General features: G+C 27.4%; 3 protein-coding genes and 1 pseudogene across 5 annotated transcripts in view; 1 reads left to right on the top strand and 3 right to left on the bottom strand.

The window, feature by feature from the left end:
• Nucleotides 1-3,886, top strand: part of LOC109809611 (dual specificity protein phosphatase 1) — a 4,128-nt gene extending 242 nt beyond the window's left edge. The window contains exons 1-5 of one of the 2 annotated variants that reach the window (XM_020372963.3): nucleotides 1-89; nucleotides 165-300; nucleotides 970-1,090; nucleotides 2,353-2,498; nucleotides 3,629-3,886. The exon at nucleotides 1-89 is cut by the window's left edge and continues 242 nt beyond it. In XM_020372963.3, the coding sequence (XP_020228552.1) occupies nucleotides 1-89; nucleotides 165-300; nucleotides 970-1,090; nucleotides 2,353-2,498; nucleotides 3,629-3,663 (527 nt within the window). In that variant the 3' untranslated portion in view covers nucleotides 3,664-3,886. Of the gene's footprint in view, nucleotides 90-164; nucleotides 301-969; nucleotides 1,091-2,352; nucleotides 2,499-3,599 lie in introns of both variants that reach the window. The other variant, XM_020372962.3, reaches the window with a different exon arrangement.
• An 18,079-nt stretch (nucleotides 3,887-21,965) lies between these two features.
• Nucleotides 21,966-24,126, bottom strand: LOC109808060 (heavy metal-associated isoprenylated plant protein 32). 2 transcript variants are annotated; one of them, XM_083075890.1, is made up of 3 exons: nucleotides 23,698-24,126; nucleotides 23,456-23,531; nucleotides 21,966-23,254 (listed from the first exon to the last, which is right to left on the bottom strand). In XM_083075890.1, the coding sequence occupies exons 1-3, from the start codon at nucleotides 23,725-23,727 to the stop codon at nucleotides 22,206-22,208; spliced, it is 1,155 nt and encodes a 384-aa protein (XP_082932016.1). In that variant the 5' UTR covers nucleotides 23,728-24,126; the 3' UTR covers nucleotides 21,966-22,205. The 2 variants fall into 2 exon arrangements, with proteins under 2 accessions (XP_082932016.1, XP_082932015.1); XM_083075889.1 differs by having other exon boundaries at nucleotides 21,966-23,299; nucleotides 23,698-24,115.
• Nucleotides 24,127-29,396: 5,270 nt separating this feature from the next.
• LOC109809691 (heavy metal-associated isoprenylated plant protein 32) lies at nucleotides 29,397-32,274 on the bottom strand. The gene is made up of 3 exons (XM_020373066.3): nucleotides 32,183-32,274; nucleotides 31,895-31,970; nucleotides 29,397-30,849 (listed from the first exon to the last, which is right to left on the bottom strand). The coding sequence occupies exons 1-3, from the start codon at nucleotides 32,210-32,212 to the stop codon at nucleotides 29,591-29,593; spliced, it is 1,365 nt and encodes a 454-aa protein (XP_020228655.1). The 5' UTR covers nucleotides 32,213-32,274; the 3' UTR covers nucleotides 29,397-29,590.
• Nucleotides 32,275-44,386: 12,112 nt separating this feature from the next.
• LOC109807408 (putative E3 ubiquitin-protein ligase LUL4) lies at nucleotides 44,387-46,156 on the bottom strand (annotated as a pseudogene).
• Nucleotides 46,157-54,603: the final 8,447 nt, after the last annotated feature.

Genomic DNA, 54,603 nt, shown 5'->3' with positions numbered 1-54,603 from the left:
GCATGAAGAAACAAGTACAAGTAACGGAACAGCTTTTACGTGTACTTAAATCCTACAAAGAGGACAATATTCCTCACAAAATCGACGAGGTAGAATTCCACGCTGCGACTCGCCTGTGATTCACTATATTCTGTTTCTGTTATAGCTCTTATTCCGTTATGCAGGGTCTCTATTTGGGTTCGATTGCCTCTGCATTTAACAAGCTTCATTTGAAAAACCATAATATTACTCACATTTTGACTGTCGCTTCTAGAATAAAACCTCCACATCCTGCGGATTTTGTCTATAAACTTATCAACGGTATGGTAATTTTCATCAAATCAAACTCTGCTTTGCCTTTCTTGTCCATTTTTGCTTTCATCCAATGTCATCGATGATAAATGAATGGTTGTTGACATCGATGTAGGGTTATTCTCATTGGGTTTTGGGGAGCTTTTGATTTTATAGTCATCAAAATGATAAATTATTAGGTAGTTCAGTATCACTACCAAGTGATCTAAGATCACCTAATAATTTCTCCATCAAAAGGGGCTTCATGACTTGTAATTGAATTCCCTGTAAACACGCCGTAGGATAACAATTGTATTTGCAATTCTGAAAGTACATGCTTTGGTCTTAACAGTTGTGGTAAAAATATTTATTGTCGCGGACTTCAGCGTACAACAATTTGTTCCTTGTATCTTAGAAGTTGTGTTTTATGGAGCCAGACAGCTTTATGATAGATTTTGTCATCTCAGCATGTCAATTGTCTTTTTTAACTGACTCATATAGTACTGTTTTCTGATAAAGGAGATTGCATGGCATTTGTTAACCATGTTGCTTGTAATCAAGCTTCATTAGTTTTTTATTTTTTGGAATATATTTTTCACTCAAACTACTGAACGAACTGACTGAATTATGCATGCTGTCCTCGAGCATCTAGTATTTTGCCCATACTAAAGATATGATTTTGTTGGAAAATTGAGGCAGTTGTTGACAAAAATCATGAAGACTTAAAACAACACTTCAATGAGTGTTTTGATTTTATCGATGAAGCCAAAAGACTTGGTGGAGGTGTTTTGGTTCACTGTTTTGCTGGAAAATCAAGGAGGTAACTTGTATTCCTTTCTCCCTTGTTACATGGGATCACCTATTGTTCTTGATAATTTTATTCATTTTTCAGTGTTCTGATTTAAAACATGTGGAATGTTGTTTCTAAAGGAAAAAAAAAAAAAAACTAGAAGCAACATGTAGTTCATTATCCAATTGGCTTTTGGATGCTGGCTCTTATAGCAGTAATAAAAGGCAGTCAATGCACAAGACTCCTACCAGGGGTGGCCTTTTGAGGGGTGGGGGAGAGGGTAGGTAGTACACAGCGTTACATCCCACACGTGGAGAAACTATTTCTAGGATTTGAGCCTGTGATCGCTAGGTCATAAGGCAGCAATCTTACTGTAAGGTTGTTTCCAAGTCTTACCATTTTCCAATAATGGTAATAACAGAGAAAATGGCATGCACATGACTACTTGAGTAAAACTAACAAGTTTTACTTGAAAATATCTGTGATGCTTACAGTTTTCTAACAAAGATTGTACTAGCCTACTAGGCATGCCACTGATTTATTTTGGTTTTAAAATATCTTTTCATGTCTAGTTATATGACAATATTTCTTGAAACATTGAAATGAAGTTCTAATAAGTATTGTTATCATATATATGTCTGATGCTATGTGCAACTCAAGTATATGACTGTTGCGCTAAATGCGAAGCTGTTTTCATATTGAAAACTGTAAATTTTGTTGTAGCCTTGAAAATTATAGCAAATCATTTAGATGTTTCCTCTGCTTCATTATTTTTCTTTTTTCTGGAATCTGATTTTGTGTGGATACTTCCGGTTTCATGTATTGAAAATTTGAAAGAATAACAAAAATGCATGCTTCAAGGTTATTGACTATCTTCCCTGTGAAATAGAAGTTAAAAAGTCCTTAAAGCATGAGTTGAATCAAATCCTTATTTTTCTGGCTTCCATATGTGAATGCTATCAAATTTTTAAGCTGTTAAGAAGCTAAGTTACACCTCAAGTTTGTTGAGATATGTAAAAGAGTGAATGAAGGACGTTTATTGAATTTGAAGAGTGATGAATTATCTCCCTTTCTCCTTTACTGTTTTCCGGCCGCAACTTCAATTCTGCATGAAACTCTGTAATATTACTACGTTTAAATTCATTTTATGTTAGCATTTTACTACGTTTTTAATACCATATCTGAACTTGTACAAAAATATTCTTGGTATTTTTATTGCTCTTTTGGTTATTTCCCTTTTCATATGATGATGAAACGGGCAAATTTGATCCCAATAATGTTACACCTTCCAGTGTGACTGTAGTTATAGCATATCTGATGAAGACTCGTGGAATGAGCTTTAATGAAGCTTGGCAACATGTAAGGACCATAAGACCAGCAGCATTACCCAATGCGGGTTTCATTCTTCAACTGATGGACTTTGAAATGTCTCTGCAAGGTGCTTCTAAATTACATTAGCATCATCTGCATAAAGTACATTTACGTCTTAAACATATTTTGATCTAATAAACCTCTAAATCTAATAGAGTAGCAACAAACTTGTGTTAAAAACCCATCAAGATATTTACAATTGTACAATAACACATGAAAGATCTTCTATGTAAGGAAGTTAAATGATACTATGTTAAACATTATTGTTACTAATTGTCGAACAATTTTCGCATGCAAGAACACAATCGTATATACTTTGATTAGCGAGTCGATGATACCTCATAATACATTTCTTATATCAAAGAAAGTGATGGCTGCGATGATTTGGACAATGCAACCTATTAAAAAGTAAACTTCATACATTTCTTTAGAAAGGGAAGTTTAACAATTTTAAGAATAAGAACTATTAAAAACTAGTTTTTTTTAATGAAAAATTCAATTGAAAAACTTTAAAATTTTGACTTTTATCTGTCTCCCTCTCCAAATGTGAAAATCTAATAACACATTAATCTAGAAATTTAATCTTAAAATAGTTTTTAGGTTAAAATAAAATGATAAAATAGTCTAAATTTTAAATTAGTATTTTTAACTTTATCTATAAAGTACATTTTAAGTTTTGAATTTTTTAAATTGAACACTACTTTAGCATGTCATATGTGCATATCTAAGGAGAATACTTGTATGGAGAATATTGTGAGTTACGTTTGACTTAAATTTTTTTAGTTTGAATGCTACTTCCAAATTAAAGCTTAATAAGTTTTAAAAATAACTAGGAGTAGTTTGATAAAAAAAAAAAATTATTGTAGCTTAAAAGAGATAACAATCATAACCTCATTGGGAGGACCGAGACAAAAGTAAGGGGAGGGGGTGCATTCATCACTTCGAGAAAATTATGGCATATATGTATATCTTTTGCATTATAATTCCTATTTTTATTTGTTTGAATCATTGCTCTCGATTTCTCACTTTATTGTCAAATTTTGTCTTTTTTTAAGCAGTTTCTTTTACATATTTTTGTTTTATTTTTAATTCTTTTTGTACTTCACATTTTATTTCATCTGATATAATGATATTTTTTTAAAAAATTAAATTGACCCTGCTTAACCAGGGTCCCCGTCACCGGATAACATGAGACAGAGCAGCAAGAGAGTGGAAGAGACAGACAAGAATGAAGAAGGACAGCAAGAGGGAGAACACCAGCAGTATATTATAGAAAACTCCTTTACCTAGCTTTTTATTTATTTATTATTATTTACTACACTGATTATATCATTTCATTAATTATAATAGGATAGATACAATCAAACACATAACTAAAAGTATATGAATTAAGCATGAAATCTAAACTTTCTTGATAGAGTATGAACAACTTGATTGACTTTTCTATGAATAAATCTTACCTAGGAGTTGGGAATCAAACTAAATTTTCTTTTCAAAGTCAAATAAGGCTAAACTAGTAAACTTGGTACTTATATAGGATTTGTAGTACACGCCATTAACTTATAAACCTATTTCTTTCAAAACTTATTTAAAATTAATTCCTTTTGAAACCTATTTCTTTCCCTTTTCTTTTTATAAAATTTAAGCTGTTTGAATCTTTAAGAGGTTTTCAGATAAAGTGTTTGACTTGGTTTCTCATTTTAAAGAGAAAAAAGTAAGGCTAAAACTATATTTATAAACGATGCACTAGCTGTTCACATACAAATATAATGTTTATTAGAAAAGTTAATTTAATCACTTGGTTTGGTTCCTATACTTCACACTCATTTATAAATTATTTCCTTAATGAAAAGAATTTACCTTTTGGCTCTTATATGAAATTAATATTACACTTTCATCCTTGTCGTTAAGATATACTATGAAAATGTTTTAAAAATTTAAAATTATTATTTTTAGCCATACTTTTAAAGTGGGTTTTAAGCTTTAAAAAAAATTAAACACTAATTTAGTATGTCATGTAGCAATGAAACGTAATACTTATTTGCAATATATATATATATATATATATAAAAGTTATTTATAACACTTTAATTTTGTCTTAAAAGTCTCTTTAAAATTAATATTTAGAACAAGAGCTCTAAGAGTAAAATATAAGTTTTTATTTCTTTTATCTCAATAGATATGATAATGTCAAAATAACACATTTCAATCTTACTCTCTTTAGAAAAGTGTTTTGAGTGAAGTGAGGAGTGAGGTCGAATTTTCAGGATCTAGTAAATTTTACTTCTTTTTATGAAATTAGAACTAACAATAAAGATAAAAAGGGGGGGTTTTGACTTTTGAGTACACATTGAATTTAAGCAAAACAGCAATTGAAACAATGAGATAACTAAAAAAATATTGTAATTCAATAATTAAAGATTTTAGCTCAAGGTGCAAGTAGTTCCTAGAATGGTTATTAGTTCAAGGATACAATTTTCATTTTGATAAATTAGTTCTAGTTATTAACAAGCTCTAATATTCAACCTCCCTTTACACAACTCTAATGGTTGTTTTATCTCTAACTATTAGATCCATTAAACAATTGTGTATCTATTAGGTTTTAAACAATCTTATTTATTGGACAAAGGACCGTTTTTGCACAACCAATAAAGCATTGTTTAATACTCAAATTGATAGAAATATAATAGTCAAATACATTTATACCTCACAATCCATAGAGAATCAAGTTTCGATTAACCTTGTACTACAAAGGAGGATTATAATTTTATCGGATTCACGAGAATACAGAGATAAAAGAGAAAACTTGAGAAAAGAAGAGAAAACATTAATCCTAGTTGTCACGTAAAAATGTCTCAAAGACTAATTTGCAAAAGAAATAATCGAATTTAACAAATATAATAATAGGCATGATAACTAAATTTGCATTTGTGAATATCCATTCGATTCTGACCCAAATTTGATAAGGAAAATCTGTTTTGATCGAATACGGATTCGGGTACGAGTTTTCTTTGCTTTGAAAAATTGGGTTCAAGTGTAAGTTTGGATATGCAACTCCTCGTCCTGACTTTGCTTCTTTACTCTCCTAGTTACAATTTCTTGCAACAAAGAAATATATATATATATATATATATATATTATAATATAATTTTATGTATTTAATTAATTTATTTAAACCAGATATTTGATAACTTTCTAGCTTGAAGTAGGTGAATAATTAGAATATTTAGGAAGTTATTTCACAAGGAAATGATAAGTACATCAATTAGTATATGATTGTTCTAATTTAATTAGTAATTTCGAATTCGAATTTTAGATATGCAGTTATAACTTGTATTAAATACTTAAATAGAGAGTTTTATTGTTCATAATTGTCCTATTTACATAAAACAAGATTGTTTCTCTAATAGAAAATAAACATGACCTATAAAAAAAAATATTTTTGATGAGGAGCTCAAAGATGTCTCAAGTTTCCTTAGATACTCTTTGCAACGCATACCTCTGACATTGAGTATTAAATATATTAAATGTAAAATTTATAAAATTAAACATTTACATATAATTAAATAATAATTTGATGGTAAGTGATTTAATAGGTCCAATAACAATTTTTAGAATAAACTATAGTATTATAAAATTTGACTTAACTAATTTTATAAAATCAATTTATAATATAAGAACTATTTTCACTTATATACAGTATTTTCAAGTGTCACTTGTGAGATCTCCCGAAACACTACTATTTCCATTACATCAGCACCATGTAATTGTGACATTCTAGTTGGAACATATTGGCCCAAACTTTGTCGTATACACCTAAAATCATTCCAAGAAGACGCGTCTCTTCATATTTCTATTTGGGTCAAATCAAAGCCCATATGAATGAAATGATTCAACCCATTGCTTCCTTTTTGGTTTTATTCCCTTTTGATTTATCATGAAATGAAATTTCACCTTTCTCAACATATCACGGGTGATAATTTAACGTATTTAATCTTCAGTTTTTAAACGCAAATTTTTTATGTTATTGTTTGATTACATGTTACCAAATTATTAAAGAAATTCGACTATTTACAATTATATGTTTGGATGGTGCGCCAATATTATTAAACATTATACAAAATTATATCATCAATACATCACAATTAAACTCACAATGTAAAGGAAAGTAACTTTTACATACTTTTCATTCCTTACCGATCCTTCTATGAAAAAAATAATGAAAAAAAAAACTTTCTTTGATTATTTAAAGTTAAATACATCAAAACGAAATCTTAAAACATTAGTGTAAAAATAATTTAAAAAAAGTTAAATACATCTTTATATTAGTCTTTCTAAAGTTTTCATCATCAAAAGATTTATTAAAAAATTTAAGTGTCACCATTTGTCCTTTAATTTTTTTTTTAAATTAAACTCTTAATATTAAGAAGTGAAATTAGACCTTCATTAATTTGAATCAAGACAATTAGATCTACTCCACACCTATATTTTTTTTATACACAGAACTTAATTATCATATTTTACTTTACTTAAATAAAAAATGTAGCCGTACACGAAATTCCTTTGACTTGGACATTTGAGCATCGGTAATTTTCCAAAAAAAAAAATGTCATAAAATTAACTTTACAAAAATTTTACATTTTACTAAATTAATTTTTGATAAAATAATTAATATTTAACCTCAAGTTTTGCAAACACAAATTAATTTGTCATTAATTATTAGCTTTAGAACATTACATTAATTATATCCATTGATAAAAAAATTTCTTGAAAGATTTTATTATCACTATTAAAGTTAATGACAAAAATTTGGAATATTAATGTAGTAATATTTAAAAAATTAAAGCTAATTTTCTGGTTAAAATTTTAAGAAGATTAATGCGATTACTTACGCGTGAAATTCTAGAAGACAATATTGGGGATTTTTTCAAGATTTATATATAGAATTAATCATCTATACATTATTAGTATAAAAAAAATTTTACATTGACAATTAATCATATCTTTTAATAGCATCATGTCAATTGTTTATTTAATAAAATAATAATAAAATAAGTAATTTTAAAAGATATGATTAATTGTCAGTGTAAAAAATTTTACAGTAACAATGTATAGATGATTAACCTTTATATATATATATATATATATATATATATATTAATTTGATAGGGAAAAAGTTAAAATAGGTTATGATATTTTTCTGTTTATGACTCTTTCTGTAAGAAAAAAGTGTAAAATATTAAAATGTCACTGCATTCATATTTGGTAGTGTATGAAGAACAAAAAGTGGAGCCGAAAGTCAAAACTATGTTCCCTTTTCCTCTTTAGCATGATGAGAGAAACTGTTGGGTAGCACTCTCACTCACATATCATATCATATCATATCCTTCACAAATTATTACATGCTATGGACCCATATGTCTTCAAAATTAATCCATCCATTCAGTCATACCCTTCCTCCCTATCCCCAATATCTCATTGGTCCGATCAAATCAAATACCTTAAAATTCAAGATCAAAAATTAATTTAACTCACAAAGTGTAATTTTTTAATCAAATATTATTTAATATAAACAAAAATTAATTATAATAATGTAAATTATACTTATTATTTATTCATAAATTGATATGTATAATAAATTTATTAGTTTCTTTTTAATCTTATAGTCAACTTAATAATAAAATTTGAATGTTGTTGCACATAAATTTTTAAAATGTTAATTTTTATAATATTTAACTTAAAGTCATGCTGATAATAATTTTGCTTAATTTATGATGTATTTTTTATTATAATTAATTAGTGAAATCAATGCAATTAATATTTCTATTTATTAACCGTAAAAAATAATAATATTGGAGACAACTATGTATTGACATTAGTAAGAGAAGATGAATGTCTTGTGGTGAGATGAAAAATAAAAGATATGAGAAAAAGAGAAGAAAAATGAAGACTAAAAATATTTGTAGGAGAAAATATCCTTATTATATATTGTTATAAATAATACATAGAAATTAAACTAAAAGAATAAAGAAATTATAACAATTTGGCATGCTATTACAATTGCTACAGTTCGGCTACTATGCATTGGAAGATTAAACAATATATCTGGGGTAATCATGTAACAATTATATAATTAATATGCAAGCTATATCTCTATAAGATAAAAGAATAAACTATTGAAAATAAAAATTCTCATGGACTATATACATACCTGGTACAAACATAAGCATAACTATATAAATACATTGTACACAAAATAGTCTCTATAATGCTAGTCAAGCACCTATACACAACTTGACTATATTAGAGTAGTCATCAACAAAATGAAACCACTACCAACTTAACTCACCACCAATCGCACAACTCATCCGGTTAATCCCGTTTTAATCCCATGAAGAATCATGATCATTACAGTTCTAACCACAAGGAAAAATACAAGGTAAGCTTGTGAAAGGAGTTCAACATAAAATTAGAGCATCAACTTCAACATGTAACTTTCAACTTAAAATCTACATTGTACTACATCTCAATCAACATTCATTTCAACAACCATCACATCATAACATGTTAATGAACAACTCACAACTTAAAACAACATATTATCATCACTTAAGCAACATTGATAATAACATCACATCCAACATGTCAACAATACTACTCATACCACTTGCAACACAAACAACCCAACATTTTCATCTCAACAACATAGTTATCAATACAATAATATACAACTTATGTGTCATCATGCATATCAACTTATGAAGATCTCCTACAATTGAGTTGAGCAGTTTCAGTGGCTAAACCCTAACGAATCACAACATTTAACCCATCTTAACCAGGTTAGCTATAAATAGCATTAGGCCTCATAAAGTCCCAAGTATAGACAACTTAATTTCATTTAGTAGGTTTTGTCACTTAAATTAAGAAGTCTAACACTACTATCAAGGTAGAACAACTAGGTATGAACCTACCACAATATTAGTCTACAACACTAAGTCACCTATGGGATTAGTTCACCGAATACCCTCCTAGTATTATGCTCCTCTAATACAAATTTAGAGATCAAGTCTCTGACCCGATATTTTACTTGATTGATTGTTTTATACACATGTGCATTGACCTTTCCCACACATAGATATCACATAAAACCTAAAGGGGGGATTGAAAACTTATCCATTTAGGGGCCAATTGACATACTAAAGGATTTCAATCAGACTCTCGAAGCATCGCAATGTATATCCACACAATGCAATATTCTAATTTTCAAAAACAACTTGGCTCCTCTCTAGTTTTTATGTATCTTAACTAATACATGTATCTAATCTACATGCCTATAGTTTAACAACTTTAATAACATGCAACTTATACAACATTCAACTTTCAACTTTACAACATATCAACTTGAACAACTGAAACATCGTTCATCTTTACAACATGGGCAACTTTCATCAATCAAAACCTATAAAACAACTAGAAACAAGTTTTCACATGCAACTCGTGTCCAACACCACTCATTAGACGCTTGGCGCCATCTAGGTAGGGGAGCTCCCTGTCTCACTCACATCCAATGTTAAACTACTCGCGCCTAGCGAGGTTGAGATAGAGAGTCTCCCACTCTCTTGCGCATGGAATGGTAATACTCACACCGACTCTAATCAGATAGAGGGATTCTACTTAACTCATGCCTGGTGCCACCTCTATTAGTGCTTGACGTGAACTCTTGGTCTCTCTTCACGCCTGACACCATTCTACCCACGCCTGGCATGATTACAACCCAAGCAATTCTCCCTCAACTTGCCTTGTGCCACTGATCTTGCATCTGATGTGAGTAAAACAAAGACCTCGCTTTGGAATTACACCCAACACCTTAAAGGTGGACCCAGCGTAATATCAACTTTTGCACTTATCTAGAAATTGAATTTGACCAAAACGCCTGAGATTTTCCACACATAACATGCAACCAACAACACAATATGTAAACATCACACATAGTTCAAAAATAGCTTAAAACACCACATGCAACTAGAATTAATCAAGAATCAACATCTTCACTCATGTACCCCTTCATAACTTCAAAACCTACCGAATTCATCAATGCCATCAATCAATTCCTCATAACAAAAACATCAATTAATTCAGACAACACATTATCAACATGCAATCCACGAAGTCAACATAAACTTCCCTTACCTCTTGAAGAATCCAATCTAGAATAGGAAGAGAAAACCCACTATGTACGATTGCAACTCCACAAGCTTTGATTCTATACTCCACTACAAGAAGAGAGAAATATCACTTAGAGAGGAAGGAAAAATTGGGACTCTTAGACAAACTCTCACTAGGATTCTTGAAAACTTAAGTTATGAGGCTCATTTTTAGAAAATTCTTGTATCTTCCTAACATGACTCCACATATTTCTGGTTTGGCTGTCCAAAGACCAATTTACTCTCAAAACTCCTTTGACCCAAAGTTCTCAAAGGTGACTAACATTAAAATAATATAAATTCACATAATTTTTATATAAAACAGTTATAAAGTCAACGGTGTCACATAAATAACTATTCATAATAACATTTCATTTAGTTGCAGAAAAAATAAAGGTAAAGAGAAAATAATTTATTTTGAATAGTAAAAAGGCATTTTTATTTTATTTTCAATTATTTTTTTACACTTTCTTTTCTTTTGAACAAATAGTCGGTTGAATGTTGAGCACAAAGCAATCACAGTTTTTTTTTTTTTCATTTTTTGTGTGTGTGATATTTTAGTTGCTGATGTGTTTTTTACTTTTTTTTAGTACTTCATTTCCCTCCATATGCTTTACACGTGACTTAGTATCATTGAATTGGGTTGGTGAGGCATGTGTTCATGTAAATGTAAAAGAACTTGGTCAATTAAAAAAAATAAAAATCCCAAAAAAAGAGCTGCAGAGATAAAGTGCAATTAAAGTTGAACTTCACCTTCGAATAAATTTACTGTAAAAAAAACGTTTGAATTAATTTCTTTTTACAACCACTTCTATAGAAAGTAAAATTGGCATTGCTTTTAATTGAAAATTAATTTTATGCGAAATTTGGATATACAAATGTAATTTGAAAAAATTAATATATATCACTAAATTGAGCTTTTTAGAACTAATATAAATTAAAAGATGCAAAACGGTGAACAAAATGTAGCCAAAGGCATAGAGCAACGTTGATTACCAAATCCTCTTCCAAAAATAAATTACAAGGCCGACAAATCATACGTATTCGGTAATTTGAGTCAATGATCATGTTCGAGTAATTCTTTTTATATATATATTGTAATTGATTAATTTATGTAGAATAATATAATTTCTCTCTTTTTTAATTATGTTATTTTATATATAAAACTTGAACTTTGGACTTTTTGTAATACGAGATTTAGATTCAATGTTGCTCATATCAAAGTCGTGTTGATTCTTCATAACTATTTATAACATAAAAAAAATAAGAAAATTGATATATATATATATATATGTATATATATATATATTTATATAATCAATAAATTAATTTATGTATAAACTTTATAAAAGTTCTCATATTTAATTTTTTTTAAAAGAATAACTTATATTTATTTTAATTTATGATAAAATTATTTCATTGATTCTTATCTTTGTTTATAAAAATAAAAAATCTAAATAATAAGATGATTATTAAAAAAAGTTTGTTTTCACTTATCATTATGAAAAGTTAGTTAAAATAAATATTCTCATTAAGAGTAGTCAATTAACTTTATTTTTTTTGTCTAAGATTAAACTTTTTATTAAAAAAATGAAGATTAATCACAAATAATGTTGATAATTATTTTATATTAATAATGTAGTTAAAAAAATCATTACAAAAGTTGCAACTTTATTTGAGACACACTTTACATTTTTTAAAATAGTTTATTTGTTAGAATTAAATTCAAGTTGAGTTTATGCACATTATATTTTAAATGAGATGACATGAAAACGATTTATTCCCATTCTATTTAACAAAAAAAAATATTAAACAAAAAAAAATTATAATTATATATTTTTAAACTTTATAAATTTTGCAGTAAAATGTGAGTTATGAATATAGATTTACCTCTTTAAAAATTAGGAGCTGCACTTTAGAAATAAAAATTGTGGGATAATTAGAAGTTACTAATTAAAAAACTATATATATTAAAAATAAAATTAAAAGTTAATTATAAGCTCAAATATTAATTTTGTAATTGATAATTACAATTATAATTTATGATTAAGATTACTAGTCTCACACTTTGTGTTTCATTTTTTGTCTTATCACTAAAATGTTGTCATGTGCTTAGACGTGATCGTTTTCACTCATAATTTGTGTCAAATTTTCCTTTGGTTTTTTTTTTTTTTTCAACTCTCCTCCTGAATTAGGAACCGTTTGTGATGTGGTGGATGCACCTGCTTAGAGTACAAAGGCAATGACAACAATGGGATTAGTGAATTGCGTGAAAATCATTTGTTGGTATGAGTATATTGATAAGGCATAATTAATACTACTAGGAGAGAAATGTAAAATTAGATGAATAAATAATTCGGCATTGCATTACTATGCCATTGTCATTGGAAATACGTGATGGGTCATTTTCTTGATAAATAAAAAATTATTTAATAGTTATTGGTTTAACAACAACTTCAAATAGATTACACCATCTAGTAACTAGTAAGGACAATGCGCACTAGTACCCCAATAGAGGAGATTTAAAGAGATAAAGAAAGAAAAAGAAGGTAAAAGAGGAATATAATATTGAAATTATAAATAAAAATAAACATGCATAAATAAGATTTATTTTTTTAATTGATGTGAGGATATTTTATTAATAGGACAAGAAGTGAGACAATAGTGTGAAAAGAGTAGTTTTAATCCTATAATTTATCCTGAAAAGTGCAGATAATGTCTTATCTCAACGTATAAGTATATATCTGTTTGTATTATTCTGAGTGGATTACTTACTTAGTGTAAGAATGTTTTTTATAAGTATTTTCTCTCGATATTGACTAGATAATTAAATTGAAAAGTGAAGAGTAATAATAATAACAACATTAAAAAGAGATAATAAAAAATATCCAAAAAGATTAAATAGTCATATTTTCAGATACTTAAAATTAAGTGCAATTCTACTATTGATGGAAAGGATAATTGTTATATTCAAAATCTCAATCGATATCACTTTACCTGCTACCTTATTATGGGACCCGTGAAAAATGGTTTAAGAAAGAATTGGGTTGTGAGTTGATTGTTTTGCGATTGAATTAAACCAAATACGGTTTACCTGATTAAGCACATGTGAACTGGTGTCCTTTTCATATCTATAATTAGTAGGATTAGATTAAGACCATTGATTGCGTGCAATGTGCATGTTTCTTCTTCGGTTGCTTTCCTCGCAAAGTTATGGTAAAATTAGCACTAAGCACTTGCCTTATTGGACCAAATTACTACGGTTTCTATTTGTTCCTTGCACTGCAATTATTTTTTGAATTCACTATCATTGATGTGAATATTGAATAAAACCCTCAATCTAGTCTCTAAAATATCAAGTTTTGGTCATTTTAATATCTGATTTTATTCTCATTATATATATATATATATATATATATATATATATATATATATATATAAATATAATTTTTTTACTCAAATAATACTATTTTAAAAAAAATTACTAAATAGCAACCGTCCAAATTTATTTCCCCAACTAGCACCATTTACTGTTCATGTTTAGAACGGGCCGTTCCGAAATCAGAACATGCCGTTCCAAATTAAAAAATAACATGTGACGCATGGATCAGAACGGGCCGTTCCGGATTCAAAATTAGCATATAAAAAGTGGAACTAGAACGGGCCGTTCTGAATCCGGAACGGGCTGTTATTTTTCGATTTTCACTTATTAAACACCAAAACTCAGAAACTAATATCAAATAATTTAATTTATTAAATATTAACATTATAAATATAATTAAATAAATTTATTAAAATTCAATAAAACAATAAAGATCAATGGTGGCTGAAACTGAATTCATAACCAATATTTGGATATGTCTTCCTAGTATGACCAGGGATGTGACCATGCGAGTAAGGAATATGAACTTTCTGGAACTTGCTGCAATCACACCACATTACATTTAGCCTTACTGTAAATCTCCTAGCAAGTCATGCGAGGAAGGAATATGAACTTTTTGAAACTTGCCGCAATCATACCACATTTCATTTAGCCTTACTGTAAATCTCCTAGCGGGTCATGCGAGCAAGGGATATGAACTTTGTGGAACTTACCGCAATCATACCATGTTTCATTTAGCCTTACTGTAAATCTCTCAGCAGGTCAAACTTCTGTCGGATGTTACGTTTCTTCCAACTTTGTGGCCAAATTGAAAACTCAAGAGAACTTTTAAGGGTCGGCCAAAGTGCAGCGGAATTAGAACAGAGATGGACATTAGAAAACAACATAATCGTGTAAAAAATTGTTCTTATTGTCACACCCCTGGTCACACTAGGAAGACATATCCAAATATTGGTCATGAATTCAGTTTTTGGCACCATTGATTTTTATTGTTGTAATGAATTTTAATAAATTTATTTAGTTATATTTATAATGTTAATATTCAATAAATTTAATCACTTGATGGTAATCTCTAAGTTTTGGTATTTGATAAGTGAAAATTGGAAAGAAAAAAAAAAAAAAAAAAAAAGGTCTGAATCTGTAAGCCAGACCCGTTCTGGTTCCACTTTTTGTGTGCTTATTTAGAATTTGGAACGGCCCGTTCTGATCCAATCTTCATGTGTTATTTTTTAATCTAGAACAGCCCGTTCTAATTGCAGAATAACCTGTTCTGAACGTGAACAGTAAATGATCCTAGTTGGGAAAATAAATTTGCACAATTGTTATTTGAGTAATTTTTTTTAAATAGTATTATTTGAGTAAAAAAAATTATATATAATATAATATAATATCTTCTTCATGAACTAATTTTATATAATAGAATTATGTTTGAAACTCATTTTGTTTGGTCTACTACAAATATTCGTTAACTTATTTGATCCAAAATTAATTTTATTCACAATATTAAAAATACTGTGATTGAAGTTATCCGAAACTTAAATATATGTAATTTTAAAAAATACTAACATGAACTCCCTTTAAACTTATATATATATATATATATATATATATATATATATATATGTATAAAAGTAAAAAAAATGTTTAATTTTTTTTAGATTAAGATAAAATTTTAATTTAGTCAATATTATTAAATACTCTTAAATAAAAAATATTTCTAAAATAATAATGAGTATAGATGTAATTAAGGATATTTTAGTAAATATAGATATAGTATATATTTTATATGAAATTGTGTAAATTATATATATAATTAATTTTTTAATCTATATAAAATTAGTATTTTTATATATATAAGTTGAAAGAGAGAATTCACTTGATCCTTTGAATTTGATCTTTTGCTGCATACTAATTATAAGCGCATCACTTTATTTATATTAAATTCATTCAATTATTAATGGTCTTTGAACTGATTTAAAAACATATTATTTTTTACTTTGGAGGTAACGTGAAACTTAAAACTTGCGCATTTTTTGGTCCACAAAAAATAATATGTAAAGAAAAGATTTGAAGGAGAAAAAATATATAAATAAAATTTCAATAAATAAAATCGTTAGTATGAATAGAATTCAACTAATAATATAATTATAAAATATATATAATTAAAATAATATATTATTTGAGCAGATAAAAAATGAAAATATAAAATAATTTATTTATTTATTTTATTTGACCCACTTAAAATATGAAAATACTTATGGTGTGTTTGATTAAATTAGTTTACACTTTATAAGTTTTAAGTTAAAAGTTGTCTGGAGAGTTGAAAACTTACTAGTTAATTGATTGAATTGAAAGAGATTGAAAAAATGAGTTAATCAATGTAAAATGATATATTTATTTATTTATTTGATAACGAGAGTGAGAAAATAACATGTAGATAAAATAATTTCTAAATTAAAAAAGATTTAAAAAATATTAACTTAAATATATTTTTAGTCTTTTAAATTTAAGATAAATTTATTTTTAGTCATTTAAAATTGAAACTGCTCTTTTTAGTTTCTATATTTTTTTAAAAAAAATTATTTTAATTCTTATACTCAATTTTTGTTAGAGAGTCTGTCAAATATTATCGCATAAAATATTGAGTTTATTAACAAAAATATCATATTAAATATAATTCAAAATGTATAATTGTCTCAATTTATCATTTAAAGATATAATATTAGTGTCTTGAGGAATTACAAGATTTTTGAAAATTACAAGAACTAAAAATAATCGTTTTAAATTTGAGGGACTAAAAATAAAATTATTCTAAATTTAAAAGACCAAAATCATATTTAAATCAAAAATACTTTAAGTAAATTAATAAGGAAAAATAATGAAAAAGAGAAATAAGTAAGAACTTTAAAGCTAAAAGTTATTTCAATTAATTTATGAAAATAAATTATAAACTCTTAAAATGAATTTATCAAATTTGATTATTTTTAAAACTTTTATCAAATACATTTTCATTAATTAATAATACACTTTTTATTTTTTTATTTCTTAAATATCTTTTTCAGATTTTTTTTTGAAAGATAAATATATTTTTAAAAAGTGCTTTTTTAACGAAAAAAAATACTTTTAAAAGTATTTTTCAAAAAAAAATTAAATCTTATAAAATTAATTGTTATATCAAGACCCAAATTACCAATTCTAAAAGAAAGGAAGAATATGAATATGTTTGGATTCGGATATGTAAGTATTTTTAAGAGTTTTTTATTAAAAAATATTATTTATTTTTAATAGAAAAATTAAAAAAAAAAAACACTTGTAAACTGCATTCAAAATGTTCTGAATAATATTTAAATTTGAAAAGTGCTTTCTTTTTCTGCAAGAAAATAAAAAAATCCTTACAATATAACAATTACATTATAAATGTGTAATTAAAATAAAAATATTTAAAATATTTATTATTAGTTAAATTTTTTTATTTTATAAATTCACTACATTTTTTAGTCTATGTAATTGAAAATAGATTTTTTTTAATTCTTATATTTATTTTTAATTTTTTATAATTTAAAATAAATATTTTTAATCTTTATATTTATAATTTTACAATCCTTTCAGCTCATTATTAATTTTTTATTGATATAGTAAAAATCTTCACTTTTATAACAAAGAAAAATACATATCAATAATAAAAATTACTAACGAAGATATAAAAAGGACAAAAATATTTGAGATTTAATTTAAAATAAATTTAATATTAAATACACAAAATTGAAACACCTATCATATTAACACAAAATGATAATATTAAAAAAATAATGACATAAATTAAAAATTATAAAAATTATAAAAATTATAAATATAGAGATTAAAAAATATATTTTAAATTATATAGATTAAAATAAATTAAAAAATATATATAAACTAAAGATATTTATTTTAAATTATAAAAATTAAAAGATAAAATAATTAAAATTATATAGATTAAAAAAATATTTTAACATTTATTATTTTAAAAGATAAAAATAACCGTTTACGTAAGACAAAGGATACCGAAGCGAAAGCCAATAGCGCACAACATATGATATGATAACCTGACCCGAGCCAGGTGGGATGGTTACCACGTGATTCTACTGTTCCATCTATACTCCTTGATCTGTGTGCTTTTTGAATTTCTAACTTTGATTCCTGTATTTTTAGGTATAAGTTTTGAATTTTTAACTTCGATTCTTGTATTTTTAGGTATGAGTAATATATATATATATATATATATATTAGGAATTTGTTTTTTAATTTTTACAACTTTAAACAGGTTAAAGAGTATTAAATCTCATATACAAAACACTTTTCTTACCTAATTAATCATAAGATTTTAAAAAAATACAAAGTTCTAAGATTTAAGAATACACGAATAGCTTATTGTAATAGCAAAATACAATTTTTTAGAAGAGTAATTCAATAAATATGAATGAGAATTTTTTTTTTCTTTAAAATTTTACAATTAATTGGTGAGAGAAATGTTTTGTAAGTAGGTATTTTGTGCAAAGCCGCACATGATAAACAAAATGTAAATTACAGCTTTTTCAATAATATTTCATCTTACACTTTTTTTAATCATGATAATTGTAAGAAGTATTTATCATTATCATCAAAAATAGTAATTAATCACCATTAAGTATTGTAATCATAATTAAAGTGAATATTTGTCTTTTAATATAATTTATTTTTTATTTAAAATTAAAATTTGAACAATGAATATTTTAATTAAGAGATATAAATCATTATCATTTATATCAACCAATATTAGTTTTCATTTTTTTATTATAAAAAATTAGATTCGGACAAAGTGCGGTGTAGACTAAAATCATTCACCAACTTCTTTGAACATTTTTAATAAAATTATTAATCATTTACCTTATTCTCAGCACAAGTTCACATAAAACACAAGAATAGTCAGATTCTATCTTAAATCTTAATTAGTCAGAGCAAGAGTCTGCCATCTTCGCAATGCATGTTCTCACACTTTTCTAAATAACCATTAATTATATTACTTTTTTATTTTATTTTTAAAATGAAAAGAAATGTAAAGTGTCTCTTTTTCTTAGTTAACTACAATAATTTTATTTGATTGAAATAATATTATTTTTTATTATAAATATATGTAATCTCTATAAAAAATTAATTATTTACTGTCTTTTTAATTTAATAAACATTAATTAAAATTAATTTATAATATAATATTAATACATTTATTTTTAATATATTTTGTATACAATAAATAATATAATTTTATAAAAATTAAATAGATAATTTAACATTATTGATATATTAAAAAAGATTAAAAAAAATATAATTAAAAGTAAGATTAATATTGACTATCTTATTTTGTGTGTTATTGTCTCTACCTTTTCTTCACCTCATTCATTATTTTACTAATGGGGTTGCTAGAGTGTCATTGTGCTCCGCTCCCATATCAGAGAGATAAATTGTCTAGATTGAAATAATAGACATACTCATATAAAAAATAAGATAATAATTCTCTCAATCTTAAATATAAGTGAAAGAAAGTTATATTTATTGATCTTAAATATAAATAATTTTTAATTTAATTAATAATATTATATATAAAATATCTTTTATTTAATTGAGACTTAATTTTTAATAATTTATTTTATTATTCATATATCAAGTTCTAATACAAAAAGATAATTTAAAAGAAAAAATTACTTCCAAAACAAAAATCACATTGTTGTTGTACTAATTCCTAAATCATGTCATCCAATATATTCAAATTACTTATTTTATTTGAATGTCTTACATTATGTCGTACCAATAAAAATTTGACATGCCAATTAAAAATAAAAGAAATTTCTATATCTTTAACAGATACATTGTTATCCTTCTTCTCTTTCAATAAAGATTATCGTTTGTCTTTTTATGATGCATCAAAGAAGACTATTAACTGTCTTTCTCTTAAGCACAATGTAATCTGCAACAGTATTCCTCAATGAGATAAAGAAAAGAAAACAATATTCAAGCGTGGATGTATGCAATTTAATTAAATTCCCAAGATAAAAACCACGTAATTTGTCGTGTTTCTTGTGAGCTATAACAACTTCTCAAGACTATCTTTAAATTCTCATGATGAAGGTATCATAAATACTTCATATATGTATTCAATAATTTACTCTATAATATAAATTGCATCCCCACAAATTCACATGAAATAGTGATAATCATGCAATCGATTATCTTTCTCTGTTAGAAATTGTAAACTGCAATCTATAAAAATAAATTAATGAAAATATTTTGTCCAAAATAATTTTTATCTATTGCTGTGAAAAATAGTTCTACCTGATTACATGATCAAATTTTGCTTCTTAGTGTGTAGAGAAAAGATAACTATAGAAAGAGAGGAAGAATAACAACATAATTGTTAAAAACATGTGAAAAAATATTTTTATTTTTATTTTTAATCCAGGTATGAAGATCTTATTAATGAAACATAAGTTAAGAAACGGTTAGTTATTTAAATCTATCAATAGTTATAATAATACAACTCATATTTATTTTATTTTAAAAAAAATATCTTAATATATAAAATTATTAATATTTGGAGTAATCTCCTCCCTCTCCGCTCTCCCAAATTTTTTGCCAAATTTAGAATAATAGAGAAGTTCTTTTGTTAGCTCAAAATAATGGTTAAAAATTAATTATTAGTTTCACTATAAATTAATTATAAATAATGGTTGATTTAAATTATACAATTTATTATATTAAATTTTTAACATTTGTAATAATTTCCCCTTAAAAAATAAATTAGTAGAAAAAAAATAAAATTTATTTAATAATGATTGAAATATAACTATACTTAGTCATACATAATTTTAATAAAGTTTTATTTATAAAATTGTTGTAACAAATTTGAGAGTATTATTAATCTCATTTATATGTTTTAATAGTTTTGTTGATAAAAAAACTACAATAATTTAATATGTTGATTAATTAACTATGCATTTTAAATGGTTTGTTTTGTCACTTATGATATATTAGGTTGTTATAGTTTTGTTATATTATTATATATAAGTGATGTTTTTTATTTTATTTTAATCATTGTTTAAAGTATTTTATTCTAATATAAAAGTTGTATATAATTATTTTAAAAATTGCTATAAGAAAATATAATATATATATATATATATATAACTATTTTTAATTCTAATTTTAATTTTTAACTTTTAGAATGATAAGAAATATTACTTTCCAATACATAGTTTATATTAACTATGCATGCATCCAAACAGTGGCCACCCACCATAGTCCATAGTCCATAACTGCTGGCATTGGGGTGCATTTTCCATGTGACTCCTCATTCCAATTCCCACTGGCAAGAGGTAGTAAACACTAATCACACCAAACACCGGTGAGGTGAGGTTAGCTACCTCACATGCACCTTATCCACCCAACATCAACTCATGGCTCATGGCTCATGGCAGATGATGGATCATCATCCATCTTCCAACCACATGATGATAGAGTGGGACCCACATCTCTGTCTGTCAAGTGTCAACGCCGTTAGATTTTCCAAATATAAAAGTAGTTAACTTGTCTCTGTCAACAAAACCTCCTAGGCCTACGGCTACGTCTTGTTACGCTTCTCTTCTTCTCCTCTGACACTCCACTGCATTGTCTAGTGTTTTCAACTTTCATCACTACTCACCTAAACACCCTCAATTTGCTAAATAACACTACTCCTTTCGCAGTCAACCCATATTATTATTACTCAAATAATTCAACCTCTAATTTTAATAATAATAAGTTTCCATCGCAATACCCACGGACTGGCCCACCCAAACCATAAATTACGAATCACTCTGACCATGTGGGTCCAACAAGGAACGGCATCCATGATGGAAAAAACTTTGACGGTGATTGAATTGATAATACCAAAAACACAAGTCAGAAGGAGAGTTGTGAAAATCTTATTTCTGTATGCAACTGACATATAGACATTACAGTACTACTACTGAAGACTAATTAATTATAATTATGATATTTAACTAAATCCCTATTTTGAAGTTGGAGAAAGAAAATGGAAAATACACTAGAAATAAAAGTGATTTGCATTGTATGAGAAGCGAAGCAGCGGTGGCGGTGGCGGTGGCTGTGGCTGTGGCTGTGGCTGTGGCTGTGGCACTTACATAACGTTGCAGCTGGAGGTGTTCTCGTCGCTGAAAAGGTGTGTGTTGTAAGGGTCTGGAGGAGGGGGAGGGTAGGGGTAAGGGTATGGAGGATACATGTAATTGACAGCTGGAGGGGGCCGAGCGTACATCATTGGCTGAAACCTGTCGTTTCCCATTGCGCGTTGCTGGTTCATCATAGCCAAGTACTGTTGTTGTTGTTGTTGTTGTAACTGTTGGTGTTGTTGTTGGTGGTGGAAAGAGTTCCCCGCCATAGCATCGGCAGGGAGGCCTTGAACGGCGGGCATGGGCATGGGCATGACACGGGGGGGACCACCCACATTTTGGAATCCACCGTTCATAGGCTGAACACCCATTGGATTGTTAACAACCTTTTTACCCCCATTGACATTGTTATTGTTATTCCCTCCATTGTTCTTGTTTTTACCCTCTGCTGCTCCACCTCCACCTTTCTTTCCTCCTCCTCCACCATGCACTTGAACAGGAACTGCTCCAGCCCCTTTCTTACCGCCATCCTTCGGACCCTTCATTTTACTCGCTTCAACCTCCTCCATTTCATCCTCATCAAACTCCTCATCAAACTCATCATCCTCATCAAATTCATCATCAAATTCGCCCTCCGTCAACTCCTCATCTTCCTCAGGGATATCAAATTTAACAGCTTTGGCGTTCGGGTTGTGAGGGGGAACCTTGAATTGAGGGAGGTTCAGATCTTGAAGCCCTTTCATCTGCTGAAGTTGTTGTAGCTGCTGTTGAAGACGTTGCTGCTGCTGAAGTTGCAGCTGAAGTTGCTGTTGTTGTTGGGGATTGGGTCCTTGTGGACCACCACTTTTGGCTTGGTTATTTCCATCCTTTTGATTCTGACCTTTGTTGTTTTGGTTGTGGTGATTCCCCCCACCTTTCATGTTGTCAATTGACATGTTCTTGAGCTGGTTCTGGTTATTATGGTTGCTGTGGTTGGGTTTAGGTGCAGCCCAAAGTTCTGCATGTTTCCCTGATTTTGCAAGCTTCTTGATGAGAACGTTGGGATCCACATTCCCTGAAACTGTCACCTTCCCCTGCTCAGCATCTATCTCTATGGTAAACACACCTAAAACCCAACACATCGCACATTCAACACTGGATCATTTCAGATTTTGTTTTCTTCTCAAATAATAAATGTCAAACCACTCACTTTGTTTCCTCTTAAGAAAATATAAAGCAAAAGGAGGTAAGTATTCATTAACTATTGTGCTATTTCACATACCATCAATTTTCTGCAGGATCTTCTTCACTTTGCTCTTGCACCCGTCACAGTGTATGTTCACTTTAAGAACGGATTTCTGCATGCACAAGCAATCCCACAACCCCCAACAGTTTGATAGTTAACAAAACAGAAAAGAAACTGAAACTTGACAAGACTGGTACTTTATCACAACTAAATTAATAAACCGCACCAATAAGGAAAAGCACAGAACAAAAAAATGGAGGATGCGACGTATTGAGTACCTGTATCTTCAGGAATTCCTCTTTACTCATGTCTCTGACCGCCAACGGAAAGAAAAGGTTGCGACTTGGGACAGTGGAGAAAAAAAAATAGAGAAAGGGTGGTAATAGATCTGAGAAACAAGGAAGAAATGAGGTTCTTACTCTTTGAAAGGAAAGAGAGAGAAAAGGAATGGTTTTGTGGGTCTCCAAGAAGAGACAGAGCCTAACCAGCGAGGGTCAGGCTTGGAAAGAGAGAGAAGGGTGAGTAGTCATTGAGAAAAAAAGAAGGGTGAAGCAGAAGAAAATGAGAGATTAGCACAAGACGCAGAAAACGGTGAATGGTGCTTCAAGCGTTTGATCTTTGTTTGGTGCCTTATTTATTGGTATTTTGCCACGAAAATCTACCACGGAGAAGATACCGTAATTGTAAGAGTAACTTCCACAATTTGGCTTCGCTAAGAATCTACCTTTAACCTCTCTCTCATGGTTGGCTCCACTTCAAGACTGTGAGTGTGAGGTGGGCAAGTGAGTAAAAAAAATAAAAATATCATAAATGTTAAGAAGTGAATGAGGAGAAAGGAGAGAGAATGCGCAAGTGAGTATATCTGAATCTGATGTGAGATTTTTTTTAAACTCTCTTGTTAATAACTTTGTCAGTTTTTTAAGCCCAATTTGGGGATTTAATAACATTTATTGGGGGAGGGCTACCTAGTAAATTACCCTTTTCTAAATATTATATGGGCAATCTATTAAAAATTATACTAAGATACATGTAAAATATATTTTAATAACAAACATATAGTTTTTATTTTTCTATATCGTTGTCTTTAACATATTACTCTGATACTCCATTCATTATATTTTACTCGATGTTTTAGTAAAAAAAAACATGTTATTTTAATTGTCATTTTACAATATTAATGAGTAGGGTTCATCATTGGACGGGTTCAGTTGGACTCGGGTCTAGAAAGCCTAATTCAACAAAAATTAAGATAAAAAAAATTAGTCCTTAATCGACTATTGGATTTTCTATTTAAGTTGTATTCGGATTGGTTTGGTTATGGTCTGGATTAGATGATTTACTTTTATTCCGGCCAAAGGGTGGACTAGGGTTTCTTCCTAGGTTAAGCCTTAGAGGCAGAGCATTCAAAAGTGTAATCTGCCTTCTCAACTCTAGGGTTTTTTCTTTTATAGTTTCTTGTTTATGGGCTTTACGGGCCCCGAGAATGTAGGGATTTCCTCAACCGTTTTGATCTGGCTGATATTTGGTGAGGGACAGTGGGACCTTGCCCTTGCTATCGGGTAGTCCCTGTATGCGAGAGTTGTGTCGGCCCCCAACCGACCATACCCGTACTGAGGGTACAGTCGGGTATTGGCCGAGTTGGTTCTTGTAAGCGAAAGGAATTGGAAATAGACCGACCAGGTTAAGTTGAGAAACCAAGTCGGATAATAACCGAACCACTTTTAGAGGGGTGGTCGGTGAGAGCTATAGTCGGCCTGACATATGTAGGAGGCAGGTCAGAATCCGACTTGGACCGTACACTATCCCTCCAGCGCTGAGCCTATAAGGCGGAAGGGCTTTGCTAGACAGGGGGTCGGTTTAGCCATGGCCGACATGTCCCTCGTGGAGGCCCCTAGTCAGATTTCGTCTTGGACCGTACAACTTTGAATTGAACCTATAATAAACTGGGCTAAATCAATTAATTAGTTTTGGATTTTGGCACATAAATGCAAGAGACCTACAAGCGAGATTCGAGGCACTCCAATGAATATGAGTGCGTGCTCTTCCATTCAACCCAATCCCTTCCTACCATGCTAACCTAACTTCTTCCTCTTTTTCGGTCGAGTTTGGGTTTAGGATTTAAAGTTTAGAATTAATTGATGTTATCTGAAACTTGAAAATGACAAATAAATAAAAATATTTTTTTTCTAAAAAAGTAAAAAATTAAAAGAGTTAGAGAGTGTATATCTTAAGTACTATTTTTTATGTTGAGAGAAAATATAAAAAAATAAATAGATGAGAAGAAATCTAATACGAAAGATAATATGTAAGTATCTACAACTGGGTTGAGGTTCCTTTAAGTGGGATTGGTGTTGCCTCCTTTTCCTAATAAATTTCTTTCCTTCTTTTTTTTCTTCTATTGTTTTTTAAGGCCAAGAGAGGTCGAGTATCTTCGAAGATACCTTGGTCCAAGTTAGAGATTGTTTTTGGATTGAGGGAATAATGAGAAAGTTTTAAGAGAATGATAAGTGGATTGTTTAGAATATAGTGAATTAGTTCCTATTTATATTGTTTTTAATGTTACCGTTACACTTATAAAAGATAATTGTTCCTGCCTAGTTTAGGAAATATATTAAAAATGAAAAGATAAGATATTCATTTTAACTTTCTTCTTCATTTTCTTATTTTATTTTGTTTAATTGAGAGACTCTCAAAATATGTGTGATAGTCTCTTGACACCTTTCCATGTTTAAACCCTTAAGTCTCAAATTTTTGTATAGAGTGATAAACATTAAAGTACTTTTATCTTTTTGGATGACCAAGATATATTTAGGAAATCCCATCAACATAAACTATGAGTAGATAGTGTTTTTGTCTTTTCAATTAAAGAAAGAATGATTTCCCTATTTATCATAGCAATTAATGTCTTCGGCAGGTGTGTTATAACAACATATTTATACAAGTTAATGTACCCAACGAGTGTATCAATAATTTCTTTTGCCATAATTATTTCCGGGGTTAGTTCTAACTCGTTAAGTTTTCTCAATTTAGTGAAACGTTACTTCATTAATTGCTTTTGTATTCTACATGTTCCTCGATATACAAAGCGTTGCACATTTTTTTGTTGATTGTTGATTGATCCGGTTGTCATATACCATTTTTTCTCGTTTCAGATTGATATCCATACTTTCTCTATGAATAGTTTATTAATCTATTTATTACTTATTTACTCCTTTTTTCCTTTCTTTTCTTGCTTGCTATTTCTTTCTGCTTTTTCGTTTATTATATTCTCAAATAGGTACTTGTATTTCATTTAATCATAAAGTCAGGTAGTGGTTCTAACGAGTATATGATATAGGTTTTTCGATACACCTCTTTTTGATAGAAAAGTTCATTCTATTGGTGAGTTTTCATCATCCTCCTCTAAGAAGTTATCGTCCTTTGGGAATGGTTTGTCCAACTCTACTACTAGTTGCGTTCAAATCATGGCCAAACCTAAGGACATTTTGTGGCTGAGAATGTGGGAGATGTTGAGTCTATAGGAAAATCATTTGAACCCTTTATGTTTGGCCATGCCTCTTACCATTTAATACTTCCTCAAAGAAAACTCTCATTTGGTTCCTTGTGGATTAAACATGAAGTGACAACATGTTTTTCTATGTACCAGTCTGATAGTCTTATGAAAATTTTGTCGATTTTGAAACTTTGATAAATCTTGGTGATCATACTAAGATTACTGTTGAGAAGTGTCAAAGTTATGAAAATGTTTTAATGGGCCTTTATCCCAACGATGACCCCTTCTTTTACGATTATGAGTGCTTCTTCAAGCAGCCATTCATATTATTTTCTTATGAAATTACCATTAAAAATGTTGGGTGTCCTTCCAAGCCTTTCAGATATTGTGCTGGCAACTTCATGCTAAACCTTCACTCGCCTTATTTCTTCACTTTTATACCACTCACCCTAATGATAAGTCTAGTTGGTTATCCATTATATATTAGTCAACCCCATAGCCCTTTGTTTCTTCCTTACACTCAATCCTTCAAAAGATTTGAGACAAGTTTCTTCAAAGATTTCCCTATTGAGGTTGGTAAGGAGTACTTTTTCTTTTATTTTGAGTGAACAACATATGGTGAATTTGCGACTCAGTTTTAACCTAAATATGTCGACTAGTTGGAAACTATGACTATATTACAAAAAAAGGAGTATTTGAAAATTATTATGAGACTCCCTCAACCTACCTAAAAAAAATATTCTTATTATGAAGTGATAAAATATAAAAATATAGATGCAATAGATTCTAATTAATGTCATTCACAAACTTAAATTAAAAAAATTTATAAATAAAATGTTAGAATAAATTATAACAAACATATATTGTTTTATGAATCTAAATAAATTAAGTATAAATTCTTTTTAAGTTTCCTAATTTGTTTGATCCAAATTAAAATTGCATTATATGTATCACAAAATGTATATTTATTGCTTCATTTAGAAAGTATATCTATCTATAGTTGGGTGAATTCCAATATTCATTTCGCCTAACAAAAGATCAATTTTTGAAAAACAATGTGTTAGATCAAGAGAATATACATGTTTTAATGTTAAAAAACTTGAACGTTTTTTTTTATAAGAAATGTTTTAAGATTATATAAGAAAGACGATTGATTAGAATGACATGTCTTTTTGACAAGTATTTCAAACAGCACACTTTATCCGTTTAAGATGAATGCATTAAATATATTATTTATTATATTTGATAACCATATCATCTATATATGTTATTCCTTAACATATTGAAGAAATAAGAGCTTTTTTAGTACTTGGACTTCAAAAAGGAACGAATATATATTTTTCATCAAAGAAAGGATAAGTAGATATATGAAAGCATGTAAAGCTACCCATAAAGTCATTTTCAATTAACACAAGCAATAATTCCTCCCATTTTATTCTTTAAAGGTGATAAATAGCCTCTATCATTAAATAAGAAGTGACAATTTGATGAAATACATTTAATGCACCAACAAACATCTTATTCTATAAGGAAAAAAGACAAAGAAAGACAAAGCAAAACTACACGTGGAACTCAAAGATTTGCAAAAGTCATGTTCATCAAGCACCTATATAAAGAAGTTTGAAGACTCAAAAATAAAGAATGAAGCAAAGGCATCTATTCTTTTCATTCTTTGAGTAAAACTCTACACTTAATTGTTGTATCACATCTTGTGAGTAAAACAAAATACTTATTATCCTTACTCAACTTTAACTTTGTGTTTTACGAAACACTTGTTATCCTTACTCAGTTTTAACTTTGTGTTTTAACTTAAGGCTTTAAGAGACTTTACTGATTAAAAAATACTTAAAATTGCTAGAAGAGACAAGTAAAAAAATATTTAAGTTTAAGTCAGAAGTGACTTGTAAAATAATACTTGTATCTTAACAAATAAAATAAAACTTGATCAAGCTAATCAAGAATTGAACATAGTTCCAATAGTCAAAACAAATCAATATATAAATACTTTATATTCTTTACTTATATTTTCATTTATATTCTTTAAGACTTATCTTACTACTTTACTATTTTGAAAAGTATTAAATTTTTAATTGATATACTATATATTCAACTATCTTTCTAATGTCTTTCTTTTCCCTGAGAATGCATTGTTGAGATTAAAAAATGAGAGAAAAATTGTTAATCTTATCTGCAATATCAAACTCAAATAGGAATAGTAGTATTAACAAATTTTTAGATATTATTCAATGGATAAACTAAATATAAATGAATTGTATTCTAATAATTGTACTAGACAAGATTTTGTAAAAACTTTTTTATAATTATTAGTATGAATAAATAAATGTTTGTGGTTTCTTTTAATATTTGCTTCCCGATGAAACTATATGTGGACACAAAAGGGATGAAAGAAAAATAGAAAATATATTAGAAATTTTAATTTCGGATTGCAACACTTAGACATTACCTTATAACATTACTATACTACTTAAAATCTTATAATAATAATATTATAAAATCTATAAACTAGTACTATGGTGAACTAAACCCCTAATTTAACTGAGAGAAACAAAAGGGATGGAAGAAAAATATAAAATATACTAGAAATAAAAACTCGTTTGCATTGGTATAACAGGACGAACTGAGAAGCGAAGCAGCAACAACAGCACCATCAGCATCACTCACATAACATTGCAACTTGAGGTGTTCTCATCATTGAAAAGGTGGGTGTAAGGGTCTGGAGGAGGGTGAGGGTAAGGGTAAGGGTAAGGATAATGAGGGTACATATAATTAACGGCAGGAGGGCCCCTTGTATACATCATTGGCTGGAACCTATTGTTTCCCATTGCATGTTGGTTCATCATGTTCATGGAAGCCATGTACTGTTGTTGTTGTTGGAAAGGGTTTCCTAGCATCGCATTGGGACCAACACCTTTGAAGTTGCCACCGCTGTTGATGGGGGTGGCCGAGAGGCCCTGAACGGAGGGGATGTTAGGCATGCTCATGTTAAGCATGGGCCCCACATTAGGCCCACTGGGGGCACCACCCATGTTCACAGTTTGAGCACCAGCTCCTCCCATTGGGTTATTTCCATTTTTCATACCTTCATTGTTGTTACTGCTATTCCTTCCATTCATAACATTATTCTTGCTTATACCCTTCACAGTGCCAATTTCACTTTCTCCACCATTGTTACTTCCACCTTGTTTTTGATTATTTCCTCCTCCATTACTGTTACCATCAGGGAAACCATGCACTTGAATAGGAACAAGTCCAACACCTTCCTTACCCTTATTGCCGCAACCACCATTATTGTCACCCTTGGGAGCATTCATCATCAAGGAGGGTTTTATTTCACTCAGAGGAAGTTCCAGCATTTCATCGTCATCAAACTCATCATCACCCGATTCATTATCAGTGAATTCGCCATCCTCTTCAGGGATATCAAATCTAACGGCTTTGGTGTTTAGGTTGGGGTTCGGGTTAGAGTTGAGGTTGTGAGGTGGAACCTTGAATTGAGAAAGGTTCAGATCTTGAAACCCTTTCACTTGTTGGATTTGTTGTAGCTGTTGTTGAAGCTTATGTTGTTGTTGGAGCTGCAGTTGAAGTTGTTGTTGGGGATTTGGTCCTTGTTGACCACCATCACCACTGCCACCACCATCATTATCACCACCACCACCTTTGGGTTTGTTATTTCCACCCTTTGGATTTTGACCTTGGTTGTGTTGGTCTTCTTCACCTTTGGGATTGTCGATCTGCATGTTCTTGAGTTGGTTTGCAAGGTAGTCTTGGTCATTGTTGTTGTTATTGGGATTTGGTGCATACCATAACTCTGCATGTTTCCCAGATTTTGCAAGCTTCTTGATGAGAACGTTGAAGTCCACATTCCCTAAAACTGTCACCTTCCCTTGCTCTGCATCTATCTCTATGATAAACACACCTGTAAACAGGATCAGATTATGATATATCAGATTATATTTTAAACATATAAATCGGATCTATTTTACGAAATTAAAATTAAAATTTAGTTTATTATCTATCATAATTTTTTTTATAGGTCTAACTTATATTAATAATATTAATTAGATTAATAAATTTAATTTTTAAAAAGTTAATAATTTTTTTAATATATAATTTATTTAATATTATTAAAATTTAAAAGAAATATAGGAAAAAATGAATTATTTTATGTTGAAAGAACAATTCATGTATAATCATATATGTTATATACACTCACACACAGATCTTAAGTTTATAAATTTATAATGAAAAAAATTGTATAAGAAATATAATTTAAATATTTATGATTTTTTTAGTAAATTTATTTGTTTATTTATATTTTTAATATATGTATATTATTTTTTTATTATATTATACAAATAAATTTATTTTTAAAATATAATTTACTCAATATTATTAAAACTAAAATTTTAAATAAAATATAAGAGAAAAAGTGAATCATTTTCTATTAAATGGACACTTCATGCTTAGCCATATATGTTGACATACATTCAGGTATATTATAAATTTATAAATTTATAATAAAAAAATATAATTATATAAAAAAAAATTAAATATTGATTTTTTAATAAATTTATTTGTTTATTTATATTTTAATAATATATATATATATATATATATTAATTTTTATTATAATATATAAATAAATAGATTTACGCCTAACAATTTTTTTATAAGTCTAAATCTATTTTTTTTATATAAATATATTATATTTTAAATTTTAAATTTGACCTTTTTTATTAAAAAAATTAAATCAGACTAAAGAGATTAAATCATAAACTCTTGTTTGAAATCTGATTTTCGCAAGGAAACATGTTACACATTCAACTCTTTGGCAACCGGATGATTTGAGATTTTGTTTTCTTCTTCGAATGATAAATGAAAACGCATTGACTTTGTTTTTCTCGTAAAAAATAGAGCAAATGTGAATCCCAAAAGGGTAAGTATTAAGTAATTTGCCATACCATCAATTTTCTTCAAGATTTTCTTCACTTTGTGCTTGCACCCATCACAATGTATGTTCACTTTAAGAACGCATTTCTGCATGCACAAGTAATCTCATAATTCGAAACAAAATAAAGAGAAGTTTCATAATGAACATAAAAGAAACTAAATTGTGGCAAGATTTATATTTTTATCACAAATATCCAAAACAAAAACGCAAATAAATTAATAAGCACACTGATTAGGAAGCACAACACAAACAGAACGAGGCTTTGGACAAAAAAATGGGGATGCAATAGATTGATTACCTGTATCTTCAGAAATTCTTCTTTGCTCATGTCTCACACTGCCAATGGAACAAAAATGTTATGATTTGTGATAACACAGAAAAAATAGAGAAAGGGTGGTAATAAATCTGAGAAGCAGAAAACAAATGATAAAAGGGGGAAATAATGATTCTTACGTTTTAACTTTGATTTTCTCTATCTTAGTTTGACTTTACTTGAATATGGTGGGGGTGTTTAAAAAAATCATAAATGATAATGAAATAAATGAAGAAAGAGAAGAAAGAATGTGAGATTTTTTTAAAATGTCTATTTAATATATATATATATATATATATATATATATATATATATATATATATATATATATATATATATATATATATAAAAGGAGGGTTCAAACGATACCGGTGTAACTTTTACTAAGTGTTACATCGCTCAATAACTTTATATTAAATGTGAATTTTGAAAGTTCAACCATTAGATTGAAAGTTCATATCTCTTAGATCATATATACCAAATTTTGTTAAAATTGAACAACAACTTGAAGGTAATCAAAGTGTTCACATTTTAGTATATTTTGAAATGTATATATTACGTCAATTTTATTTTATGAGAATGAAGTATCAAATCATCTTAGATTAATATAAAATTTGGTATATATGATCTAAGAGATATGAACTTTCAATCTAACGGTTGAATTTTCAAAATTCACATTTAATATAAAGTTATTAAGCGGTGTAACACTTAGTAAAAGTTACACTGGTGTCGTTTGAACCCTCCTCTATATATATATATATATATATATATATATGGTCAAAGGTTTAATTACTTTAATCTATGCGTGTCTTGGGATTAAGTTACTCTAAAATAATTCTTGATATAATTATTTCACTTAATAACTCATGATATACATTGAATTTTAATGATTTAGTTTTTAAATTAAATTTTTTTATTGAATAAATAAAATTTAATTTTTTTTTATAAAATTTGAAAGTTATTTGATACTTAGTTACACAATACGAAAAGTGAGTTGAAATAAGACTTAAATATTAGAAAGAAATTAGCCAATATATAACAAAAATTAATAACAATTAAGAACAGAAACAATGACGATAGTAGTAACAACAATAGTTGTAATGAAGAAGCTAAATATAACAATGATAGAAACAATCATGATAGTGATGGTACACGGTAGCTTTAGTTATAATATTTTAATATAAGTTATTTATATTAATATAAGAGTTGTTATTAATTATTCTCAATTTCTTATACTTTTATATAAATAAGTATTTTTACTTGAGTCGCCTCTTATAATATATATATATATATATATATATATATATATATATATTTGAAAAAGGGTCAATTTGCGACTACTTATTCCATTTAATAATTTATGTTCTACATCAAATTTTAGTTATCCAACCATTAAATTAATTTTTTTAATATATAGATAAAGTCTGCAAATTTTTAATAATCATGATAATTAATGATTATTAAATTTTTTTGGCTATTTTATGTCATTTAATGATTATTAATTAGTTAAATATATTTAATTGAGTGTCAAATTTTACTAAATGTGCATTCATAAAATATGTTATACATTAATTTGAATTTATATAATAAATAATTAAATAAATTTTAAACATTACATAAATTTGTAAACGATCTATTAATTTGATACAAACTTTTAATTTAATAACTAGAATGTTAAAAAAAAATTTCTTTCTTGATTTGGCTTTGCTCAATGTGGGTGAGGTGAGGATGTAAAAATAAATCATAAATGACAATGAAATGAATAATTAATGAGAGAGGAGAGAGAAAGAAATATTTACTTTTTAAAATTTCTATTTAATAAGTGTAGTCAAGGATTTAATTACTTTAATACAAAGAGATAAGATATTTATTTATTCCAAAAGTAAGTTTATATAAACTTCAATAATTCATATTTTACATTAAATATTGTCAATTCAATGGTTGAATTAAAAGTTCTTAATGTATAGATTAAGTCTGTAAATATTTAAAAGTTATTTAATTCTTTATTACATAAATTTAAATTAATATATAATATATTTTATGAATACACATTTAATAAATTTTGAAACTCAATTAAATATATTTAACTAATTAATAATCATTAAATGACATAAAATAACCAATTTTTATAATTATGATTTTTGGAAATTACATATCCTAAAAATTATGATTATTGTAAATAGTTAAAACATGTTTGTTTACTCATAAAAGTTCTTAAGAATATTCATATAAGATTTTTGAAAATTAAAGATTTTCATGTTTGATTACAATAATATATTCTTAAGTATATAAATATTTTTTTAATAAAAATATCCTTTATTGAAATAAACTTATTAGATATATTTATTTACTCAAATCTTGTTAAAAATATGATATTAAACTATTTATAAAAGTTAAATATTTATTAAAATTATTTAAATACAGAATTTAAATAAATGCTACATTATAATTAAGAAAAAAAATATTATTTCGTTTCATTAAAATAAACAGTAAAAATAAAGTGTTAACAAGTACCATTAAAATGTAGAATCAAAATAAACTTTAATAATATTATTAAAATTGATAAGGTCAATAAATAATAAGATACAAGAAAAAAGAGAAAAAGAAAAATAAAGATATGGGAGGAATAGAGAGGGGAGGGGGAGAGAGAGGGAGAGAGGGGGAGTGAGAGTGAAAGAAAGAGAGGAAAGAAAGGGACATTTTTTTTTAAAAAAGGGATGATATAATTTTTTTATATACATAAAAAAAAATTCTTAATTCGGGAAATTTGGATTCCCACCTCTCCCACGAAAGTATTTTTGTAGGAAAGTGAGATAAAAATAGTTTCTAAAAAATTGTATTTTTGAAATTTTTTTTAAGTAATTACCAAACATAAAAAATTAATATTCTCAATTTAATTAGAAAAGTAAAAATATTTCACGTATCAAATGCTCGTTTAAAATAAACTTATAAAATAACATATTAAATTGAAATAATAAAAAATAGCTAAAAACTTATAAATTATAAGTTACAAGTTACTTCATTTAATGTCTAAAAATAAACTATACATTTCTAAAATATGATGATAATTATTATATAGTGGAACGAATAATAAAGCTTTTATATATATATATATATATATATATATATATATATATATTTTTTTTTTTGGTGACAAGAAACGATATTTTCTTTGACACTATATTACTAGTTGAAATTTATTAAAAATATCAATTTTTTTATTATGTTTCAATAAGAAATTGAATTAAATTTATTAATAATGTAATAATTTTTTATTCCTAACTAATTAAATTGAAGAAAATAATTGTCTCAGATTATTTATATATTTTTCAGATAAGTTTTAAAATTAAATAAATGTAAACATGTATTAACTTCATATTTTTTCAGAACAATTTTAAAATTAAATTAATATAAACATGTATTAAGAATGTGTTTAAATAAATAACTTGATTAACCATTTATTTAATAAATTATTATCTCATATTATTAAAATAAACTCATGTCATACATAAATTTCAATTCGATAAATTTATAAAATAATAGAATGTTTAAAAAATTATAAGAATATATGTTACTTTATGAAGTTAGTTAAATTAAGCAAAAACTTAAGTTTCCTAATTTTTCAATAAAGAGAAAATAATAATATATATGTATCACAAAATGCATATCCATTGCTTCAATTAGATAGTATATCTATTTATTGTTTCGTAAATTTCATTATTCAATTCGCCCAACAAAATCTTTATTTTTGACAAACAATGGAAATGCATTACAGAGAATGAGGGAGGAATGGCCCACCTTATCTCTTTGAAATTTCGAGTTGTTTGAATATAAATTATAGATGTTTTTGAGAGTTTTTTTTATTATTAAAATAATCAATAAAAAAAGTTTTTAAAAGTACTTTTAATTTTGTATCAACATGTTCTATAGCACACTCAATTAGAAATAGTCGTATTTGTAACGTTTTCAAAATTGTTTGGTGGAAAAACTAAATACAAATGAATTACATGTTAATAATGGTAAGGTACGTGATTTTGTAGAAATTCCGTAAGCTTTGTCTGGTATAATTTGAGAGTCCACCCTTACCATATCAAATTTTTTCAATAATTTTTGCACTTCACTTATATTCTCGTTGATTTGAACGTTAGAATCCATGCATGTAACCATCATCAAATTTCCCTTTTGTTTTTACAAATATTTCTTACAAATTTTGCTACAATTTTAATAATCATGAAAAAAAAAATTTCATGGTAAAAATTTACAGAAAATATTGTAAGAATTTTATTTTGTTTCTTGCAGATTTTCTTGTAAAAATAAATTCACAAGTAATGTTTACTAAATGATAGAAAAATTTTGCAGGTAACTTTTCCTGCGGATTTTCTTGCAAATTTTAATTCGCAGAAAAAATAAAAAAAATATATTTAAATTCATAAGTTTAATATTTTAAAAAATCTTCAAGTCCCACATCGATTGAAAATAAAACAATTAAAGAGTATATAAGTTGGAGTAACATTTACCTTACAAGTTAAATTGTATGGTTGAGTGTTAGGCTTATAATCTACAATCTTAGAATTTAAAAGATTATGTATGAGGCTTGAAAATAAAAGATTATGAATTCTTAAAATATAGAATTTATAATAATTTTTTTTAATTTTTTTCGTAAAAAATATTCCTGCAGAATTTCTTGCAAAAAAATTCGCAAGAAAGTTTCCTGCGAATTTTCCTACGAATTTTTTTTGCAGGAAAATTTCCTGCAAATTTTTTTTTGCAGGAAACTTTCCTGCGAATTTTTTTCGCAAGAAATTTTGCAGGAATATTTCCTGCGAATTTTAAAATTCGCAAAAATATATTATCCACGAAGGTATTACCTGTAAATAAAATTTTGCAGAAAAATTTGCAGGAACAATGTTTCCTGCAAATTTTTATGAAAAATTCACAGGAAAAGCCGCATGTAATAAGATAAATTCTAGTAGTAAATAATGTTTTAAAATTTGGATCCGTAATTATTTTGGTAGAGTATTGAGTTTATGGATCATTATTAGATGAAAGAAAATCACTAGGGTTAGCCTAGTGATTGGGTGGGGAGGAATTGAGGTAGTTGGAAGTATGAAGACCTATGTTCTATTTTCATTGTGATCATCTTTATAATCTTTCTTATTTTTTTCAAAAAAAAAGAAGATGAAAGTCAATAATTAAATTACATAAATCAATATAAATTAAATTAATTTTATATAGTATAAATATTATATCTATCCAACATTTAAACAAAGATTTACATGGTATAATGGTTAAGTAAGTTTACCTATATACTCCTTTTATCAACTCACATGTTGTAAGTCTCAACATCAATATAGCATAACTTAATTGTTAGCCTATTTTAAAACTATGCATAAAAGTGTAGGTTTAAAAATTATTAGACTATGCATAACTTAATTATTAGACTTTTTGTCTCGATATTTTTTTAAAATACTTATAAATTTAGACTAAAAGAAAATAAGTTAATGTAGATCGGCTCAATGAGTTATGTTAGACCAATAAATATGTGACCTATATGAAATTTAAATAGACCTAATTTTTGGTACTTATAAACTTATATCAGTTAAATATAAAAATCCTAATCTTAAAATAAATACAAATAAATTATACTTTTGAATTCTTTAACCTTAGGTGACATCTAAATTAATTTTAAAACTTTCTCCAAATCAGAATACTTCATATATATATATATATATATATATATATATATATATATATATATATATATATATATATTATATTCATTAGTAATTTCTACCGATAACATCATTATCAAACACTGTAGTAAACACTGTACTCAATTTCTACCGATCAACATCATTATCAAACACTGTAGTAAACACTGTACTCAATTCCCTTTGAAATAACATTAAATACCTAGATCATGGTAGTTCCACATTTACTAACATCATTGTCGAACAGTACATAAAATTTTCTACAATCCATTAACTGCGTCTTTGTCTATACTTTCGTCTTTAACTAGTTCATCTACTCTTATTCCGAAATCTACGCCCTCGATTAGGTTTATCTCTTTTATCCTTGCCCTCAGAAAGCGATTTATTGGCAGTATGAGTCCGGTTATATTTTATCCTTCACACACACATACAGAGTGAGGAGGGTTCAAATGATATTAGTCTAATTTTTATTAAGTATTTCAATAATTTTATATTAAATATAAATTTTTTAAATTTAACTGTTAGATTAAAATTTCTTTAGATTATATTACAAAATTTTATATTAATTTAAGATGATTTGATATTTTACTTATAAAACAAAATTAATGTAATATATATTTTAAAATATACTAAAATATGAACACTTTAATTACTTTCAAGTTATTGTTCAATTTTAACAAAATATAATATAAATATATAAAGTAATGTAAACTTTTAATTTAACGGTTAAATATATAAAATTCACATTTAATATAAAATTATTAAGTGATATAATACTAAATAAAATTTATACCATTTGAATCTTCCTCATATATATATATATATATATATATATATATATATAAAGGATAAAATACCCAAATATATTTTTGGCATTAAAAAAAGTTTATATAGTAATACTTCTGGTCCTTATTATAAGCATTATAATAATACAAATTATCAAGACAAAAAAAATAGTTAGTTTTACTTAATTCTATCATAAATTAAAGATTTATTTTTTAAATATACTATTTACTTTAAGTGATTTTTATATTTAATGTTAGTTATAAATAAATGTATAAGAAATAGATTTAACAATAAATGACAAATATAAAAGAAATTTAACTTGAGTAATTTTAAAAACAATGATTGTTGCATGTAATTAGGAAAAAAATATAATTTGTTACTCATAATTAAAATTAAAAATAATATGTCCAAAAAAATAATCACTTTTTAAAATTTTCCTCACAAATTAATAGAAATAAACATTTATTTATTTAAAATGAATTAACTCAAATACAAATTTAATACCAATAAGATGTTGGTCCAAGATTGAAACTAAAAAAGGTATGTTAACTTAAAAAAAATACATATTTAATTTATAGTATTTTAGTTTGCATGGATTGACGTGAATTTTCTTGTTCCCGTTGCACTTCCAAACACACGGATAGAGGATGAGCAAAAACAACCGCTCCTTGTTTTAAGCATCTAATAATGTTTTGGTATCAAAGGGAAAAAAAGTTTAAATGTTTAACATGAAGTGTCCTTGGTTAGTACTTACTTATAAACAAATGAAGAAAATATTCCGTTTAAATTGGTATTTGCCATGTTTTATTCCAAGGGTGGCCTGAGCCTAATGGAAGACAGTTATGTATGTTATTCCGGAAGCAGAAAAATGAAATACTCACATTACGGATGTTATAATTATATGTTTGGCAGAAAAAGTAAAAACCGCCGCATATGGAATACTGTGGGACTGCCAAAATTTATGGGTCCTTTTTCCTTTGTGTTGGTGCCAAACTTGTATGAAATGAAAACGGAGTTGCAGCTGCTCACGTTTCATGGGGCTTTCAAAAAGCACTTAGACATATAGGTCATGTTTACAACTATTAATAAAGCTATGCTTATTAAGTCATCCAAGGCCTACTTTAACAGCAAATTAGGTGATAGAAAGCAACTAAAAACTAGCTAGTTCCAAAATAGACAACATGTTCCCATGATCCATTTTTATAATATTAAAATAATATTTAATCAATAAAAATTATATTTTGTGAAAATAAATTAATCGTTAAGTGTCAATTTTGAAATGCTGCTTGAATGATGTATATGGATAAAAACAAAAACAAAAAAACTAGCTAGCCCTCTATGAATCACGTTCGAGGTTTCTTTTTTTTTTTTTTCCTTCATTTTGTTCCGCTAACAAATTATTGTTGCCGTTCTTAAAAGCCTAAATCGTGATCAAGTCCTTGTGACTTTTCCCCTTTATCTCTTTGAACATGTCACTTTACCCGTCAAAGAGTATTTGAACGGTGGTTACAAAGGAAACATAGAAAATTGGTTTTCCTCACCCTAGCTTGGTTCAAAGAAAAGAGACATCAGAATTAATTCTATAACAAGGCATGGGCCTTTCTGTTGTGAGTGCCAGTTGTGCATAGTTTATTATGTGACTATAAGTAGAAGAGCTTAATTTGAACATAAAATGTTAACTAATGCTAGCTTGTGTTTGAAATATAGTTATAGTAGTGGATCTATTGTGGACTTTTCCTGACCTCAAAACACCACCAAATCCATCCCACCCGGAAAAAAAAAATGAACTAGAACTTTTGTATGCATGATTGTGACTGGCACAACTATGATATCATAACTTTTATATAGGTGAAGAAATGATGGGTAATTTTTTGCGAGTTTAATAGGGGTATCTATATTTGGAATGTGATTTTTAGGGATTCTGTGAGCAAGGGTTCGATTGGGGAATGACTTGGGCAACCATGCAAAGGCAATACTATTTATGTCGAAGGCTTCACATGATCAACCACATGGTCTAAAGACAGTGATTGATAAGAGAGAATATATATGAATTTGTACACCCAGAGGAAGTGGGTTGAGAAGGGAGTATTTATTGAGCCTCACCTAGAAGAGTACAATTGCAGTTGCGGTTGCATCTCACACATGGCCTCTTTTTCTATAGCTTTAGATTTTAGTGTGATATTGGAAATTAATAATGGAGTGTAGGTGTTGAGAAGCTTTGACCACAAAGGAAAGTTTTGATTCTTGTACTATTCAACCCTTTGTTCTACATACTTGAAAGTTGGAAGAGATCATGCGTACACTTTAATTATTACCCTTATTCCAAACGGTTAGACATTACAAGAAAGCAAATGCTAAAGGGTAGCCAACCAAATGGAAGGACAGATGAATATCTAGATGCTTCCGTTTTCCTTGGTTTGTATATTCAGCCATTCTTTGAGGTCTTGGACCAGGTTAACTTTATGGTACTTTCTTCGTAATAGATTGCAAAAGATACTGAAATATATTGAGTCGGTGTCATGAAATTGTAGGGAAGTTTTGATGGTTTGATGGTAGTGGTACCTTACCCGGTTTCTTTGTTTTTTTGACTTTTCCCTTTTGCTAGGCCATAGCTATGAAAAGGTCGATTAACTCGTATATGTAAAGTGTTGGTAACCTTGCCTTGTCCTCATTAGGAACTAATAGCATGTACTAGGAGAACATGTGTTTTACAAAGAAAATGCTCTTCCGTTTAACAGCAATATCCAAGAAATATTTCACTAAAATCTTATCTTGCCCCTAGTGAAATTGTTCTAAAGAAAAATAAAGGATTGGCACAGAAAGGTTGCCTGACAAATACATTTTGATTTGGGTTCAATTTCGATTTTGAGCTATGATTACTGTTTAGACTTCTCTGTTTCTCTTAGGTATCATCATCACTATGCATTCAATTTTCTTTATAGTGAATAAAATGAGTGGCAATTAGGCTATACTAAGGTTGCTACTGATTAATCTCAAATAGTTTGCTACTGATTGAAAACAAATTGATGATTATAGTTTATAGACAAGCTTGTGGTGCCTTATAAACTATCTTAACTAAGGTTGAGAAGTGTACCGCAAGAAACGCAATAATGAGTATTGTGAACATGGAAAATGATTATGTGTTGATGCAAAAACAACCATAAGTTTCTTGAAAGGCTCAAATCTCCGGTTGTTAGCATTTTCTAAACTGGATGTACATGCGTAGTAATTTTGAAACCAAAGATTTTTTTGTCAGAGAATTTTTCTCAACTTATTTCCAGCTTTCTCGTTCGGAGGTTTATCAATGATTGTTGTTGGAGTTATTTTATGGTAGTTGTCTAAGGGAATATTTTATGAGAGTTATTTTATAAGGTTATTACACAAACATACTTCACAATGATGAGATATTGTCCGTTTTGGGCCTAAGTTATCACGGTTTTGCTTTTGGTCATCATTCAAAAGGTCTCTCCCTCTTTTATCGATGTAAGACTTGTTTGTATCCCAACAATCCTCTCCTCAAACAATGAACCTAACCTTTCATGCAGCAGAATCTGTCTTTATATATCACATTATATGTTATGAGTTATGAGGAATTAAGAGGGTTATTACCACATCCAACCTTGCGGCTCTGATACCACTAATTAGGGTTATTTTATGATATTTGTCTGAGGAAATATTTTATGAGGGTTATAAAGGGATACTCCACAATGATGAGGCTTTGGGCTTAAGCCTTCATGATTTTGTTTTTGGTCATCACCTCCTCATTGTATCCAACTTTGCGGTTCTGATATCACTAATTAAAGTTATTTTATGGTATTTGTCTGAAGGGATATTTTATGAGAGTTATAAGGGAATACTCTACAATGATTAGATATTGTCCACTTTGGGTATAAGTTCTCACAATTTTACTTTTGGTCATCACCTAAAATGTCTCTCCCTCATTGAAGTATGAGTATGTTTTATAAATTATTATTTGTTCTCTTATTTTATTGATGTAAAACTTGTTTGTATCCCAACAATTATAATATATAGGAGGTTTATGAATTGTGATGCTGAAATAGACGATATCAAATGTACAGAAAGTTTACTCCATACAAAAATAAAATTTATAAACACTTTAAAAATCATGAGCCGTACGATTTATACTTTTTTTTTTTTTTTTTTTTTTTGCAGTTCCTATTACACCTGACCCTTTGCAGGATATATCCGTTCACTCTGGTTATTTCTGGCGCAAATTTTGAATATGAAGTTAAGAGTCCAATCTCTATCTGAAGAAGAAAACAAGTTAATTTTATTCGTTCGATTTGACTACCTCATTATAAATTTCTCATCTGAACGATCACAGCCTAAATATCATTTTTTTTAACGAACTTAAAAATTAAATATTTGTTACAGCTGAGCCGAATAAAAATCCATTTCAAATCAAGTACAAAAACAAATGACTTATTATATCGATTTTACTTTTACATCTTTGGTATTTAGTTTTGTACTAATTTAATATCCAGAGAAAAAGGCTATATCATATTATTTTTATCTAAGTATATATTTGAAAGTATTTGTATTTACATATATATTTCTACATTGGTATAAATATTATCTATTTTTAACTTTGAACTTTCATAATTTTGCTTTTACATTTTCATTATTTCAAAAGTTCATGTCTAAGAATCTCTTCAAACTTGAAAGATTATGATTTTGTATCTACGGATATGGTATCTTGTATAACAATACTAATTGACTCCTTTTTTCTTGTTAATGAAAAACGAAAAGAATAGCAAGAATCTAACGGGTAGAATCTTTCTTTTTCTTTATACACCCTACGTCACACATGCATGAATTATAAATAGATTATTGAATGCAATTTAAGAAGAAAATAAAGTAATACCATGTAATTGAATTTCACATAAGGAAAAAACGTGTCATTAATTGTCATTATTTATCTTAATATCTATAAGTTCCAGAATTGTTTGACGGCATATAAGACATTTATTTGATTGAGACTCCAGAATTTTGAATAATTTAAGATTTTTTTTTTGTTAGATAATTTTTCTCAACTTATTCCCATTGTTCCCATGTTTAACATTTGAATAATGAATTCTGTCAACAAAAAAAAAAACTGAATAATGAATGAACTATAATGATTAAAATATACATCTGTAAGGTCTATGAATTGTCATGCTGAAAATAGACAATCTCAAAATGTACAAAAAGTTTATCTCATACAAAAAATAAATTTATAAACACAAAAAAACTTATGAGCCGCCCGATTTATACGCTTCTGCAGTTTCTATCCGCGGGATATATCCGTTCACTTGGTTATTTTGGCGCAAATTTTGAATATGAAGTTAATTAAGAGTCCAATCTCCATCTGCAAAAGAAAAGAAAAAAAAAAGAAGTTAATTTCATTCGTTGAATTTGACTCCCTCGTTATCAATTTCACATCTCAACAATCACAAAAGTATTTTTACATGAAATGTCTATGTTTTTAGATCTAAACGCTAAACTTAAACCTTAAGCCTCGGGAGTTCAGAAGTATTTTTACATGCAATGTCCATGTTTTATATCTGTACATAAAGATTTGAAAAAGAAACAGTTGGTTACTTAACAACTATACAATTTAATTTAAAGTAAATGAAGTGTGAAACTATTCATTTTTTAACATTCTTGAGAAATAATTGTTACAACTAAGCAGTTGCAAACTGGAAAAGTGAAAGAAGAATATATAAAATCCCTTTTCAAATAAAATACAAAAAAAAAATGACTTGTTACATTGATTTTACTTTTATATTTTCACTATTTTCAAGCTTGAAAAATTATGATTTTATACCTACATACAATAATACTAGTTAACTCTTTTTTTTTTTACTAGTGAAAACCGAAAAGAAGAACAAGAATTTAACAATTATAATCTATTCTTTTTCTTTATACATCCAACGTCACACATGCATGAGTACTATAAACAGATTATTGAATGCAATTTTTTTTAAAAAGTAATACCATGTAATAGAACTTCACATAAGGCAAAAATGTGTCATTAATTGTCATTGTTTATCTTGATCTCTATAAGTTCTTGAATTGGTTGACGACATATAGGACATTTATTTGATTGAGACTACAAAGTTTCGGCACACTCACTGCACATACACTGAAAAATACAATAGATGTAATATAAGAAATGAAAGCCGTGAAATGAATACAATGCATACACATGTCATGATGTGAAATAACTATTACTGAGTATGAAGATTGAACAACACATTACACAAATAATTAAGTTGGTTTGACAAGATATGATACCATATGTCTGCAGGGCAAGATAGCAGTGTCGTTCGATTCCGTCATGCATATAGCACACACACACTCCTCCTCAGAATCATTATCATCATAAAAATCTGTTGCCGCTCCATATAACTCTTTCAGCTCATAACAAACATCATTAATCCACAGAAGCTGTCTAACTACTTTTACGTTGAAAGGGCCAATATCATTGCTTTTCTCTAAGACAGCTTGAGTTATTTGCATGTGAGGGGTTGCATCTAGTGCATAATTACTACTTGTTTCAGCACATATGACAAGGGGAAATTCATCATCTTCGGGTGAAAAAGGCCTAGAAAGATCATCCAACTCGAAGAAACCTAGATCAATACCTGTTCCTGAAGGTTGACAAAATTTCTGTCCAACTCCTTTTTCAAAAGTAAATGTAATTGGCTCAAACACCTCCGGAAATAGTGGACTGAACATACATCCTTCTTCTTTGGCCATGTAGAAGATTGTAAAGCTGCCCAATACATAAGAAAGGAAAATAAAAGTTAGGCAAGCAGAAAATCTTAACATTTGTATTGTAGTAAGTTGATATTATTATGAAGGTTAAAATAGAATAACATAGGGCAGAACAAGACATCAAATAAATGTTACCTTCCATCATAGAGGGCATCGAAATGAAAGGAAATCAAGTGGTGATGTGGATTGTTAGGATCGAGTTGGAGGGTGAGAGTGTGTTTGTGCAAATTGCAGTATTTTTTATATTCTTAGGAGCATTAGCATTGGGCGGGGGCAAAACGGGAATTCCAGTTGCATAAGGCCAGCGACGATGAAGCAGTAGAGGAGGGTTGGTTGTGGTTGTGGTTGTGGTTGTGGTGGTGAAAGGCAATAGCAAGGGTAAGGGTATGGAGGATGAAAGTGAATGTTTCTTCTTCTAATTATATATGTTACCGTTCCATGAATTTCCCATCCCAATTCTAACATCATAATGCCTCCTACTACCTGCCCAATCACAACCAAATAATATTAATATCACCAATCATTCTTAGCTACTAACAATTAAATTAAACATAATCTTTCCACTTAATTAAGTCTTAGTAATTCAGTATGCAAATTAACATTCTTGATTGGTAGCAGCCAAGCACCACTTAAGAAATTAACAGAATCAATAGTAGAAAATTAGAATACCTGCTAAATACATTGTTTTGTTGACAAAACGTACGCAGGCCAACACGTATCAAATGCTAACTTTCAATTTTCAATCTTACACAAATTGACTTTCTCGGTGTAAAACAGTATTAACCAAAAAATTCTACACTTCTTTAAATAGAACTCGTTAAGCTTACACATAGTTATCTATTAAGTGTGACAATTATATCTATTACATATATCTATTATCTACAATTTATTAAACATTATCCACTAATATTATTTATTTCAATTAGATTCACACGCAATTATCTTTTGTGTTGTGATTCAATTTTTTCTTTTATAACTAGAAGATATAACTCTCTCTAAAATTAATCTATTTTTTTATATTCATTATTTATATCCATTAGGCCTATATGTAGTTATTTATTGGATGTATTTTATTTTTATAACTAAGAGGTATACTTTCTTCCCAAAATTAATCTAATTTTATTTTTATTTTATAATTGGGAGGTATAATTCTCTCCAAAATTAATTTGATCTTTTTGTTATATATAATTAAAAGATATAACCCCTTTAAAATTAATAAAATCTTATTATCTATTATTTATATCCGTTAAGCCTACATGTAATTATCCATTGAGTGCAATTCAATTTTTTTTTAGTATAACTGAGGTATAATTCTCTCATAAAATTAATCCGGTTTTTTAATTAGGAGGTATAATTCCCTCTCAAAATTAATCTATTTATTTTTATTTTTATAACTAAGAGGTATATATTCATATAAAATCAATTCAATCTTTTTATATCCATTATTGATTATTTATAACTGTTATCTATTATTTATATCCATTAGGATTGCATTAACTTGTCTATTAAATGTAATTTAATTTTTTTTTATAACTAAGAGATATAATTTCCTCTCAAAATCAATCCAATCATATTTTATATCTATTATTATTATTTTTATTATTATTATTATTTTTATTATTATTATTATTATTATTATTATTATTATACATATATATATATATATGTGTGTATAATAATAATAACTATATTATCTAATACTAGTAAGGAAAGAACACTTCATGCCTCTATTAAAAAATAAAATCATGTTTATATCTTTGTAATTGTGAGAGATTACATTCTCATTTCTTATAATTGATAAAGGGTATAATCCTCTAAAAAGTGAAAATGAAAATTCAGGATATCTGCTTTTGTATATAATTATAGATTATAGAACTACAATTCCCTCTCAAACTTAATTATTTTTTTTTATATAATGTGGAGGTATAATTCTCTCTCAAAATTAATTTATTTTTTTTATACCTCCTATATGTAATTATTTATTGGCTATACTTTTTTTTTTTTTTATAACTAGGAGGTAATTTCCTCCCAAAATTAATCCAACTTTTTTCATTTTATAATTAGGAGGTATGAATCTCTCAAAAAAAAAATGAAATGTAAACTTCTTCAAATTTTACTCTTTCACAAATTGGCTTTCTAAGTGACAACCACATAAAATTGTAGTATCCGGGAATTCTACACTTCTTTAAATAAACTTATTAAGTCTATGTATACTTATCTATCTGGTGTAACATTATCTATAATTTATTTCTTTTGAGTTATCTATTGGGTGTGACATTTATATCTATTATATATATATATATATATATATATATATATCTATATATATATATATGTAACTTAAAATTTTTTAATAAAAAATAAATTACAGATAATAGATTATATTATTTATATCGATTAAGCTGACATGCAGTTATTTTTTAGTTGCAATTTCATTTTTTTTCTTTTATAATTCAGAGCTACAATTCTCTCTCAAATTTAGTTTTTTTTTTATTTCTATAATTTGGAGGTATAATTCTTTCTTAAAATTAATTTAAAATATTTTATAACTATGAGGTATACTCTCTTTAAAATTAATCCAATTTATATCTATTAGGCCTATATGTAATTATTTATTTGATTTTTTTTTATAATTAGGAGGTATAATTTCTTCTCAAAATTAATTCAATTTTATTTTTATTTTATAATTTGGATGTGTAATTCCCCCTAAAAATTAATCTGATTTTTTTTTTATATAACTAGAAGATATATCTCCCTTCAAAATCAATTTAGTCTTTTTTGATACCCATTATTTATTATTTATGATCATTATCTATTATTTATATTTATCAGGCCTATGTATATTTATCTATGGAGTGTAATTCAATTATTTTCAGTATAACTATGGGGTATAATTCCCTTCTAAAATTAATCCAATTCTTTTTATATAATTAGAAGGTATAATTTTCTCCTAAAATTAATTCAATATCTTTTAAATAATTAAGAAGTAACTCCCTCCAAAATTAATATAATTTATGATATCCATTATTTAGTATTTAAAATTATTGTCTACTATTTATATCCATTAGATCTACATTTACTTGTCTATCAGGTATAGTTTAATTTTTTTTCCTTTTACTTGGTGGTATAATAATTCCCTCCCAATTAATTCAATTTTTTTTAATAATCAAGAGGTATATCTCCCTCCAAAATTAACTAATCCAATCTTTTTTATATACATTCTTTATTATTTAAACTTAAAGTATAACTCCCTCAAAAATTAACTAATCCAATCTTTTTATATACATTCTTTATTATTTAAACTTAAATATATTTTTTATCCTTACTAAATGAACAAGTTTTATTTTTAATTCTTATAAAAAAAATTTATTTTTCATCCCTCTGAAATTTTGAATGATTGTTTTAGTCCTTATTATTATGTAACTATTTTTAACTACTTAGATATTTATTAAAAAGGTTAAGTACCCAACAAGGTGTGATATGATTGGTAAATAACTTCGTTCCTTAAGCATGTGGTTAGGAGCTCAATCATTGGTTGGTGTGTATCGAAAAGTATTTGTTGGGAGAGGTTAACCCCCTCACTACCTCGAAAGTTTAGTCCCTCTCCTTCAACTAAGGGATATCTTGGTTTACAAAAAAAAAAAAGGGTAAGTGGATATTGTATTAGTATGTGATACCTTTAAGTTTTTTTGTAGATAAAATGAATATTATTTATCTACATTAGAATCATTGTTAAGGACCAGAAAAAGTGATTTTAAATTTTAGAGAGATAAAAATAATATATATATATATATATATATATATATATATATATATTTTATAGGGATCAAAATCAAAATTTACTTATTTTACAAGGATTAAAATCAAAATTTACTCATTTTATAAAGACTACAAACATGTTTAAGCCTTCTTTTTAAATCATTAAATCATAAAAATATATAATATGTATAATTTTTTAATCAATCTTTCAATATAATCATATAATTAGTATAATAAATATATTTTATTATAAAAAATTAAGAGGTCAAGAGGGAAGGGGGTCAAAGTCCTTCCCCTCCCTCCCTTATATATATTTGTCTATGACACGAGTGAAACCGATGAGTTATATATTGGATTGAGATTTCATAAGATTCTTTTAAAACAAAAAAAAGTCTTGTTAATTTTAAAAGACTTTATAAGAATTTAATAATTTTGCATTTTCTTAAAAGACTTTGTAAGAATATAATGAATTTTAAGATTTTTTATTAAATGATTTTTTAATCAATATTTTGTAATATAGATTTTAATGGATTTGTATCTTAAAAATTTACAAGATTTGAAAGGATTTTATTAGATTTTAAAAAACAATGTGAATTTTTTAAAAACATAATACAATTTCTTTGCATACAGTAAAGACAAGATTTGAATAAAAAAATAAAAAATAAATAAAATTTTCAATTGTTTAATAAATATTTGATTATAAGTAATATTTCTTTACATACAATCCTTTATGTATTTATATTTTCTCATTCATACTATTGAATTTAAACAATATGTTCAAATTTATGATTCATTAATAAGTAGAATTGTCAAAATTTAATATATGTATAAAAAAATTTATATTTCAATATTAAATTTTATTTAAAATAAACATTTGTTAAATTTTAATAATTAGAAAAAATTAACAACGTGTAATATTTAATAATCTTAAAAATAAAATATTTAATAATTAAAATAAATATTGATAAATTATACATCAATTTTGATAACAAAAAATATTAATAGATATAAAAAAAATAGGAGAAAAAAATAGAGAAAAGAAATAAATGTGAGAGATGAACAAAAAAAGAAAAAGAAAATGAGATAGAAAAGTCATGAGAAGAGAGAAAGAAAAGAAGATGAGATATGTGACACCCTTCTACCCCATAATAGATAAGTAACAACAATAAGAATAATTCAATAAATATAACATCAAGAAGGGTCCACATATTTTAATAAAAACTCATAGGTTCACAAGTATTGAAATAAATAGAAATAATAATAATAATAATAATAAAGTTTTACTCTTAAAAGAAAATTATCAAGGTCTCTAAAGAAAAATGAAAGGGATCCAGAATTTACAAATATAAGGTGAATATAAAACTCCTAAAAATAAGTCTCCTCAAACGACAAATAACAATTCATAACTAAAGCATCCTAAATTTATGCCCCAATGTCACATCCTATCAGAGCAGAACCCTTTCCCTTTAGAACTCAACACTATGAGTGCCTTCATCTTCACCTAAAAGAAAACCACATAAAAACAGGACGGTGAGAGATAGATAACATCATATATGAACATAGAGCTACCCAATTCCCACCCCACACCGTGCACCAAAATATCATCATTAACTATAAACAACAAATACATCTCATATAATTACCAAACATCATTTTTTTTCAATCATACAAGCTTTCATACACATGCTCACTATATGCTCATACACATCTCCTCTCCTAAGAGTCTCAACTTGGCACTCCGCACAATGGGCGTACCTCGTCAATTCCCTTAGTTGTTGCCAATGCGGGCATACCGTTCTCACACCCTCCCAGGGCCGGTATGTTGCACGGTTAAACACCCAACGGCCCGTGCAAAGGCAATCCACCCACCGTTAAACCCTCTGTGGCCAGTGAGCTGCACAGTTAAACACCCAACGACCCACGCATGGAATGCCTCCCGTCATGGTCCCCCCTGTCTCAACCCCTCTCTGGGCCCAGGGTCTAATGTAATATAGCCGCGTCTGGCTTCTCAAGCACCACATGCAACTCATAAGTCTCATGCAACTCATGCATCCCACGTAACTCATAATTAATGCATCTCCATTATATAACATCATCACATGTCAATAACAATCCATGCAATATCATCCTCACATGCTAGGTACCTATCATTAAGTTATCAACATCATAGATCACAAATTTCACATAATTCTTCACACACATCACAATATCTATGACATTCAGTTAATAATTTAACCATAACTCGAGATATACATATCCTTTCTAAGTGATCCCAACTCCATTAGAATCCTAACATCAATATCTACAACTTTCCTGAAGAACACAAATCCTAATAAAGTCGTTTAGGTTACTATTCAGGGCTCACAAAAATTGATGTTGTGGTTCGCACACAGAATGGAAGGCTCAAATTGCAACTCACATAAATTGATCAAATATTAATATTTTTACACGATTCTTGTGTCTAAATGGTAGCCCCAGATGTCTAGTTTCTAACAAAACAAACGGCACTCTATTTGGATAACTACAAAGAAAGATATCGCAAAATTACAAACGTATGTCGGGGTCCCGACGCCCGACGCCCGACGCCCAAAACTGGCGCTGAGCGCCCAAATCTCTGCCCAGACTCCCCTCTGTGAAATTAAACCTGCGTTTTACGAGTTCCAACAAGGTTTTTACCAATTTTCACTACTTCTACACCCCGTTGATTCAGTTTAACTCCATTTATATTCTTTATACGTTCCAAATCAATCCATACACATCTCAAGCCTCAAAAATTGGTTTCCATTGGTTTTACAAAAAAAATCTAAACTCTTCTTAACACATAAAATTCAAGTCATCAATTTAAGGATAAAGAATTAACAAGAAAGCCCCAATGGAATTCGAAGACAATTCAAGAAATAAGTTCTTCCAAATGAATTAAGAATTTAGAACATCGATTGCACAAATAATCGTTCAGAATTTTAAATAGAGTTCCTAGAGGGACTTAGGGATTGCCCTCACTACCCGAACGCCCCTATATTCACATATGAAGAAACCCATCTCCCCCGTACCTGGATGAGCAGAAGATGAATGGTCTTGGTGTGATCTAAGATCGTTTCTGAGTACTCTTCCTTAGAGCTCTTTGTTTCTCCTCTTTTTTTTCCTAACCCTTCAGAACGCAAATGAGGCAGATAGGGTTAACACCACCTGACTCCTTTCTTAAAATTAATCCATTGGACTGGGTCAACCAACCCATTTTCCTTCTCTTCTAACCCACTTCTAATTTTCTTCAAAATAATTAAATAAAATAAATACATGTATATTATAAAATATTTTTTCTCTATAATAATAATATATTTCTGATCTTAAATATAATAATATAATTTCAATAACAAAATATCATATAAAATCAACCTTCTCTTAAAACATATAAATATTTATTTAAAAATGCTAATAAAAATACTTATTTAATACGTACAAAATAATTGTCCAAAATAATAATTATTTAAAACGTACAAAATAATATTCCTCTATAATTATTAAAATAATTATGACCAAATACCATCTAATAATAATAATAATAACCTTTTTGAAAATTGGGGTGTTACAAGATAAGGAAGAGAAAGAAGAGAGAGAGGGAGAGAGAGAAGAGAAGATGAGAGAGAGAGAGTGAGGAAAAAGGGAGAGAAGCAAAAAATGCAAGGGACAAAAAAGAAGAAGAAACACACAAAAAAAAGGTTATGCAAAATCTCAATGATTTTTGTGAGATTATTAGATGATTGAATTATATGTAAATTCTATTCAATTCTCTCACGAAATTCATTCATCAAATTAATCTATTGAAATATCTATATTTTTTAATACAAGTAGATTTTTTTAAGTTAAAAGAAATCTTAATTGAATATTACCGTATTTTGATATACTCCTAAAAAAATCATAATTATCTTAATTAAATACCACTAAATTTTGATAAATTCTTAAAAGAAAATCCTAATTATTTTAACCAATACATCTTCTAAATTTGATATCCGTAATAAATGTTTTAGATTTGAGTCTTGTGTAAAAAAAAATAATGTAATTGTAAAGAGAAAACCTCAAATTTTCAACAAAAATTAGTCATTGAAAAAATTGGTAAATACATTACACCAATATCATAATTATCAAAGCAGATTAATTTAGTCTTATATAATATGGTAATCAAATTAAATTATTAATTTTTATGAAATAATCTTATAATTAATTAAGTATTTTAGAAGAAAAAAAATCTAGTAAGATCCTTGTGCGTTTACACAAGTCATTTTCCTTTTCATACGGATTCAAAATATGTTTATAATTTTTTTTACGTACAAAAAAACATAATTTGTTGTTTAAGTTCTCTTAAGACACAGTATTTGAGTGTAAAAAAATAATTTAACAAAATCTCAACTTATGAGGTTATTTAAACGATTACAAAATAATATTTGAAAATAAAGTCCATTGATTTGAATGAACAAAGAAAGAGTTCATCTAATTAATTTCTAATATTTATTATTTTTTTTGTAAAAAAATTGGTCATTAATTAAATATATTTTTAAAAAATAATGCAAGAAACAATTTGAAAAATAATTTTATATAAAAGAATAAATAATTAACTAAATATCTTATATATAGAAGTTCAATAGTATTTATGATTTAGGCTTAAATATGTTTTTAGTTATTTAAATTTAAGGTAATGTTATTTTTAGTCCCTCAAATTTAAAATTAGTATTTTTGTCCCTATAATTTAAAAAAAAATTATTTTAATCCTTATATTCAAATTTTATTTAAAAATTTATTAAATACTATCGCATAAAATTTATCTCTTGATACTTTTGTTAGTAAAAATACTATATTAAACTCAGTTGATGATATATAATAGTCTCAATCTATCACTTTCAAATATATTATTAATAACATGGGAGATTAAAATAAAAATTTTAAAAATTACAGAACTAAAAATAATAATTTTAAATTTTAAAAAATAAATTAAATTTATCTTAAATTTAAAGGACTAAAAATATATTTAAACCTATTATTAATTATCTAATACAAGAGAAAGTTTTGTCACATGATATTACCATATTCATTATTTTCTGATCATCTAAACTTTATCAATTTTTAATTTATAAAAAAAAATTATATTTAATTTAGTAATTAATGTGATTTTAACAAATACATTATAATTAAACCAATCAATTTTTTTTACATAAATTAAATCATTAAAACTTAAATATATATTCTGATTTTATATAATAATGTAGTAAATTTATTATACTTTTGTTTTTAATTAATTACAATACACATATGATTCAAATTTATTATACAATTACATTATTATAAAAGAATATTTTGTTATGTAGTCAATTCCGATCA

This window comes from Cajanus cajan, chromosome 5 (assembly GCF_000230855.2).
Source record: "Cajanus cajan strain Asha chromosome 5, NIPB_CcT2T_4, whole genome shotgun sequence".
Lineage (NCBI taxonomy): Eukaryota > Viridiplantae > Streptophyta > Magnoliopsida > Fabales > Fabaceae > Cajanus > Cajanus cajan.
Note: the sequence above shows the minus strand (reverse complement) of the source record. Positions and strands in the feature narration are given on the sequence as shown.

What these genes read in the sequence shown, in the direction of transcription:
- LOC109808060 (XM_083075889.1), bottom strand. Translation starts at nt 23,727, where the DNA reads ATGAGTAAAGAGGAATTCCTGAAGATACAG. An exon ending in AGGAATTCCTGAAGATACAG is followed by an intron (nt 23,532 to 23,697) that starts GTACTCAATACG and finishes TTGTGCATGCAG; the next exon opens with AAATCCGTTCTTAAAGTGAA. An exon ending in GATCCTGCAGAAAATTGATG is followed by an intron (nt 23,300 to 23,455) that starts GTATGTGAAATA and finishes GTTGGGTTTTAG; the next exon opens with GTGTGTTTACCATAGAGATA.
- LOC109809691 (XM_020373066.3), bottom strand. Translation starts at nt 32,212, where the DNA reads ATGAGCAAAGAAGAATTTCTGAAGATACAG. An exon ending in AAGAATTTCTGAAGATACAG is followed by an intron (nt 31,971 to 32,182) that starts GTAATCAATCTA and finishes TTGTGCATGCAG; the next exon opens with AAATGCGTTCTTAAAGTGAA. An exon ending in AATCTTGAAGAAAATTGATG is followed by an intron (nt 30,850 to 31,894) that starts GTATGGCAAATT and finishes TCCTGTTTACAG; the next exon opens with GTGTGTTTATCATAGAGATA.